The sequence below is a fragment of the Odocoileus virginianus genome, chromosome 20, assembly GCF_023699985.2.
Source record: "Odocoileus virginianus isolate 20LAN1187 ecotype Illinois chromosome 20, Ovbor_1.2, whole genome shotgun sequence".
Lineage (NCBI taxonomy): Eukaryota > Metazoa > Chordata > Mammalia > Artiodactyla > Cervidae > Odocoileus > Odocoileus virginianus.
In genome coordinates this window covers 4,710,663-4,771,610 of record NC_069693.1, presented here as the reverse complement: position 1 = coordinate 4,771,610, position 60,948 = coordinate 4,710,663, and the positions used below count along the sequence as shown (strand labels likewise).

The window sequence follows — 60,948 nt, the reverse complement described above, 5'->3', positions numbered from 1 at the left end:
AGGACTTAGCCATCGAGACATCTACCACATCCTCCCACCACCCACATGCCTCTGAGGTCTGCAGAACCCCTGGTGCACCCATGACAGGTCAGGAGGAGCCTCCACCAAATTCCAGAGGACTGGAGGTTCATAAGCCACATTCCTCGTCCCTGTCGCACTGCTGGATGGATGAGCCCGAGATGGGGGTCAGGACAGGGGTCCCGTGCGTGTCTGCTCCTCTCTGGGCAAGTCTCCGGGGTCTCTGGGCGGAGGGGCATCCTGTCCGCTGTGTGTGGTGGAGGAGGAACGCCGGCTCTGAAGTTCCTCTTCTGTGAATAGAGGCTCGTGCCACACCCCCCCCCCCCCAGCCTCCCACGGGTCTCCCCGCAGCCCTACCTCCTTCTCGCCTTCCCCTTCTCTTTTCACACACAGGGCGCCCAGACACCCTCCGGCTCAGACATGCTGCCGCTGCTGCTGCCGCTGCTGTGGGCGGGTGAGTGGACGGTGGCGCGGGGGTGGGCGGGGCGGGGGCTCCGCTGACCCTCGATTCCCCGCAGGGTCCCTGGCTCAGGATCCGAGATACTGGCTGAAGATGCAGCGGTCCGTGTCGGTGCAGGAGGGCCTGTGTGTCCGCGTGCCCTGCTCCTTCTCCTATGCCACGGACGTCCTCAGTGCTTCTAGCCCTGTTCACGGCTTCTGGTTCCGGGAAGGGGCCAAAGTAGACTCGAATGCCCCGGTGGCCACAAACAAATTAGATCGTGAAGTTCAGGAGGAGACCCAGGGCCGATTCCACCTCCTTGGGGACCCTAGGAACAACAAGTGCTCCCTGGAGATCAGAGACGCCAGGAAGAGCGACAGCGGTTCCTACTTTTTTCGTGTGGAAAAAGGAAATATCAAATGGAGTTATATGTCTGAACAGTTCGTCTTGAATGTGACAGGTAAGCCATGGATCTAGAAGAGGCCACAGTGGGGCCACAGGGCAGGGCTGGGGTGGGGGCCCCTCCTGGGAAGGCGTTGAGGGTAAAGCAGGTGGGGGCTCAGAGGGAGGGGCTGGACTGCAGCCTGAAGCTTCTCTGGGGGCCACACCTCAAAGCCTCCTCCCGATCCCCCGTCTCTCCCCTCCTCTCACCAGCCCTCACCCACCAGCCCCATGTCCTCAGCCCGGGGGCCCTGGAGCCCGGCCGCCCCGGGAACCTGACCTGCTCCGTGCCCTGGGCCTGCGAGCGGGCCATGCCCCCCATCTTCTCCTGATCGTCAGCTGCCCCCAGCTCCCTGGGCCCCAGGACCCCCTTCTTGTCGGTGCTCACCCTCACCCCACGGCCCCAGGACCATGGAACCAGGCTCACCTGCCAGGTGAAGTTCCCCAGAAGCGGGGTGGTGGTGGAGCGGACCATCCTGCTCAATGTCACCTGTGAGTGAGGGGTGAGCATGCCTGGGGGGCCTGAGTGTGTGGGGGCAGGCGGGAGATGCGAGGTGCTCTTGTTCTGGAAGCCCAGCTAAGGAGGGGGCTAGAGGGATATATGCCTGTCCCTCCTGGGTTCTGCAGATCTGAGTGGAGGGGCATGGATAGGATCACTACACTTCAGTCATCCCAGTCCTCCCGCTGAGGAAGGAAATCCTCTCTTCCCGTCCCAGGTACTCCACAGAGCTCAGTGACCAGAGACTTCCAAGGAAACAGCACAGGTATGAAGGTGGGCCCCTCCTAGGCTGTTGGGGGTGAGCCTGCTTCTGGCTCAGGGCTGGGCTGGGCTCTGCTGTTCCCTGCCTCTCTCTGGATCCACCCCAGTGACCGGAGCCCCCCAGTGGGTGAGCCCAGTGGTCCCTGCCCCTCCTCTGCCCCCATGGCCACTCTGCCCAGCTGTCCCCACTGGCCCCTCACTCCCCTGGCCTTGTCCACTTCCTCTTCTGCTCCCCAGGAGCAGGGCGACATCCCCAGGGCAGAATCCACCCCTCAAAGCGTCTCACCATCCACCACCTGACTCCTCCAGCTCTGCTGTTTATTTTCTCCCAATAGCTTGTAACTTATGCATGTTTTCATGGGTCAGATATTTTGAAAGCGTTTGTATTCACCACGGCCATATATGGTGAAACCTTTTGCTCTTTGTTCATACCAGGTGAAAACTGGCATCTCTATATGGCAGTGCTTATTTAAATGCATTATTTTAATTGAGGAAAAATCAGATAAAATAAAATCGACCATTTTAGCCAGTTGAAAACAGACAACATTTGGCCTCGAGAATGTTCGCTATGTACAAGTCTCACCACTCCCTAAATCCATCCATCTCAGATTTTCATCATCCCAGAGGGAAGCCTGGTGCCCATGAAGTAGTCACTCACCACACTGTCCTCCCCAGCCCTGGGCAACCACTGACCTGCTGTCCATGTCCATGGATCTGCCTATAGGGGACATTTCATACAAATGGAATGTTACAAGACTGTGGCTTTTTCCATGTGGCTCGTTTCTCATAAAAAACATTTTCCAGGATCACTTATTAAAAGTGTATCAGTATCAATTTCTTTTTGTCTGAATAATATTTCATTGCATGGATGGACCAGCTTCTGTTTATCTGTTTAGCAATGGATGGACATCTGGGTTATTTCTACTCTGGGGTTATTACAATGCTGCTATGAATGTTGCTATATATATATATACACACACACACACACACATATATATATAATTGGCTGCAGTTTTCTTGGGCATATACCTAAGAGTGAAATTTCTGGGTCAAATGGTAGATTCTACATTTAAATTTCTGAGGAAATGTCAGCTGTTTTTCACACTGGCAGGACCATTTTATGTTCCTACCACCAATATATGTTGGTTCCAATTTCTCCAGATCCTTGTTGATATTGTTATTTTCCTTTAAAACTGCAAAAGAAATTTCGGTGTGAAGAAATATCTCAACATGATTTAAATTATGTTTATGAAGTGAGTAATGATGTTATTCCTTTTTCAACACGAAATTATTTGTCATTTGGAGAAAATTTTTAATCCATTGTTCCATTTTTCAAATTGCAATGTCTGTCTTTTTGTTGTTGAATTGTAAGATGTTTTTAATATAGGCTGGGTACTACATACATATCAAATCTATGATGTGGAAATATTTTCTCCCATTACATGGTTGGCTTTTCACTTTCTCAGTAGTGTCAATTGACAAACAGAATTTTTCATTTTCATGAAGTCCAACTCATGCATTTTCTGCACCCCCCCCCCATTCACCTGCTGGACGGTAAGGGCATGGGGATGGGGTGAGCCGTGGGCACATGGGGTCTGGCATCCAGTGAGTCAAGAAGGCCTGGAGTCCTCGTGGAAGAGGAAGGAGGCAGGATGAGGTCCAGCAGGTGAATTTGTCCTGGTCCCACTTTCCTGCAGGGCAGTCAGGGCGTGTGGCAAGGTGGTGCTGAGACCACAGGTGGCGTCTTGGGGGGCTCCAATGAGCTCGGGTTCTTTATGACTCAGCACAGAAAGAATTCATCGAGAGGCAAAGTCACGGACAAGAAGTGATTTATTAGAACAGGATGCTGAGGAGGCTTAGAAGCCGAATTTCCAGAGAGTGCTGTGCCCCCAGATCTCAGTGGTTTAAGTCTCATAAAAAAGGAAAGGTGGAAACAGGGAGAAGTTCAGCTCCTTCTTCATTCTTGAGTAGATGTCACATTCCCTCACTAGGTCCCCTTCCACATCATGCTGGGGAGTCTGCTTGTCCCCACATGGTCAAGCTGGGGCTGCCGTGGCATCATGGAAAATTCACGTCTCAGTACTGTGAGGGTCTTTCACTTCGAAGGGTCCTCTCTCCATAAGTTATTATTTGTGTGTGTGCAGACAGCACATCCTAGGGCTCATTCACTGAGCTTGCTGGGCATGGTGTGGGATCTCATCCCTCGGTCATTTCATTGTTTGGGGCCACGTCTCATGCTGCAGCTCCTGGTTTTGTTGCTAAGCAAGACTGCTCCCTTGAGTGTCCATTAACTTGCAGGGTCGCTCATACCTTCTTCTTTACCTACGATCCCCTAGTGGGAGTAACGATTTAATCACCTACTTTGTTCCTTTACTCTGTCCCTGCCAGTCCTCGTGGCCTTCTGGGAAGTGGCTGTCAAGATCGCACTCCTCTTCCTCTGCCTTCTGGCCCTGCTGTGAGCACTGCCCCGGGAGAGGGGAGGGGTGGGGAGGGCAGGGTGCAGGGGGCTGCAGCCTTGAACCAGCACCACCGGGGGTGGGGCAGGGCCAGCAGGAGGCTGACGGGAAGGAGGGGTGGGGGTTGGCAGTGCTTAGGGTTCCCCTGGGGTATGGGCTGTTCTCTGTCTGGAGTCAAGGTTGGGTGAGTCTGCTGCCCAGCTGCACCCTGTTCTGGTCAGAGTGAAAGGGCCTGGTCTCTTCTTCTCTCAGCGGGAGGTCCTGCAGGAGGAAGACAGCCAGGCCGGCAGGGGGCACCTCACATGCAACCACCATCCCAGGTTAACCCTTCAGGTGAGTGATGCAGGCATCTCACTGCCCAACATCACACTGCACACTCCCCCAGGATGACCTTCAGGATTGCCCGGCTCAGCGTGGCTGAAATAGAGCTGCCATCTTCCTCCCCAAACTCACTTCTCTGCTTGGCTCCCTGTCACACTGATGACAAGGCAGCTTTAAGCCCAGATGTTGGGGAGGGGGCAGGCTTTCCCCCCTTTCATCACCCCCTTCCCTCTTCTTGGATCCAACAATTCACTAAGTGCTCCCCAACCTTCCTCCTAAGCACAGCTCATCTTGAAGCCCGTCTCCTCCCGGTCCTGACCCTGGTCCTTCCAGCAGCCTCATCTCTTCCCTGAGTCACTGAACCTACCCACCTCCTGCTTCCTCTCACTGGGAAACACAGCCCTTGGGTCAGAGGACTCACCAGAGACGGTTCCCATCCACTTCCCACAGAGTCGGAGTAGCTGTGTTTCCTCCCCACTCAGGGGACGGAGGGGCCCACACCGCAGGCTGGATTCGAAGCCCTGGTGGGCCTTCCATGCTGACTGTCCACACAGATTAGCCCTCTGTCTGCATCTCCCAACATCTCCACACCCAGCCTGGTCAGAATGTGACTCTGAGACTCTCTATGTGCAGTGCCTTCTCCTGAAACGCCCTTTCCTCCCCATCCCTGCCTCTCTGAGTCCTGAGCAACCTGCAGGCTCAGGCTTCAACATCACTGTGTGTGTGTATGTGTGCACTTCATTGTCTGGTTTTGGCTGGAAGAGTCACATACGTTTAATTGCAGAGTATTCATAAAGTACTACTGCACATGTACTGTAAGCCATCTTGTGGTAGGTGCCCAGTGGGCATCAGTGAATACAACATCAAAATTCTGTGTCATTGGGACTTCCCTGGTGGTTCAGTGGCTAAGACTTCCCTCCCAGTAGGTCAGCTGAGTTTGATGCTGGGTCGGGGAACTAGATCCCACATGCTGAAACTAAAAGTTCACATGGTGCAACCAGAGATCCTGCATGGGCAACTAAGACAGCTAAATTAAAAAAAAGTAAATAAATATATATTTTAAAAAATCTGCCATCGAGTATACGGTACAGATTTGTGGTTGCCTAGGAGAAGGGGTGGTGGGGGACGGATGGACTGGGATTTTGTGGCTAGCAGATGCAAACTGTGATATATAGAATGGATAAACAGCAAGACCCTCATTCTACTGCATAGCACAGGGAATTATATTCAACATCCTGTGATAAACTATTATGGAAAAGAATTTGACAAAGAATACATACGTATGTATACCTGTTAGGTAGTTAGAATAGGAAAAAGGAGTCCAGAACAGCAGTTACTAAAAGACAAGAAAGGGAAAAGCCCATGAAAATAGAACAAAGGAAGGTCTGAGGGCCTGAGTGAGGACCTCAGGTAGAACAAACAGCATTCCTAGCTAGCCCAGTTTACATAGGTCAGTCCCAGGGGGAGAAAAAACAATTAAAAGAGGAGCCAAAGGGCCTAAGGGGAGGGTGTCTCTCTTCTGCACACACGCATGGGTGCATGCTCTCTCTCGCTCACTCTTCTCTTCACGTCTTTTGGGTCCGCATGCCCTCACGCCTCGAGGATGTATTTTCCTTATTTTCTAAATAAAGCTGAGCTATAACATAGAGCTGTAACACTGATCTGTCTGAAAGCTGTAACACGGTCTGTCTGAAGGCTTTAATGTCTGTCACTTCAAATTTTTGCGGTAACGAGCCAGAACTGGGGAAATTACACACTCCCCTGACATAACTGAATCACTTTGCTGCATAGCAGAAACTAACACAACATTTTGTAAATTGCAAATCAACCATGGTGTGGCATGGCATGCATGCTCCATCCTTTCCAACTCTTTTGTGACCCCATGGACTGTAGCCCGCCAGGCTCCTCTGTCCATGGCATTTCCCAAGCAAGAATACTGGAGTGGGTTGCCATGACCTCCTCCAGCGGATCTTCCCAACACAGGGGTCCAACACATCAATAGTAAAGTTTATTTTTTATAGCTTTATCATGAGGAAGCTGTCCTTCTGGAAACAAAGATACAAACAAAAGGAAATAAGGGGGAAAATTGAGAGTGTTGGATGGTAGTATGTGTTTAGAGAAGCATCACCCAGTGAAAGACCACATGACATTTAGGGGGACAATTTTGTATATCCAAGAGGTGAGGTTTGAGACCAGACTTGATGATGGTGAGAAAGCAGGTTCTGCATTCATCTGAGGGAGTTACCCCAAGACGGTGGGCGTGTGGGAGGGGAGACAGGGAGCGTGAAAGCTCCGATGCCACGGTGCTATGCTGCGGAAGCAACCAGAGGCTGGCGTGTGACAGCACAGGGAAGCCAAGGAGTGTGGGGAGGAGCTGGGGGGTCGCTGCAGACTCCGAGGCCGTACAGACTTTGGGAGGGCTTCAGGCCAAGGCAGCATCTGGAAGTCTTTGAGGAGAGCAGTCATATGACTGAACCTTCATTTAAAAAGGATCTTCATGAAAATGCAAATCAAAACCACAAAGAGGTATCAACTGCTACTGGCCAGACTCACAAAAAAGGCTACAAGTAGTAAATGCTAGAGAGAGTGTGGAGAAAAGGGAACCTTTCTACACTGTTGGTGGGAATGTAAACTAGTGCAGCCACTATGAAGAACACAATGGAGCTTCCTTAAAATACCGAAAATAGAGTTACTATCGGATCCAGCAGTCCCACTCCTGGACCTGGAGAAAGCTCTAATTCAAAAAGATACATGCAGCCCCATGTTCATATCAACACTATTCACAATAGCCAAGATGTGGAAGCAACCTAAGTGTCTATCAATAGATAAATGGATGAAAAAGATAATGATCTATGTATATAGTGGAATATTACTCAGGCATAAAATGAAAGGAAATAATGCCATTTGCAGCAACATGGATGGACCCAGAGATTATCAAATTAAAATAAGTCAAAGACTGACATTATATAAATCACTTACATGTGGAATCTACAAAATAATACAAATGAATGTATTTATAAGATAGAAACAGACTTATAGACATAGAAAACAAATTTATGGTCACCTAAGGGGAAGGGAGGTGGAGGGAGGGATAAATCAGGGGTTTGGGACTAACACATACACACTGCATGCATGTGTACTAGGTCGCTTCAGTGGTGTCTGACTCTGTGCAACCCTGTGACTATAGCCTGCCAGGCTCCCCTGTCCATGGGATTCTCCAGGCAAGAATACTAGAGTGGGTTGCCATGCCCTCCACCAGGGGATCTTTCACACCCAGGGATGGAAGCCAGGTCTCCTGCGTTGCAGGTAGATTCTGTACCGACTGAGCCACCAGGGAAGCCTCATGTACACGCTACTATCTGTAAAAGAGATAGTCAACAAGGACTTAATGTAGAGCAGAAGGAACTCTCCTCAATATTCTGTAATAACCTATATGGAAAAAAAAATCTAAACAAGATTGGGTATATGTATGTATATAACTAAATCATGTTGCCGTACAACTAAAACTAACACAGTCTTGTAAGTCAACTATATTCTAATACTTATAATATTCTAATAGCTCTATTAATCCTTTGGTGCATATTTAAAAGAAGTTTTGTCTGCACTGACTCGCAGAACATGTGTTTGCCCTTTGTTTTACGTGAAGCAAGATGCTATACAGTTTTATTTTGAAAATGCAATTGAAAGTTTGTGAATGAGCATAGTAGAAGCTTTTTTCTTTAAAAAATCCCATGTCATAATTCAGAAACCCCTGAATGCGGCCAGGACTCATGGCAGTCTCATCAGTGACAAAGCTCTAGAGCTGGCAGCGCTGTGTGTCGGGGGAGGAAGTGAGGGCCCCGGGCGGGGGCATCTCTTGGGCGGGGACCAGGTGAGTCAGATCCCTTCTGGCCTCCAGGTCACCACCCGAGGTGCTCACCGCTGGGGAGATGCATGAATGGATGGCAGGCTGCTGCCTTCACTCCATCCAGGAGTCCCTTCTTGTCTGATGCTACAGACACTCCCACAGACCTTAAAGAGCCCGGCACCAGGCAGGAATGACCACCCGAGGGTCTCCGTGAGGCTGACTCTCTGGATCAAGAGAGGAGTTGAACAGCGCTGGCGTAGACAGCGGAGCTCGGATGGGGGAACCTTAGGAGACCGCCTGAGTCCCAGCCCTCGGTGTCCTCACAGGTCCAAGCTCTGGTGCTGGAGGGACGAGCCCGAGATGGGGGTCAGGACAGGGGTCCCCTGCGTGTCTGCTCCTCTCTGGGCAGGTCCCCGGGGTCTCTGGGCTAAGGGGCGTCCTGTCCGCTGCGTGTGGTGGAGGAGGAACTCCGGCTCTGAAGTTCCTCTTCTGTGAACAGAGGCTCGTGCTCCCCCCCACCCCCAGCCTCCCACGGGTCTCCCCGCAGCCCTACCTCCTTCTCGCCTTCCCCTTCTCTTTTCACACACAGGGCGCCCAGACACCCTCCGGCTCAGACATGCTGCCGCTGCTGCTGCTGCCGCTGCTGTGGGCGGGTGAGTGGACGGTGGCGCGGGGGTGGGCGGGGCGGGGGCTCCGCTGACCCTCGATTCCCCGCAGGGTCCCTGGCTCAGGATCCGAGATACTGGCTGAAGATGCAGCGGTCCGTGTCGGTGCAGGAGGGCCTGTGTGTCCGCGTGCCCTGCTCCTTCTCCTATGCCACGAGGGTCCTCAGTCCTTCTATCCCTGTTCACGGCTTCTGGTTCCGGGAAGGGGCCAAAGTAGACTTGGATGCCCCGGTGGCCACAAACAAATTAGATCGTCAAGTTCAGGAGGAGACCCAGGGCCGATTCCACCTCCTTGGGGACCCCAGGAACAACAACTGTTCCCTGGAGATCAGAGACGCCAGGAAGAGCGACAGCGGTTCCTACTCTTTTCGTGTAGAAAAAGGAACTATCAAATGGAGTTACACGCCTGAACAGTTCGTCTTGAATGTGACAGGTAAGCCGAGGATCTAGGATAGGCCACAGTGAGGGTCGTGGGGGTCCCAGGGCAGGGCTGGGGTGGGGGCCCCTCCTGGGAAGGCATTGGGGGTAAAGCAGGTGGGGGCTCAGAGGGAGGGGCTGGACTGCAGCCTGAAGCTTCTCTGGGGGCCACACCTCAAAGCCGCCTCCTGATCCTCCGTCTCCCACTCCTCTCACCAGCCCTCACCCACCAGCCCCACGTCCTCAGCCCGGGGGCCCTGGAGCCCGGCCGCCCCGAGAACCTGACCTGCTCCGTGTCCTGGGCCTGTGAGCGGGCCACGCCCCCCATCTTCTCCTGGACATCAGCTGCCCCCAGCTCCCTGGGCCCCAGGACCCCCTTCTCGTCGGTGCTCACCCTCACCCCACGGCCCCAGGACCACGGCACCAGGCTCACCTGCCAGGTGAAGTTCCCCAGAAGCGGGGCAATGGTGGAGCGGACCATCCTGCTCAATGTTACCGGTGAGTGAGGGGTGAGCATGCCCGGGGGGCCTGAGGGTGTGGGGGCAGGGGGACCAGGCTGGGGATGCCAGGTGCCCTTGTCCTGGAGGCCTGGCTAAGGAGGGGTCTAGAGGGACATATGCCCTGTCCTTGCTGGATTTTTGTGGCTTCTGGGTTTATGTGGGGGGGAGGGGATGACTACACTTATCTCACTCCATTCCCCACCCCCCCAACTGAAGACAGAAATGGTCTCTTCCTGTCCTAGGTGCTTCACAGAATCCAAGCAATATCTGCGCAGGTGACAGCACAGGTAGGAAATAGCCCCGCCCCCGCCCCCCCCACCATGGGGCATTGACTGGAGTGGGGCCTCTGTCAGCTTGGCTCAGAGCTGTACTTTCCACATTTAAATGATGGGGTTTGAGCGGGGTCCTGCATTGAGACAGAAGCCCCCATTAGGTCTTGTCCCCAATATCCTCCAACTCTGGTCTTGCCAAATGACCCACACCCTCCTCCCCACCCATTCTAAACATGCTGTTTGCTCTTCTCCAATCACTGAAGTCCTTGGAAGACTTTTTTTTTTTTTAATGAATTAGACTTCATTTTGAGGAACACACTGAGGTTCACAGCAGAACTGATCAGAAGATAAAGAGACTTCCCCTGCCCTTCCTGTACTTTCTTACACACACACAGCCTCTCCCTTACCAACATCCCCCCGCTCCTAGGGTGCATGTTACAGTGAACTTCCACTGACACATCCTTTTCAACCAAAGTCCATGATTGACGTGAGAGCTCACTCTTGGCATGGCACGCTTTGTGTGTGCCCGTGTGCTCAGTCATGTCTAGCACTTTGCCACCGCCTGGACTGTAGCTGCCCAGGCCCTCCTGGCCATAGAATTTTCCAGCCGAGGCTACTGGAATGGGTTGCCATTTCCTCCTCCAGGGGATCTTCCCAATCCAGGGATGGAACCTCCGTCTCTTGTGTCTTCTGGATGGGTAGATGGATTCTTTACCATTGTACCACCTGGGGTACATTTCATGGGTTTGGACAAAGATGTAATGACATGCATCCACCATTAGAGTGCCACTCAGAGTGGTTTCATTGCCCCCAATGTCACTTTGGGTCATTTTTTGACTGTCAGCACCACCCACCCACCCCCAGCCCTCCCGCTGACCCCTCTCTGGAGCCCAGTGCTCCCCTCATTGCTCTAGCCCCACGGGTCAGGACAACTGGACAGTGAGCCCCATCAGCAGTCTCCCAGCAGTGCCCATCCAATCAATGACAAGTAATGTCCAGATATACCTCATCTTGAGTGTTGGGGTCCCAGGAGGCTTGGCCAGGCAGGGCCAGGAGCACTCTCTGGATCTGATATGAAGGTTTGAGAAGGTTCCTTCTTCCAGTTCCTTCTAGAGGCTCAAAACACCATTGTGAACTCAGTGACAGCGCCAACAGAGGCCATCCCGAGCAGATTTAGACACCCACCCTGGGAGGAAGGAGGGGCAAGGCCTTTCAGCATCCCCAAAGACTCGCTGTCTGTCTGTCTGTCTGAAATGTCCACGGGGCTCAGAGCCTCATGGTTCTGCTGTGGCCGGGCATAGGGTCTGTTACATAGAGACCATGGATGGAGAAGTAGCTGACTCCAAGGAGAGCTGAAGTTTCTTGGAAGAGTGTGGGCTGGAGAGGTGGTACCGCTTAGACCGTACCCTTCTGCAAAAGGCTGAGGTTCTGAGAGGGGAGGGGGAACCGAGGGGCTGGACCCTGCACGTGAGGGGCGGGATACCCCTCTGCGTGCTGAGGAGAGGAGTCAAGGTTGGAATTCTCTCCAAGTGTCTCTCTCATCTGCAGGGGAATCGGGGACGGGGGCAGGAGTGACCGAGGGGGCCATCGCGGGAGCTGGTGTCACCATGCTGCTTATTCTCTGCTTCGGCCTCATCTTCTTCGTGTGAGCTGGGCTGGGTGTGGGCCAGTGGAGGAGAAGAGGGGCCTGGAGGGATTTCGAGGCCCCAGAGCAAGGGCAGGGTTGCAGGGGTAATGAGAATCCAGCTAGTAGCCACCTAGTCAGGCATGACGGTGCTCCCAGCCCTGGTCCTAGACATTCAGGACCTGACGGGGTGGGGGTGGGGGGTCTTGTTACAGTTTTATGATAAAGGCTCCTGGACTTACTCTACCCTTTTAAAATTTTTATTGGAGTATAGTTGGTTTATAGTGCTGTGTTAATTTCGGGTATACATCAAAGTGAATGCATTATGCATACACCTATATCCACTCTTTTTTAGGTCCTTTTCCCACATGAGTCATTACAGAGTACTGAGTAGAGTCCCTGTGCTGTACAGTAGCTTCTTATTACTTATCTATTTTATGCATCATGCTCGTGCTCAGTCTGTAAGTCATAGCCAACTCCTTGGGGCTCCGTGGACTGTAGCCCACCAGGCCCCTCTGTCCATGGGATTCTCCAGGTAAGAACACCTAAGCGGGTTACCATTTCCTTCTCCAGGGGATCTTCCCAACCCAAGGATCAAACCTGCATCTCCTGCATTGGCAGGCAGATTCTTTACCACTGAGCCACCAGGGAAGCCCGTTTTATGCATAGTACTGTGTATATGTCCATCCCAATGTCACAACTTATCCCTCCCCCTCTTTTTTGCCCTGGTAGCCATTAGTTTGCTTTCTACACCTGTGACTCTATTTCTGTTTTGTGAATAAGTTCATTTGTGCCATTTTTTTTTTGTAGATTTCATATGATTTTTTTATGTGATTTCATATATTTGTCTTTCTCTGTTTGACTTCAGGCTACTCTAGTGGCTCAGATGGTAATAATCTGCAGGAGAGCTGAATTTGATCCCTGGGTCAGGGAGATCCACTGGAGAAGGAAATGGCAACTCACTAATATTCTTTCCTGGAGAATTCCATGGATGGAGGAGCTTAGTGATTTACAATCCAAGGGGTTGCAAAGAGTTAGACATGAATAAGCAACTGATAATTGTCTGACTTACTTCACTTAGCGTGATAATCTCTAGGTCCATCCATGTTGCTGCAAAATGGCATTTCATTTTTTTTTATGGCCAGTAATATTCCATTGTAGGGCTTCTCAGGTGGTGCTAGTGGTAAAGAACCCACTTTCCAATGCAGAAGACGTAAGATACATGGATTCAATCCCTGGGTCAGGAAGATCCCCTAGAGGAGGGCACAGCAACCCATTCCAGTATTCTTGCCTGGAGAATCCCATGGAAGAAGAGCCAGGCAGGCTACAGTCCATAGGGTCGCAAACAGCTGGACACGACTGAAGCGACTTAGCATGCATGCATGCAATATTCCATAGCTTATAGGCACCACAACTTCTTTATCCATTCGTCTGCCAAGGCACATTTAGGTTACTTCCATGTCCGGGCTATTTTAAATAGTGCTGCAATAAACATTGGGGTGCATGCATTTTTTTGAATTGTGGTTTTCTTTGGATATATTGGTCTGGCCCTACACTTGACCTGCATCAATCACTCACTTGAGCCTCAAAAGAGTGACCTTGTGTCACAGACCCTCTCTCTCATCAGAGTGAAGACCTACAGGAAGAAGGTAGCCAAGACTGCAGTGGACATGGAGGACATCTACTCTGCTGCAAAGCCAGCTTCCTTGGTGAGTGACATGGGTATCCTGACAATGCAGCCTGCCCTGTGTATCCCCCCAGTGCGCAGGGTGGCCCATGGCCATGCTCCTTCCAGCATGTCCAGAAATGAGCTCTTCCTCTTCCCCTTCTTGCTTGTTTGAAGATGTAAGATTCATTATTATTCAAATATGTGAGGCCGACAGATCAGGAGATGACTGCCATGGAAAAAACAGCTATTATAGTTCCCAAGAGGAGGGTTCATGCCACACCACACAATCACACCATTGTTTTATTGTTTGAGGGGCAGGTCTTGGGCTTCTTTTGCATGGTTTTGTTGCTAAGCAAGCCTGCTTGGTTTTGTGGTTAAGCAGGAAAAGGGAAAGGCAATCCACTTCAGTATTCTTGCCTTGAGAACCCCATGAACTGTATGAAAAGGCAAAAAGACAGGACACTGAAAGATGAATTCCCCAGGTCAGTAGGTGCCCAATATGCTACTGGAAATCAGTGGAGAAATAACTCCAGAAAGAATGAGGAGATGGAGCCAAAGCAAAAACAACACCCAATTGTGGATGTGACTGCTGATGGAAGCAAGGTCCAATGCTGTAAAGAGCAATATTGCATAGGAACCTGGAATGTGAGGTCCATGAATCAAGGCAAATTGGAAGTGGTCAAACAGGAGATGGCTAGAGTGAACGTGGACATTTTAGGAATCAGCAAACTAAAATGGACTGAAAAAAAAAAATGGACTGGAACGGGTGAATTTAACTTGGATGACCACTGCATCTACTACTGTAGATAGTCATCATAGTCAACAAAAGAGTCCAAAATGCAATACTTGGATGCAATCTCAAAAACGACATACTGATCTCTGTTCATTTCCAAGGCAAACCATTCAATATCACAGTAATCCAAGCCTATGCCCCAACAGTAATGCTGAAGAAGCTGAAGTTGAACGGTTCTATGAAGATCTACAAGACCTTATAGAACTAACACCCAAAAAAGATGTCTTTTTCATTATAGGGGACTGGAATGCAAAAGGGAGGTCACAAAACACCTGGAGTAACAGGCAAATTTGGCCTTGGAGTACAGAATGAAGCAGGGCAAAGGCTAATAGAGTTTTGCCAAGAGAATGCATTGGTCATAGCAAACACCCTCTTCCAGTAACACAAGAGAAGACTCTACACATGGACATCATCAGATGGTCAATACCAAAATCAGACTGATTATATTCTTTGCAGCCAAAGATGGAGAAGCTCTTTACAGTCAGCAAAAACAAGACTGGGAGCTGACTGTGGCTCAGACCATGAACACCTTATTGCCAAATTCAGACTTAAATTGAAGAAAGTAGGGAAAACCACTAGACCATTCAGGTATGACCTAAATCAAATCCCTTACAATTATACAGTGGAAGTGACAAATAGATTCAAGGGATTAGATATGATAGACAGAGTGCCTGAAGAACTATGGATGGAAGGTTCCTAACATTGTACAGGAGGCAGGGATCAACACCATCCCCAAGGAAAAGAAATGCAAAAAGGCAAAATGGTTGTCTGAGGAGGCCTTACAAATAGCTGTGAATAGAAGAGAAGCTGAAGGCAAAGGAGAAAAGGAAACAAAAACCCATTTGAATGCAGAGTTCCAAAGAATAGCAAGGAGAGATAAGAAAGCCTTCCTCAGTGATCAATGCAAATAAATAGAGGAAGACAATAGAATGGGAAAGTCTAAAGATCTCTTCAAGAAAATTGTGAGATACCAAGGAAACATTTCATGTAAAGATGGGCATAGTAAAGGACAGAAATGGTATAGACCTAACAGAAGCAGAAGATATTAAGAAGAGGTGGCAAAAAAAAAAAAAAAAAAAGAAAGAAAGAAAAGAAAAGAAAAAAAAAGAAAAAAAAAAAGAAGAGGTGGCAAGAATACACAGAAGAACTGTACAAAAAAGATCTTCACGATCCGGATAATCACGATGATGTGATCACCAGCCTAGAGCCAGACATCCTGAAATGTGAAGTCAAGTGGGCCTTAGAAAGCATCACTACGAACAAAGCTAGTAGAGGTGATGGAATTCCAGTTGAGCTATTTCATATCTTAAAAGATGATGCTGTGAAAGTGCTGCACTCAATATGCCAGCAAATTTGGAAAACTCAGCAGTGGCTACGGGACTGGAAAAGGTCAGTTTTCATTGCAATCTCAAAGAAAGGCAATGCCAAAGAATGTTCAAACTACTGCACAATTGCACTCATCTCACACACTAGCAAAGTAATGCTCAAAATTCTCCAAACCAGGCTTCAAGAGTACGTGAACCGTGAACTTCAGATGATCAAGGTGGATTTAGAAAAGGCAGAGAACCAGAGATCAAATTGCCAACATCCATTGGATCATTGAAAAAGGAAGAGAGTTCCAGAAAAACATCTACTTCTGCTTTATTGACTATGCCAAAGCCTTTAACTGTGTGGTCCACAACAAACTCTGGAAAATTCTTAAAGAGATGAGAATACCAGACCTGCCTCTTGAGAAATCAGTATGCAGGTCAGGAAGCAACAGTTAGAACTGCACATGGAACAATAGACTGGTTCCAAGTAGAAAAAGGAGTATGTCAAGGCTGTATATTGTCACCCTGCTTATTTAACTTATATGCAGAGTACATCATGAGAAACGCTGGGCTGAAAGAAGCACAAGCTGGGATCAAGATTGCTAGGAGAAATATCAATAACCTCAGATATGCAGATGACACCACCCTTATGGCAGAAAGTGAAGAACTAAAGAGCCTCTTGATGAAAGTGAAGCATGAGAGTGAAAAAGTTGGCTTAAAACTCAACATTCAGAAAACTAAAATCATGGCATCTGGTCCCATCACTTCATGGCAAATAGATGGGGAAACAGTGGAAACAGTGAGAGACGTTATATTTTTGGGCTCCAAAATCACTGCAGATGGTGACTTCAGCCATGATCAAAAGATGCTTGCTCCTTGGAAGAAAAGTTATGAGCAACCTAGACAGCATATTGAAAAGCAGAGACTTTACTGTGTCAGCAGAGGTCCGTCTAGTCCAAGCTGTGGTCTCCCAGGGGTCACGTGTGGATGTGAGAACTGGACCATAAAGAAGGCTGAGCACTGAAGAACTGATGCTTGTGAACTGCGGCGTTGGAGAAGACTCTTGAGAGTCCCTTGGACTGCAAGGAGATCCAACCAGTCCATCCTAAAGGAAATCAGTCCTGAATATTCATTGGAAGGACTGATGCTCAAGCTGAAACTCCAATACTTTGGCCACCTGATGTGAAGAATTGACTCATCTGAAAAGTCCCTGATGCTGGGAAAGATTGAAGGCAGGAGGAGAAGGGGACAACAGAGGATGAGATGGTTGGATGGCATCACCGACTCGATGGACATGGGTTTGAGTAAACTCCAAGAGTTGGTGATGGACAGGGAGGCCTGGCGTGCTGCAGTCCATGGGGTTGCAGAGTTGGACACGACTGAGTGACTGAACTGAACTGAAATCTGTTTTCTCGAGTAATCATTAACTTACAGGGGTCTCCCATATTTTTCTACTTACAATCCCCTAGTGGGATTAACTGTTTAATCACCTGTTCTGTCCCTCATTCTGTCCCTATCACTGGGGAGTAGCTACCTTCTTTGAATGTTTCCCTGTAACATAATAATATTTTCTACATAGGGTTTCCCAGGTGGCTCAGTGGTAAAGAATCTGCCTATAGTGCTGGAGAGGCAGATGTGGATTTAATCCCTGAGCCAGTAACATAATATTATTTTCTACATAGGTCTATGTGAGTGTTCTGTAGAGTTGGAAAAAAATCTGTAGGCTTATATCTGTTGGATGATTGCATAAACAGAACCTTGAGAAATGTTTAATAACACAATGGAAGAATGAATAAATGCTTGTCCCAGAGTCAAATTCATTTCATGGGCCCTCTCTGCCTTCTCATCCCAAAACTACCTTGATGTGACCCCTTTCTTTGCTCTCCGCACAGGACAGCCAGCAGGAATCCAAGTCAGGGGAATCTTCTGGCCCCACAAATTACACAGGGGCCACCCCCTCTTTGGAGTTGGAGCAGGAGTTGCATTATTCCTCCATCATCTTCCGTGGGGAGAAGCCTCGGGAGAGCCCTCAATCGGAATATGCGGAGATCAGGACCAAGTGAGGCACCAGAGGCAGTATGAGCCTCAGCGTCGGGACATCCATATCCTCCGCAGGAAGGAGGACCCACAGGCTAATTCTTGGAGACCTAATATCCCCATCAGCAGTGGGTTCATGAACTACTGCCTGAACGTTTCCTGCTATATGTCTTAGGCTTTGCAATCACAGAGACCTGGGATCACATCCATGCTCTTTCATTTATTAAGAAAGTAGCATCTTGTGACCCAACTACCCTGACCCCCATCCACCATGCCTTGGTTTCCTGCTTTGGTAAAACAGACATGAGAAGTTCAGCCTCACAGGGCTGTTGTGAGGAATAAATGGAAGTATGAAATATGCAACAGAAGTCTTGACACCTTGTGACTTTTGACTGACACACACACACACACACACACACACACACACAGAAACACACACAACCTGAAAGTTGTGAGTTATGCTTTATTTGGGGAGCTTACTGAGGACTATAGCCTGGGAGACAGCCTTTTAGATAGCTCTGAGGAGCTGCTCTGTAGAGGTAAGGGAGGAGCCAGGATATATAGGCATTTTTGCTGAAAACAAACGTGTAACTGAACATCAAAAGATCACTGCTAATCACAAAAATCAGATACCTCAAGGTAATGATTTTAGTGCTTTTCTATGTATGGGAGGATGCAAAAGTCTGAGTCCATTGGAAATCATTCCTTAGATATGCATTTTAATAATCTAAGGCAAGTATTGCATTTTTCTCCATCCTGAGTTCTCCTCAGGGCACAGCAGCGGGGCAGGCTGCTGTGGCTGATGGCTTGATGGTGGGCAACATTATTTTGTTTGCACATTTCACCCAGAGCTGGGTCGGTCCTGTCCCCAGGTACCACATCGGCTACATCTGTCAGTCTCTCTCTTACTCAAAACTCTTCCTTGGATCCCTGGCTTGACCTCCAGCATCATCTCTCTCCATTCCTGAATCTTCCTTTTCCATCCTCTCTACCTCCTACTACTCCTGCTATAGGCAAAATCTAATAATGCCATTTAGAGAATTTCCTAAAGCTTAGAGCTGACCATAACCAAAAGACTCCTCTCTCCTTAATCCAACAGAAGAATTTGCAAGCTTCTCAACCTGATATTCCAGGTCAGAAGTCAGGAGACTTGGTAAAGGGACAAATAGTAAGTATTTAGGCTTTTCAAGCTGTATGGTTCCTATTGCATTTCCCAGCTTCTGCCCTCTGTTCACAACTATAAATCCCCCAAATGGTGCAAGAGACAGCCAAGGAGAATTCTGGAAGGTGGTAAGAAGAAGGCAAGTGGGCTTCAGTTCAGTTCAGTCGCTCAGTCATGTCTGACTGTGACCCCATGGTCTGCAGCATGCCAGGCTTCCCTGTCCATCACCAACTCCAGGAGCTTGCTCAAACTCATGTCCATCTAGTTGTTGATGCCATTCAATCATCTCATCCTCTGTCGTCCCCTTCTCCTCCTGCCTTCAACCTTTCCCAGCATCAGAGTCTTTTCCAATGAGTCAGTTCTTTTCATCAGGTGGCCAAAGTATTGGAGGTTCAGATTCAGCATCAGTCCTTCCAATGAATATTCAGAACTGATTTCCTTTAGGCTTGACTATTTGGATCTTCTTGCAGTGCAAGGGACTCTCAAGAGTCTTCTCCAACAACACAGTTCAAAAGCATCAATTCTTCGGCGCTCAGCTTTCTTTAGTAAGTATTTAGGCTTTTCAAGCTGTATGGGAATTCCTGTTGCCTTTCCCAGCTTCTGCCCTCTGTTCACAACTATAAACCCTAAGGATGATGCAAGAGACAACCAAGGAGAATTCTGGAAGGTGGTAAGAAGGCAAGTGGGCTTAGGACCCCAGGAATGGAGGAACAATACAGAGTCAGGGCACCTCAGTTCCCACAATGCAACCCACTTAGACCAACCACCATCTCTCGAACCCTGACTGAGAGACAGTCAAGGGTCATCGCCATATCGTCAGAGATGCACACACCCGTCCCATCCTCCAGGGACATCCTCTCTCCCTCCTCGGGGCTCCCACAGCCCGGTCCTCCCGGGTGGGTCAGCCCTGGCCACGCCCGACTCTGCAGCCCTCCCCCACCCGGCTGGTGCTCCCCCAGTGTCAGCCCCACCCCCTCCCCACCCCCCCAGGAAGCTCTGCTGGACCGGTGGCTGCAGGAGCAGCAACTGGCTCAACCAGCAGAGGGCCAACCCGAGCAGAGGCCAGGTCAGCACGCCGGAAGAAAGAGCCCGCTGGGATCAGCGCCAGGGCAGAGGGGAGAAGAGGTTTCCTGGGGTTACCACACCGTTCCTTCCCTTTTCTCCTCCCGACCTCAGAGGGGTCCCATCCTGCCGGCGGACCACTGGCCACTGTGTGCACAGAGCACTCCATGGGTTGATTCTTCCAGGAGGCCCCGTGGGTTCACTCGCTAGGGCTGCTTCAAGGAAGTTCCATTGGCTGGCAGGTTTAAAGAGCAGAAATTCATTTGCTCAGGAATCTGGAGGCTGGAAGTCTGAGATCAAGGTGTCCGCGGGGCTGGCTCCTTATTTTTTCTTCATTTTTACATTTTAAAAAATTACCTTATTTTCGACTGTGTTGGGTCTTTGTTGCCGCCGTCTCAGCTTTCTCCAGTTGCAGCTACTCTTCATTGCAGGGCACAGGCTACTCAATGTCGTGGCTTCTCTTGTTGAGGGGCACAGGCTCGAGGCCCACGGGCTTCGGTAGTTGCAGCTCCAGGGCTCTAGAGCGCAGAGTCAGTAGTCGCGGTGCACGGGCTTATTTGCGGTGCACGGGCTTATTTGCGCTGCAGCATGTGGGATCTTCCTGAGCCAAGGATTGAACCCGTGTCCCCTGCGTTGGCTTCTTAACCACTGGAACACCAAGGAAGTCCCTAAGTTTTAAAACAATTTTTAATTATAGTTGCTTTACAATGTTGTCTTATTACTGCTGTACGGCAAAGTGATTCAGTTATTCATATATGTATACAGCCTTCTGTGGCCTCTCTTCTTGGCTTGTAGACAGTCGTCTTCTCCCCATGTCTCCACATGGTAGCTTCTTAGTGTGTGTCTCTGTCCTAACCACTTCTTCTTCCATGTACACTGGTCCTATGAGGGCCAACCTCAATGACCTTATGTTACCTTAATAACCTCACATGTACAGTTGTGAGAGCTGGACTGAGTGCCAAAGGATTGATGCCTTTGCACTGTGGTGCTGGAGAAGACTCCTGAAAGTCCCTTGGATAGCGAAGAGATCAAACCAGTCTATCTTAAGGAAAATCAACACTGAATACTCATTGGAAGGACTGATGCTGAAGCTGAAGCTCCAGTAATTTGGTCATCTGATTCGAACACTGGAAAAGTCCCTAATGCTGGGAAAGATAGAGCGCAGAAGGAGAAGAGGGTGTCAGAGGATGACATGGTTGAATGGTATCACTGATTCAATGGGCATGAACTCGGGCAAACTTTGGGAGATGGTGAAGGACAGAGAGGCCTGGCCTGCTGCAGTCCATGGTGCTGCAAAAGGTTGGACACGACTGGGCAACTGAAAGATAAAAACAACCTCTTTAAAGGCCCCATCTCCAAATGCAATCACATTTAGAGGCACTGGGGGTTAGGATTTGCAGGTATGAAATTTTGGTGGGGGTGATACAGTTCAGCCCCAACATCCCATGAACAACGGGGATGCAATTCTGCACAGAATGGTTAAGCCCCTTCCCAAGGTGGCACAGCATGCATTAGGGAGCTAGGCTCGGCCCAGAGCCATCTGACTGCAGAGTGTGTGCCCCGTACCCCCTCTTTGGAGGCCTCAGATGAGACTTTGGTATCTTAGGTATCAAAGATACCACTGACCACCAGGAGCTTCTCACTGAAGGAGGGACTCAGAGAATGGGCAGAGCCAGACATGTGACCTGCAAGACGGCCACACCAGAGTCTGTAGAAAATGCCCAGGACGAGGGTTGAACATTATTATTCCTGCACGTGACAGATGAAAAAGCTGAGGCTTGGAGGCGGAGAAGGGCAGACCCACCTGCCCCCAAAGGCTGTCATCTTGCTCTCAGTGTCTGGCTCCCAGGCCTGGCGTGTGCAGTCAACACCAGGGGGGCCAGGGCAGGCGGCTGTCACTAGGTCAAGAAGCCCCATGCTCCCCTGGGATCATTTTTTAATGGCACCTTCATTCTGGTCCCACCCACTCTGGCCATTTACACCTGGGAACTCACCTTCTAACTGCACAGAGCATTCGAGTTTTTCCTCCAAACACCGAGCTGGCTACCCCCAGCTCATACTGTATCAACGGGACCTGGGGCGTCAAAGAAGTTCTCCAGGATGAGACAAAGCCTGTCCTGTTCTTCCTTGGACTCCAGTCCCTGAAAGCAGAGATGCTCATGTGTGCCGTTGTCACGTTCATCTCAGTAACTAATTACCACCTCCTTCATCCGGAGTGGGGGGACCCATCCCCATCTTTCATGCCTGGAGCTTCCCCGGCTGCCCCTCCTGCCTCCCATACTTGGCGGGGACTGACCGGCCTGACTTCCAGCTGTGGACAGAGGTGCAGGGGGGTCGGGTGGAGGACAGGGAGCCGGGAGCCTCCCCTGGGCAGTGCTCGCTGCTTGTGATCCCCGGCGGGCCTCATGTGGACGGTTCCTCTCCAGGATTCCCGTGCTCCGGCAGCCTGTGGGTGCCGAGTTCCTCTTTTGTGGTCTGTCATTTTCTGACCTCAGCCCTGGGCTTCCCGTTGGGGCTTCCTCTAAATCCTGTGACACCAAGGCCCCAAGACTGTCACCCCAAAGATGCTGCTGCTGCCGCTGCTGCTGTTGCTGCTGTGGGTAGGTGAGCAGGGCGGGGGCTCGACTGATCCTCATCTCGCCGCAGGGTCCCTGGCTCAGGATCCGAAATACTGGCTGAAGGTGCAGCCGTCCGTGTCGGTGCAGGAGGGCCTGTGTGTCCATGTGTCCTGCTCCGTCTTCTATCCCCAGGAAGACTGGCGGGACTCTGACCCAGCTCACGGCTACTGGTTCCGGGAAAGGGCAGATTCCCCTGAAGATCCAGCAGTGGCCACAAACAACCCAGAACGTGCGGTGGCCGATGAGACCCGGGGCCGATTCCTCCTTGTTGGAGACCCCCGGGCCTACAATTGCTCCCTGGACATCAGAGACGCCCAGAGGAGGGACGCGGGGAAATACATCTTTAGGTTGGAGAGAGGGCCTACTGTGAGATATAGTTATGCAATGAATCTGCTCTCCGTTCATGTGACAGGTAAGGATGGGGTCAAGGGGAGGACACACATACAGGGGTACTGAGGGTTCCCAGGGCAGGGTGGGAGGGGAACCCTGCCTTCTCATCCTGGGGGGGGGGGGCCCAGGGATACAAGATGCTGGGGAACAGATGCTCTGAGGGGCACACAGGGGTCCCCGCTCCAGTCCTGGGTCTGCTCTCTCCAGCTCTGACAGACACACCTGACATCCACGTCCAGGGGACCCTAGCATCCGGCCGCCCCACCAACTTCACCTGTGCGGTGCCATGGGCCTGTGACAGGGGGACGCCCCCCACCTTCTCCTGGACTGGGGTCGCCTTCACCTCCCTGCACCCCGAGAGTCCCCTCTCCTCAGTGCTCACCCTCACCCCGAGGCCCCAGGACCACGGCACCAACCTCACGTGTCATGTGAACTTTTCCAGAGCTGGTGTGAGCACAGAGGTGACCATCAAGCTCAATGTGTCCTGTAAGTGGGGGGCCAAGAGTCTGGGTCCCCAACAGTGTCGGGGAGAGGGAGGCAGGGCCTGGGCTGCTGGAACTGGGGAGGATGGAAAAGGACACCCCACTCCACTTGCTTTCCATTTCTGATGTTTCTGGGAGGAAGGGCCTATGTTCCTACCCCTGAAAAGGGACAGTTATGTCTGTCTGTCCAGATGCACCCCAGGAGCTGACCATCAGAGTGTACCAGAAAGAAGGCGCAGGTATACGTCAAAACCTTTCTTCTTGGGGCAGTGACGGAAGTGGGGTCTGTCTCTGACCTTCCAAGCAGATCTGGGGTTCAGGACTCAGATGGAAAGTGTGGGAACAGCAGGGGTGGGAAGCCCCCCACACTGGCTCATGGGCTTACGAACTGGCCTCGCCCTTCCGCTGACCCTGTTCTCATGGATGTTGCCCGGCCTCTTCCTCACCTAATGGACATAACTGTCCCCACTGTCTGGGCTATATCTTCCTCCCAAATCCTGCCTTCTCTCTCCTTAGGGGTTCGCTCTCACTGGTTGGCAAGAGCCAGCTGTGCAACTGTGTCCATCTTTTCCCACTTCTGGGTTCAGTGGCTTCAAATGAGGCGTTTGAAATTGGCCACGATGGGAGTTTTTACACAGAGGAAATCGACAGTGCTCTGAACCAGGCCAATATGAGCCACTAAGCAATGGAAGAGACAGACAGAGAGACAGACAGCGAGGCTAGCTTTCTCTCTGTCTTGCCAGGACCCGAAACTCTGGACAAAAGCCAGTCTCTTTCAGTCCAGGAGGGCCAGTCCCTGCGCCTGGACTGTGTTCCTGACAGCAACCCTCCTGCTATGATCAGCTGGACCCGAGGGAGCCTGACCCTGAGCCCCTCAAATTCCTCGAACCCTGGGGTCCTCGAGCTGCCCCGGGTGGAACTGAGGGACCATGGGTTATATGTCTGCCGAGCTCAGCATCCACTGGGCTCCAAGGAAGCGTCTCTGAGCCTCGTTGTGAGAAGTAAGTTGGACACACCCGGGGGAAGGAGGCCGGGGCTCCAGGGAGGGGAGAGGCGCCCCTGATCCCTCCCATGTCTCCCCACAGCCCCACCGCAGCTTCTGGGCCCCTCCTGCTCCCAGGAGGACGAGGGTCTGAGCTGCAGCTGCTCCTCCCAAGCCTGGCCGGCCCCCTCCCTGCGCTGGCGGCTGGGCGAGGGGCTGCTGGAGGGGAACTTCAGCAACGCCTCCTTGGAGGTCGCCTCCAGCTCTGCCGGGCTCTGGGCTAATAGCTCCCTGAGCCTCCGCGAGGGGCTCAGCTCCAGCCTCAGACTCAGCTGCGAGGCCCAGAATGCCCACGGGAAACAGAACGTGAAGATCCTGCTGCTGCCAGGTCTGGGGAAAGGGGAAGCCGTGCATCTGGGTCCTAGAAGACATGGAGAGGAAGAGAAATGGGCGTGATTCTGGGCTAAAGGGGACTAGCATTCAGGGTCCTCTGTGGGGTGGCTGGGGAGGGGGGCACAGGAGGCTGCAGTCGTATTAAAGGATGGTGGACACAGCGCCGAGTCCTGGGGAAAAGTGGGCAAACTCGTGGGTCATGGATGGGAGAAGGCTGGGGGCTCAGGCGCCTGCTTGAGGGGGCTGGAGGTCACCCCAGGTCTCATATCTGCAGGGAGACCAGGACCCAGGACCAGCGTGGTTTGGGGGGCCGTCGGGGGAGCTGGTGTCACAGCCCTGCTTGCTCTCTGTCTCATCTTTGTGTGAGTGGAGGCCTCCACTGGGGACCACTATGGGGGTGGGTGCAAGGGGCGGACGAGGGGCGCAAAGACTCCAAGAATCTTCAAAACTCAAAGCTCAGGACTCCCCTGGTGGTCCAGTGGTTAAGAATCCGCCTGCCAGTGCAGGGAACACGGGTTCGATCCCTGGTACGGGAGGATCCTACATGCCGTGGGACAACTAGGCCCGTGTGCCACAACTACTGAGGCTCACTTGCCTAGAGCCCCGTGCTCTTCGACTGGAGAAGCCACTGCAGTGAGAAGCCCATGCAGGGCACCTAGAGAGTAGCCCCCACTGGCCCCAACTAGAGAAAGCCCCTAGGCAGCAAGGAAGACCAGCACAACCAAAAAATAAACATTAGTTAATTAAAAACAAAACAAAACACCTCAAAGCCCAGAGTTGAGGGCACTGGTGGAGTGATGAAGCCGAAAAGGAGGTGGCTCGCTTAAGTGGCAGCGGGAATGTAGCCTCCTGACATCTTGGTCCAGTGTGGACTGTCCTGGAGGAGGGAGCTTGCTTTCTGGTCACGGTCTCTGCAGCTGGCCACCGGCCTGAGCTCAGGAAGTCCCCCTGGACTCCCTAGAGGAGCCCCCTTAAGGGTCCTGGTCTCTTTTTTCAGGGTGAAGGTCTACAGGAAGCAGCCCTTGGAGAGAGCGAAGATCTACAGGAAGAAGTCGGCGGAGAGAGCGCCGAGCCAAGATGGCGACCGCCCAGCGTCGAGTCCCGCGTCCCGGGTGAGTGACGTGGGCGGCTCTCCGTCCAGTGTCTCCACCGGACCCCTCTGCCCACACAGGGGGCACGGCAGCCTACTCAGCGCCTCAGAAAAGCGCGTTCTTCCCCGCGCCCCTCTCCAGGTTTGCTTTTCCTCTCGAGTTTCTTGTTGCCCTCAAATCACCCTCTCCTCTTTCCGCCACTCCCCGGAGCCTAGAATTCACCAAGTCCTGTCCATCTTCCGTTTAGCAAAGCTCTTCTCCTTTTGGCCCCTTCCCTGCTGAGTCCTCACTCTCTCGGGGTCACTGGCTCCCCGTCTCCTCCCCCAATAAGCTCTCAGCAAGAAGTTCCCCAAACAGCTTTTCTTTGTGGTCACCCTGTGCTTGCCCCCTACAGTCTAGATCCAACAGAAATACGATGTGAGCCATGAGCATAACTTAAAACCTACCCATGTTAAAAAAAAAAAGGAGAAAGGAACGTGAGATCGGCTTTTATATAATATTTTGCTTAACTGAATGTAGCCAAAGTATTATCATTTCAAACATCATGTCATCAATAGGCAACATAAACGTACAAATTATTAATATTAACTGGATATTTTCTTTCTCTTTCTCTCATCCTTCCTTCCTTTTTCTTTCTTTCTCTTTCTCTCTTCCTTTCCTTCCTTCCCCTTTCTTTCCCTATCTCTTTCTCCCTTCCTTCTTTCCTTCCTCTGCCCGCCCCCCACCCCGCTTTCTTTCTCTCTTTTTCTTTCTTTCTACAAAGACTTTGACCTCCAGTATTCATTTTTGACCTCCCAACACATTTTTGTCTGATTCACTACATTTCTTGGGTTCAAGAGCCACACATGGCTAGGGGCTCCTGTATTGGACAGCACAGGCCGAAGGAATCAAGCCCAGATTCTTCAGTCTGGTGTTCTGTAATCTGCCCCTGCCCAGTTCTCCCGCCAGCATCCTGTCCCTCCCCACAAATGAGCTTATTGTGTTCTATGATATTATTATCTATAATAAGAAATATTTATTTGATCTTTATCCCCTATTCCTGGCACAGAACTCCTGGAATGCTTGAACCTTGCAGTGATGGGAGTGTTAAAGGGGTCTCTTGTTATTTTTATGGGGTGACTTTTGGAAAGTACCTAAGGATAAGGCCTGGTTGCTAGGAGAACCAAACAGAGGGGATTGGAACTTTCAGTCCCACCCCCTGACCTCCAGGGATGGAAGAGGCACTGGAGGATTTCAGTCACCAAAGGCCAATGGTTTAGTCAGTCATGTCTGTGGAGTGAAGCCTCTCTAAAACCCTCAAAGGATGGGGTTTAGAGAGCTTCTGGGTTGGCGAACAAGTGGAGATTTGAGCAGGACAAAGTAATTGGAGAAGGCATAGAAACTGTCCTTTCCCTATACCTCGCCCTCAGCATCTCTTCCATCTGGCTGTTTCTTAGTTAATTTGTCCAGTCGCTCAGTTGTGATCAACTCTTTGGACCCCGTGGACTGCAGCAGGCCAGGCTTCCCTGTCCTTCACTGTCTCCCTGAGTTTGCTCAAACCCATGTCCATTGAGTTGGTAATGCCATCCAACCATCTCATCCTCTTGTTGCCCCCTTCTCCTCCTGCCCTCAATCCTTCCCAGCATTGGGGTCTACATAAGTTCATTTGTATCATTTTTTTTTTAGATTTTACATATAAGTGATAGCATATGTTTGTCTGTTCAACTTAGTTCACTTAGTATGATAACCTCTAGGCCCATCCATGTTGCCACAAATGGCTTTATTTCATTCTTTTCTTTAAAAATGTATTTTTGTTGAAGTATAGTTGATTTACAACGCTATGTTAATTTCTGCTGTACATCAAAGTGATTCAGTTATGCATACATATATAAATATATATACATTCTGTATCCTATTTCTTCCCGTTATGGTTTGTCAAGGTAATTGAAAATAGTTCCTGTGCTACACAGTAGGCCCTGTTGTTTATCCATCCTATATATAATAGTTTGCATCCACTAATCCCAAACTCCCAATCCATCCTGCCCTCACCCCACCCCCCTCCTTGGCAATCACAAATCTGTTCTCTGTGTCTGTGAGTCTGTTTCTGTTTTATCTCATTCTTTTTTAAGTGTCATGCCAATTGATGTCGTCTAAATATTCCCCTGCCCTACACCAGGCAGACTGTCGTCACACTTCCCTATGGTAACCACAGGCCTGTCCCCCCAACACCGTGAGCTCCTGGAGGGCAGTGCAGGTCTCCTGCAGACCTCTGTGACTCTTGCCCACAGCACCCTGCTTCTGTCCATCAAAACACAATTTGCAATTTGATAAGTTTTGAGTGTGTGACAAGTTCATACTGTCTCCTTGTCCTGATAGACATTCCAAGGTCGGGGACCTTGTCTGTGGAAGAATCACTTCACTTTGCTCCCTCTATTTTCCTATCTGTAAAATGGGGATAACATTTATGTCACCCATGGAGGGAGGTTGTAAGGATTCAGTGAGATGAATAATAAGAACAGACCATTATGATTAAAGGTATGAATGAATAAAGGCGTGACTGAATGAGCAAATCCTCAGGAAATGGGTGTGAAAATGGATAAGTGAATAAATGCCCTCCTCAAGCCCTGGGTTCCCTTCTCCAGACCTCAAAGGCCAGCTCAAGTCATTCTGTCTTCTCACTCAGGGTCACGTCAATAAATCCTGGTCAGACAGCCCCTTGGACCACCAGACCCCATTTCTGGCTGCTTCCACCTCAGAGAAGGAACAAGAGCTCCATTATGCAAACCTCAGTTTCCACAGACCAGAGACCCACAACTTTCAGGTCCAGGACACCACCGAGTACTCAGAGATCAAGATTGGGAAGTGAGAGGACCCTGCCTCCACCCCCAGAAAATGCACCTCTGAGGGAAATGTGTGTCAGATACTGATTCTTGAAGACTTGGCTGCCTGCTGAGCGCAAAGCTTATAAGTGAGAAGGTGAAGTTCCTTGGAGTGGTTGAAGGTCACAGAGAATCCTGGATTCACATCCAGGCTTGGGGAATGCTAAGGGTGTTATGTCAAGCAAGTCAAAAGAGTTTACCTCTCTGTGCCTCAGTTTCCTCCTCTGTAAAGTGAGGATAATATTCCTCAGTTCAGTTCAGTTCAGTCACTTAGTTGTGTCCAGTTCTTTTTGACCCCATGGACTGCAGCATGCCAGGCTTCCCTGTCCATCACCAACTCCCAGAGCTTGCTCAAACTCATGTCCATTGAGTTGGTGATGCCATACAACCGTCTCATCCTCTGTTGTCCCCTTCTCCTCCCACCTTCAGTCATTCCCAGCATCAAGGTCTTTTCCAGTGAGTCAGTTCTTTGCATCAGGTGGCCAAAGTATTGGAGTTTCAGCTTCAGCATCGCTCCTTCCAAAGAATATTTAGGACTGATTTCCTTTAGGATGGACTGGTTGGATCTCCTTGCAGTCCAAGGGACTCTCAAGAGTCTTCTCCAACACCACAGTTCAAAAGCATCAGTTCTTCTGCTCTCAGCTTTCTTTATGCAAGCATGCACTGTGGGATATGACTGACGTGACTTAGCACACACACACACATGCAGTGTGGCTGCTGTTAACCATATTTGTGATACGTTACCTCAGAGTGGAGGGAGATGTCAACTTTTGATTCTACCACATACTTCTATTTTGCCTGACTAGTTTTTGACTATTCTTAACAACATGTATTATTTTAATTTTTTGTTTTTCTTTTCTGGTGGGGTGTGACATGTCTTATTTTTTTTTTAAAGTAAATCTAAATGTAATTCTCTGGGTGGAGAAGATACTTCCCAATACATGTATCTAACAAAGGACCCTAGAGTATATAAAGAATATGTATTTTAAAATAATAAAAAAATTAAACAATACATTTTAAAAAAAATTAGAGGAATATATAGAGAGCTTCAACAAATCAATAAGAAAAAGTCAGACAAGCAAATAGAAAGGTAAGATAGTCAAATGGCCAACAAGCATACAGAAATGTATTCAGCTTTTCTAGCTGTTGGGGAATACAAATGAAAATCGCAGTGGTATGCCAGTTGCGCAGTGACCTTGGCTAAGATAATAAAAATAATATCAAGGAAATTGAGTGTTGAGGATACTACACGAAGTGAAATAAGCCAGTTGTACAGAAAGACAAATGCTGCATGATTCCAGCTATAGGAAGTATTCAAAGAAATTAAACTATGAAACAGAAAGTAGAGCAGTCCTGGAGCATACTCAGAGGTTGGGGAGATAGGAAGTTACTATTCAATAGGTGTAGAGTTTCATTTTTGCAAGATGAAAATATTCTTAGAGATTTGATGGCCAACAAGATGCATATAATAAACACTGCTGTATCGTGCACTTATAAATGGTTAAGATGGTAAATTTTATATCATTTTTTTACCACAGTTTTTAAAGAAAAGCATTATAAACTGGATACCAGGGGCTGGGCGCTGGAGGAGTCAGTGGACAGTCAATGTTTAATGGGTACAGAATCCCAGTTTCAGATGATGAAAAAGTTCTAGAAATGGACAATGCCGATGGTTACACAACTTGAATATGTTTAATACCATTTAATTGCACACTTGAAAATGGTTAAATCGGTAAATTTTATATCATGGGTAATTCATCACAGTAAAAAATGCTTTCTTAAAGAATATCCAGTGTTGGGACTTCCTTGGTGGTCCAGTGTTTAAAACTTTATGTTTCCAATACAGGGGGCACAAATTCAATCCTAGCTGGGGAACTAAGACTCCACATGTCTCAAGGCATGGCCCAAAAATAAATAACATTTAAAAGAAAAGAAAAAAAAAATAGCAAGTGTTGGTGATGATGTGGAGCAATTGGAACTCTCCCAAAGTGCTGGTAGGAGTGAGTATAAGTACGACCAACTTCAGAAAATGCTTGTCACTCTGTTCTAACACTGAGCACACGAGACAACCATTCAACTCCCAAGTATGCATCCAACAGAAGCGTGTATGCATGTTCACCAAATGTATCCAAAAGCTTTCACAACAGTGCTGGTTGTAATGGCTGAAAAAATGGAACCTGCCCAAATGCCCATCAACAGTAAGACAGGTGACAGACAACAAGATCCTACTGTATAGCACAGGGAACTGTATTCAGTGTTCTGGGGTGAATCATTATGGAAAAGAATATAAAAAAGAATGTACAGAGATGTATAACTGAGTCACTTTACTGTACCAGAAATGATCACAACATTGTAAATCAATTGTATTTCAAAAAAACAAAAAACGTTTAAGACAGGCGACAACAAGGTCCTATTGTATAGCACAGGGAACCATATTCAGTTTCTTGTAATAACCCACAGTGGAAAAGAATATGGAAAATAATATGAAAAAGAATGTTGTCCTTGTTTAGCTGCTCAGTCGTGTCTGACTCTTTTGTGACCCTTTGGACTGTAGCACGCCAAGCTCCTCTGTCCATGGGGATTCTCCAGGCAAGAATACTGGAGTGGGTTGCTGTTTCCTTTTCCAGGGGATATTCTTGACCCAGGGATCGAACCCAGGTCTTCTGCATTGTCAGGCAGATTCTTTACCACTGAGCCTAGGGAAGACATTAAAAAGAATATACGGCTGAATCACTGCTGTGCAGAAACAGACTCAGATATAGAGACCAGATCTGTGGTTTTCAAGAGTGCAGGGAGAGGGATGGATAGGGAGTTTGGGATTAGCAGATGCAAACTATTATATATAGAATGGATAAACACGCTACTGTGTAGCAAGGGAACTATACTCAACATCTTGTAATAAACCATCAGTTCAGTTCAGTTCAGTGGCTCAGTCGTGTCCGACTCTTTGAGATCCCATGAATTGCAGCAGGCCAGGCCTCCCTGTCCATCACCAACTCCCAGAGGTTACTCAAACTCATGTCCCTCGAGTCCATGATGGAAAACAAAAAAATTGTAAGTGCCTCCCTAATGGTTAAAAGAAAAAGAAAAATCCAAATATATATTGGTGGATGACTGGGTAAACAAAATATGACCAATCCGTACAATGGCACCGACCCACTCCAGTGTTCTTGCCTGGAGAATCCCACGGGCTGAGGAGCCTCGCAGGCTACAGCTCCTGGGGCCGCAAAGAGTCAGACACAATGGATGGACTAGGCAGTACAATGGTGCATCATTCAGCAGTAGAAGCACAGATCCACACTACATCATGGATGAACCTCAAACATGCTAAATGAAAGACACCAGACGCAAATGGTCACATATTGTATGATTCCCATTTATAGGAAACATCCAGGGTATTTACCTCCACAGAGACAGGAAGCTGATGAGGGGCTGCCAGGAGCTTTGGGAAAGAGGACTCTTGAAGAGTCCCTTGAACTGCAAGGAGATCCAACCAGTCCATCCTAAAGGAAATCAACTCTGAATATTCATTAGAAGGACTGATGCTGAAGCTGAAGCTCCAAGACTTTGGTCACCCGATGCGAAGAGCCGACTCATTGGAGAAGACCCTGATGCTGGGAAAGATTGAGGGCAGGAGGAGAAGGGGGCGACAGAGGATGAGATGGTTGGATGGTGTCACCGACTCATTGAACATGAGTTTGAGCAAGGTCCGTGAGATAGTGAAGGCCAGGGGAGCCTGGCGTGCTGCAGTCCATGGGGTCACAAAGAGTGTGAGACAGCTGAACGACTGAACACCAAACAACAACAAGGGGTTTCAGGAAGGAGGAAATGGAGAGTAACTGTTTAATGGGTACAGAGCTGCTTTTTGCGGTGATGGAAAATGTTTCAAAACTAGATAGAGGTACTGGCTACACAGCATTGTGCATATACTAAATGCCACTAAACTGTTCATTTAAAAATGGTTAATTTGATAAAAATTAGATAAAACACAAGGGGATTTCACTGGTGGTCCAGTGCTTAAAACTCTCACAGCCAAGGCAGGGATGAGGGTTCCATCCCTGGTTGGGGAACTAAGATCCCGCACACTCTGCGGCAAAACCAAAAGATAAAAAGTAGTTTATTGGTTAATTTTATGTCATGAGGATTTCGTCTTCATTGAAAGAATAATAATTGAAGCTCAAAGTCATTCCGCCAGGATTCAAGCACCTCTTTCACCACTTAAGCTCTTGCTACTGTCACTTGCTCCTGCCTCAAACAGGGATGACAGCGTTTCTTAGCTCATCTGGTTGTTTTGAGGGTTCAGTGAATTCACGTCCACAGGCATGGTGCAGCGCTCTGTGCTCCGTGAGCCCGCAGAGACAGTCAGCTCCCGGTGGCCGATCAGAATGCCCCATACAGCTCAACGCTGCCCAGGTAACCATTAGACTTACTAAATGACCGCCAGACTTGAGGCTATAAACCCGGGCCACCCGGATCAAGTGGGTGTTCCTGTGGTTATGGGAAAAGAATGTCGACATGCACATTCGCAAAGGAGAAGTGTGAGGCTTATCTCAACTCTTCACGGCCAGCCTTCTGTTTCAGTTCCCTCCTCCCTCATCGCCAGTTTCCACTGAGTCACCAACTCCCAGATCTGTGCCCTTGTCTCTATCCCAGCGTGACCTCTGTCCCCTGAGCCTTAAAACACCCCCGCTCCTCAAAACCTGGGCTCCAGTCTCTCTCCCTCCAGCCCATCACCACCACCGCCCGCAGAGGGAGCAAACACCCAGCTCCAGCCCTGTCCCTCCCCTCCTCCACGTCCTTCCACGCCTGCCCCCTTCCCTCAAGATGAAACATCAGCCCCAGTGACACTGATTCAAGAACGTTCACACTCTCACCATCATCTACCCTTCCCCCGCTACCAGCCACCCCTCACATGCCTCAGCCACATCACTGCCACTTCCTAAGGACCATGTGCTTTTTCCTGTCTCTCCGACCCTGCTTCACGTGGTTCAACCCCGCTGTAGTATTGTCCCCTCTCTCCATCTTTGCGATGCATGCTTACCCTTTGAGATTGGGGTCTCCGTTCCCTCAGACAAGCTCCGTTCCCTGCCTTACCCTGTCCCCACCCCTGCAGGTGCCCACGGGTGGATAAGAGCTCGGGCATTTGGGGCTGGATGATTTCTTTGCTGATGGGGTGGGTCTTGTGGACGGCAGGACATCAGCGAACATCTCTGCTCTCTACGCATGAGATGTCAGGAGCTTTCGATGTGAGATTTTGACAACGAAAAATGACCACTAGCCAATGCCCCTGGGAGAGTGGAAAGCCCCCACCCCCAGCTGAGCCCCACTGGGTCACAGTCTCCCTTCTCTGCCTTCACAACGAAACGGCAAACTTTCCCCAGTTCTTCTTTTTTAAAGTCACCGCAAGCACAATTTCGTCACTCCTGGTCAGTTTCAAAACCATTAAGTGCATTTCAGTTCCTTTCCTTTGCTTCGCGTTCAGGAGGGGAGTCTTGGGAAGTTTTTACACTGCCTCCTCCTTTCTTTGTTCCCCAAACTTTTTTTGATTGCTGTAGTTCCCAATGTGCATGAAACGCTAAGAATAGCTGAGAGGAGAAAGATACAGTGTCTGCCTCAAAGGAGTTCAAGTTCACCGGGTAAGGGTTGGAGAAGGAACAGAAATATGTGACCTGTTTAAAACACAGTGTGATGAGGCTCTGATCCAGATGGACATCGGGGATTAAGGGAAAAGCAGGAGCTGGCCAACCAGAGTGAGAGGTGAGAGGGTGTGGTTTGGGCCAGGGTGGCTTCAGGGCAACTGGTTAGAAGTGGCCAGACTTTGAATATATTTTGGAAAACAACACTAACAGGATTTTCTGACATATAGAAGAGTAGTCAAGGTGGACCCCTGTAGTGGGAATCCCTAATAATGTACTTTCACAGCCTTGAGAAATTTCATAGAAATAGCACCTGGAAAAACAGCAAGTATCAATAAACTGTGTTGAGGATTATTTTTCATGGTTTTCTTAGAATAATAGCCTTGTTACAGACCCCAAGGCCAGACCCAGAAGGGAGTATGACTGGCATCATGAAAGCATGGACCTTGGAACACCGGGTCGGTGTTAGGTAGGAACACTGCCTATGTACTGGTTGATTATTCCCAAGACTATGCCAGAAGGGAACAGCCTGGGGTAAAAACAAGGAGATCTGGACTATGTCAATATAGTGTCTTAGTAAAGATAGATCAAAGAAAGTCTTGTAGTCTACAATCAGGAATAAAAGCTGGGCTCAGAGTGGACTCTGCCCCTCAGTCCAATAGAGGCGGCAGGTCCCCTGACCCATTGCACCAGATTTCACGTTCGGTTTTCATTCTCATCACTGCTCCCGGACGTGTAGGGCAACAGAATCTGAGGTCTTGATTCTTGATTTCCTCCTGAACATGATGTTATTTGATTTAGAGACAGGTTTCCTAAATTTTAAGTGATTCACTTTTTCCTTTTTCGAGCGAGATGAGGGCTGCATTGCTGTGTGTGCACTCAGTCTTGTCCAACTCTTTGTGACCCTATGAACTGTAGTCCGCCAGGCTCCTCTGTCCATGGGATTATCCCGGTAAGAATACTGGAGTGGGTTGCCATTTGCTTTTCCAGGAGAGCTTCCTGACCCAGGGATCGAACCCACATCTCCTGCATCTGCAGGCAGATTCTTTACCACTGAGCCACGTGGGAAGTCCTGAGTGGAGGGTGAGCCTGTATAAACATGTAATAGTAATTTGTACAGTACCCATAGTGCCAGTTGGCCAAAGAATGTGGGGAGTTTATATAATTTCTACATTCTCGAAAGTTGGTGTGGAGAAAGAGAAACTTGAGTTTTAATTCCATCTCTGACTGTATTGGGGTTTCCATGATGGCTCAGATGGAAAAGAATCTGCCTCCAGTGCAGGAGGCCTGGGTTCAGTCCCTGGGTTGGGAAGATCCCATGGAGAAGGGAATGGCTACCCACTCCAGTATTCTTGCCTGGAGAATCCCATGGACAGAGGAGCCTGGTGGGCTACAATCCATGGGGTTGCAAATGAGAACAAACAGGTTATTGATTCTGAGCTTGCTATAGTGAGAGAGCCAGCTACCACCATTTGCATTTGGCAGACACAAAGGCAGGCGGGGCAATGGGAGTCCTTTAGAGTGGAAAAAAGTGGAGTGTCAGCAGTGATGGGAGATGATTATAATCCTGAGAAAGCTGGAGGTTGGCACCTCCTGTAGTTGTATTAGGAAGCATATTTGGTTTTCTTTGGTTGGTTCTGAGCTGGACACAGGGGCAAATAATAAGGAACCTGATATTTGTGGACCAAACTCTGACTGTTCTGGGCTAATTGTCACTGCAGTTGTGGTGTGGATTCTTGGACTAGTTCCTGGTAATTGAGGATCAGAGTCACATGTGTCTCATGGCTGAGACTTGAGGGTCCTATACCGTCTGGCTATAATTTCTGTATATTCAGTCTCTCAGGTTTTTGGCGGGGGTGTAAACGAGACGTGTATGTGAAACTGACAGACATATGTGCTAAGTCACTTCAGTCATGTCCAGCTCTTTGTGACCCCGTGGACTGTAGCCCACCAGGCTCCTCTGTCCCTGGTATTTTCCAGGCAGTAATACTGGGTTGCCAAGTGGGTTGCCATTTCCTCCTCTTTCCAGACATATAGTAAATAATACATAAATACTAGCTTAACTTAAAGATTTTCTTCAAATCTCATTATGGCCTAATTAGGTGATCCTTACTTTTTTTCCACTTACTAATCCATCATCAGGAAAAGAATTTATCACCAGTGTAATAGGTGAATGTGAACTTATATATCTAACAATAACAGAATGTGCATAATAAAAACTGAAAATCCTACTTCATTTTTTCCCTAATCACCAAGTTTCATCCCTCAGTCGTGTCTGACTCTCTGTGAACCCATGGACTGTAGCCCACCAGGCTCCTCTCTCCATGGGATTCTCCAGGGAAGAGTCCTGAAAGGGGCTGCTGAAGGCAGGTCAGGGTGATCAGACAGCAGGTGGGGGCTGGTGGAGGAGGAGGAAGCCCATCAGATATTGAGGGTAAGGGATTTTGGTTAAACTGACTTCCCTGGTGGTCTAGTGGTTAAGAATCCACCTGCCAATGCAGGAGACACAGGTTCCTGGTTCAAGAAGATTCCACATGTCAGAGGGGCAACTCAGCCTGTGCGCTGTAACTACTGAAGCCCATGCCCCTGGAGCCTGTGCTCCACGACAGAGAAGCCACTGCAATGAGAAGCCCGCCTGCTGCAACTAGAGAAGGCCCGTGCGCATCAATGAAGACCCAGTGCAGCCAAAAATTAATTAATTAATTAAACTTAAAAAAAGAATTGGGATAAAGGGGACATTGATGGGGTCAAAACAAAGGTCTCAGCGCAGCACTCTTGGAGACTGGGTGGGCCATCGTCCCCCAGCATTGAAGGACCTCAATCAAGTCTGCGATAGAGCAGGTAGATAGATCCCCTGGTCTGGGGGAAATTAAAAAGCCACAAGACAGATGGGACAATGAGAAATCTGACTGCAAATCACCTGAGGTGATGGTCCCATAACCCAATACAGATGAAGATTGATAACAGAGCCTGGGTTCCTTGGCCCCACTTCCAGTGGGGCACTCAAAGCCATATACACATTAGCAGTAAAATGGAGAAAATGTTTCTGGGACTCCTTAACACAGGAGCCTCATGCTCTGTGATTCTAAAACTTGTTTAGTCACTCAGTCGTGTCTATCTCTTTGTGACCCCCATGAACTGCAGCATGCCAGACTCCCCTGTCCTTCACTATCTCTCAGAGTTTGCTCAAATTCATGTCCATTGAGTCGATGATGCTATCGAACCATCTCATCCCCTGTTGTCCCCTTTATCCTCTTGCCTTCAGTCTTTCCCATCACCAGGGTCTTTTCCAATGAGTCAGCTCTTCACATCAGGTGGCCAAAGTATTGGAGCTTCAGTTTCAGCATCAGTCCTTCTAATGCATATTCAGGATTGATTTCCTTTAGGATTGACTTCTTTGATCTCCTTGCAGTCCAAGGGACTCTAAAGAGTCTTCTCCAGCACCATAATTTAAACACAACAATTCTTCAGCGCTCAGCCTTCTTTATGGTCCAATTCACACATCCATACATGACTAGTGGGAAAGCCACAGCTGTGTCTAATCGGACCTTTGCCGGCTGAGTGATGTCTCTGCTTTTGTAATACACTGTCTAGGTCTGTCATAACTTTCCTTCCAAAGAGCAAGTGTCTTTTAATTTCATGGCTGCAGTCACCATCCACAGTGATTTTGGAACCCAAGAAAATTAAACCTGTCACTGCTTCCACTTTTTCCCCTCCTATTTGCCATGAAGTGATGGGACTGAATGCCTGGTCAGCCCTAATGGGAGTTATAGTTGAATGGGGAAGCTATAGAAATGCAAGAATGATGAAATTAAGGTGAGAGTTTGGATGAAGATTGGAAAGTTTGAACAAATTTCTTGGGAAGTCGTTGTTTCTCCTCCTTTACCTCAATATATTAATAAATAGATACTCTGTATGTCCAGGGAACGTTTCCCCATTCTAGTATTATTAAACTGGAGACGTGTAAATCCTCCCTTCAACCAAAATTGATTGGACACGATAAGTGAGAACCAATAAAACTGCCCAAACCCACACAGGTTGATAATTTGAAAAGTATAGGGTGTCTGGTGGAAAAAAGAAGTTAGAAGCCCAGTGTCCGATTGGACTATTTGGATTTTGGAGGACACACATATATTCTACATCAGGGATTGTTGCTAACCCCTGTCTATAAAATTACTGGAAAGAAGTCTCGTAATCCTTATGCAGGCAGGAGTTTATGGCAAAAGCCAATGAGCTCCACAAAGTGGTGGCTGCTGGAATATCTGACCAGAAATCTCCTTGGTGAGAGACAGCCAGCTAGTTATTGGGCTTTAGTTGAGACCAACCCAATGTCTGAGGACATAAAATAACCCTGAAACCTGAAATACCCATGATGTCTCTGGTAATGCTTAATTAAAATGCTAATGAGGAAGGCCATGCCCAGACGTATTTCTTCATTCTGCCTCTTTCCCAGGAATTATTGCAGAATTACTGCAGAAATGGCCCAGAGAGGAAGAGGAGTTGTCTGTGTTTCCCCAATGAATCTGTGTCATAGCCGACATAATCGGCACTCAAACCCAGGGCTCCTTCTCTAAAGTCAGTGCTTTTCAAAAAAAACAAGTGTGTGTGGGAGCAATAGTTTCAAGGAAGGTGAGATTGATGTGGACATTGTATCAGTGACTATCAAACAAGCTCATTTCTAAGCTCTGCAGAGGACACAGAGGTCTGCTTGATATAGGATTGGTGGTCAGGGGGGAGCTCGGTGCGGGAGGGATGGATTGGGAGTTTGGGATTAGCATATGCAAACTATTATAATACAGAATAGATAAATGACAAGGTCCTACTGTGTAGTACAGGGAACTACAGTCAGTATCTTGTGATAAACCATAAAGGAAAGAATATGAAAGAGAATATATATATATATATATGTATGTATAATTGAATTTCTTTGCTGGAGAAACCCAGGGACAGGGGAGCCTGGTGGGCTACAGTCCAAAGGGTGGCAAAGAATCGGACACAATGCAGCAGGCATGCAAGGGTGTAGGGCACCAAGGAATCAGTGTGGCTTGAGCATCTGTGGGCCAGATTCCGGCTGGGCTGGGGAGGTGAGGGGGAGTCTGGCCCAGGGAGTAGAGTTGAGGGCAAGGGTAGGAGCTCATCATGGGGGTCTGAAGATCTTTGAGCACAGGAGACATCTGAATATAGCTAGCACGCTGGGAGTTCCAAGGTTAGTCAGTGTTTCAGCATCTGTCAATCACTCTCCTGCCTCCCCAGGTGGTGAAAATGAACCATCTGGAGGTCAGCGGTGGAGGAGAGACGGGCAAACTCTTCACTCCCTGCAAGTGACTCAGATGGAAAGTCCAAGATCAAGGGCAGCTCTCCAGGGGGAAATGACCCCTTTCCTCCAGTAACCCCAAACAACTCCAATGGCAAAGTACGTGGAAAGGCTAAGGACCGATTCCTCATTATTGGAGACCTTGAAGAGCGTGACTATCCCTTATTAACCCACAATCTCACTGGATAGACCACATGTCTGACCTGTTCTATGGACAGTGAAGTGGTTTCTTGGTGTTCTTACTCAGAAATCAGCATAGCAGTCTTTGCTTAAGATGAATGCTCAGCCCGGCCACAGGGATGGGGAAGAGGAAAATCTAAAAATGTTCATTGAATGGGTGGTACTTGGTCCTGAATTGAGGCCGGAACACAGGAAATCTCAGGCATTCACTGTGTGCCTCTCCAGGATTGGTAGTGACATGGGCTCAGGGAGCCTCTCCGTTTTCCAGACTAGAAAAGAGTAGAGAGGGAGCGACTTGCCAGCAGCATCCAGACAGTGATGGAGGGAAAAATCTGACCACAGGTGGAGCTGGAAGGGCCAGAGCTGGGGGCGCAAGGAAGAGAGGAGCTGAGGGTGGGAAGTCTAGCCTGGGTGGGGGTGGATGAGGGATCGCAGGCAATGCAGAGGCTCAGGAGACTCCTCTGCCATCCGTCTGGAAAGGTGAGTGTTCTGATTCAGAACAGATGAGAAGAAAGGGTGAAGGGCAACTGGTCTGTGAGGTCTGACTCCTCTGGACATCCAAAAAATTATTTTTTTTTAAATATAAAATTTTGTTCATTTATTTGTCTTTGACGTTCCTGGGCCTTCACTGCTGTGTGGGCTTTTCTCGTTGCCGTGAGCGGGCTTCTCACTGTGGTGGCTCCTTTCAGAGCACAGCGTCTAGGGTGCCTGGCCTTCAGTAGTTCTGGCTCATGGGCTCAGTCGCTGTGGTTCCCGGGCTCTAGAACACAGGCTTAGAAGTCGTGACACATGGGCTTAGCTGCTCAGCGGCCTGTGGGATCTTCCCCAACCAGGGATTGAACCCGTGTCTATAGGAACCTGGCCTCCTTGGGTGAGGATAACTTCCTTCCAGAATCTCTTATCTATCCTCAGGGTTTTGGTTCCTGCATTTCTAGAATGTCTCTTGGAGTCTTCTGCTTCTTATAATAGAGTTTCAGATCCCTGCTTTCCAGGGGTAATGGGAATATGTGAGTTGAGAAAGAGACTTCATGATGATTCATTATGATTTTTAACCTTCCTCTCCACTGAGATAATCCTCATCCTTCATACTAGATTAGTGGTAATACTCTTAGTTCTGTGGTATAAATTAATGGTACCCTCCTCTTCAAATCAGATTTCCACCACCTACTTTTGCCTTAGTAGTACTGGACCAGAATCTCAGGATCTGAGTTTTATGTATTTGTTAGTGTTGTAAATGGAGAAGGCAGTGGCACCCCACTCCAGTACTCTTGCCTGGAAAATCCCATGGACGGAGGAGCCTGGTAGGCTGCAGTCCATGGGGTCGCTAAGGGTTGGACATGACTGAGCAACTTCACTTTCACTTTTCACTTTCATGCATCGGAGAAGGAAATGGCAGCCCACTTCAGTGTTCTTGCCTGGAGAATCCCAGGGACGGGGAAGCCTGGTGGGCATCCGTCTATGGGGTCGCACAGAGTTGGACATGACTGAAGCGACTTAGCAGCAGCAGCAGCAGTGTTGTAAAGGTGCTTTTAATAAAGTTTTTGGGGAAATCATTTTCTAGGCTGTGTTAACATTCTACCACAACTTTTCTTCTAATCTTAATAGATACTGCTTTGGAATCTGATGAGTCTCTAGCAGAACAGACATTCCTTTCTGTGATGAACAGGCCTTGTGATCTCTAAGCCACACCCAGTCACCTTTCTGGAGCAAAGAAAGTTTCCTCAGGATGGAGAGAGAATGGAGAGAAAAGCCACACACCCAGGTAGTTGTGCATGGATGGACCCGATGACTCAGGTGAGAGATCCAAGGATCCATGAGGAAGTCATCCTTCGTCATGTGGTTTGGGAAGATCTGCTTCAGTGGAAATGATTTTGGAGGAATCTGGGTTTACTTCCCTCAGTGTCACAGAGGGTCAACTCCAGCCTCATTCTTGGCTCCTTGATCTTTCTTTTATTTTTCTCCAGTGATTAACTTTCACATTCACAGTGAGAACCAAGATTCTCCTCTTGGCCTGTGCCATCCTGCCTGACCTGATGGGTCTTCCATCTCTCGGGGATTCTAGGAAGACTCTGCACACTTTTGAGTACTATGTTCAGTTAGTTCAGTTCAGTAGCCAAGTCATGTCCAACTCTTTGCGACCCCATGAACTGCAGTATGCCAGGGCTTCCCCTGTCCTTCACTATCTCCCTGAATTTGCTCAAACTCATGTCAGTGATGCCATTCAACCATCTCATCTTCTGTTGTCCCCTTCTCCTCTTGCCCTGTCTCGTTCCCAGCATCAGGGTCTTTTCCAATGAGTCAGCTCTTCGAATCTGGCCAAAGTGTTGGAGCTTCAGCTTCAGCATCAGTCCTTCCAATGAATATTCAGGGTTGATTTCCTTTAGGATTAAACCGATTTGATCTCCTTGCTATCCAAGAGACTCTCAAGAGTCTTCTCGAGCACCACAGTCCCAAAGCATCAGTTCTTTGGTACTCAGCTTTCTTTATCATCCAATTCTCACATCCGTACATGACTACTGGAAAAGCCATAGCTTTGATGATATGGACCTCTGTCGGCAAAATTATGCCTCTACTTTTTAATACACTGTCTAGGTATGTCATAACTATTCTTCTAAGGAGCAAACATCTTTTAATTTCATGGCTGCAGTCAATTTCTGCATAGATAGAGCCCAAGAAAATGAAAATGAAATATGAAATGAAAATGAAATGAAATATGAAGTGAAAATGAAATATGACCCTTTTCATGTTTCCTCATCTATTTGCCCTTTTAAGTGCTCTGGTTCTGTCTCTAGACAGAAGTGTGTGAGTGGAGTCATGGACAAACTGCCAAACTTCTAGGAATACTGGGGACAGATATTTTATAAAGCATGTTTTATAAAGATATTTTATAAAGATGTTTTCTGCTTTATAATTTCCAATCCCCTGCAAACTACACATATGACTTGATAAATTTCATACTCAACTAATTTCTTCACTGCATAAGGGACCTCTCTCCAATGAGAAATATAAACCTGAAGATTTCTTCAAAGTTTGTCTTTTCTTAGTACGAACTAATGTCAACATGTTAAGTGTATTTGCCCCATTTACACAAACCTAAAATATTTTTATATTTACTTAACATATAGAATTTTTAAATTGTTGACTGGGAAATTAGAACATTTATCACCTAAATGTTTGTGGTTTATTCTCACTATTAAACTTTTTAGATTATATAAAGAATTTTTTAATTAAAAAAATAATTTGAGTACAGTTGCTTTACAACATTGATGTTAGGTTCTACTGTATTGCAGAGTAAATCCATTATATGTGTATATATATGTGTGTGTGTGTGTGTATTTGTATAATCCCTGGAGGAGGGCATGGCCGCCCACTCCAGTATTCTTGCCTGGAGAATCCCATGGGCAGAGGAGCCTGTTGGGCTACGGTCCATAGAGTCTCAAAGAGTCGGATGTGACTGAAGCGACTTAGCAGCATGCACAGATATAATATTTATGCACTCTATTTTAGATTTCCATACCATTCAGGTCACCATAGAGCAATGAGTAGAGTTCCCTGTGTTAAAGAAATTAAACAAGAATTGAGACTTAAAAAACTCCACCATATTTTAAGCTCTCAATTCTTGTTTGATTTCTTAAGAACTGTTACTTTGTTAAGTTTATCTTGTTTGTTATGAAGCTTGCCAGGACTGTGTCCCATTTGTTCTTACTTTCTGATTAAGTATATATCAAGATCATGTATGATTTTGGATTCGAAACATCTAGTAGAACACGCCCAAATAAAAAGACTTGTGTTAAGAACTGCATTACAGAATTCGTAGGGACCCTGCATTGGTGAAAATGTTTGTTTTGTAAATTTAAGATTGCTGAGGAGGAGCAACTATTTTCTCCTTGTTCCAAAATCTGTAATGTTGATAATAATGGGAGAGACCTTATTCAACCATCATTGTTCAATACATATGGAGGTATAATTAGTGTGGAACAACTTTCCAAGTGTAACAAAATGAGGAATGCCTTAAGCAGGAGCTCTACCCCCAATAATTACAAGAGTATACATGATGGAATGAGAAGCTCTTCATGCAATGAAACTGGGCATAATGTTGACCAAGACTCATATCTCGTGAAACAACAGGGACATCAATTTTCAGACAACAATTCTGAACATCATAAGTGTAGGAATATATTTTATCAAAGCTCAAATCTTACTATTAATACTTATAAGAGTATGGATATTGGAGAGAAGACTTATAATTGTTATGATTATGGTAAAGTTGTTAACCAGTCTTCAAAACTTATTCAACAGCAGAATATTCAGACTAAGCGGAAACATTGCAAGTGTAATACATGTGGAAAAGTCTTTAGTAACTCACCAAATCTAAGTAGACATAGGAAAATTCATACAGGAAGGAAACATTTCAAATGTACAGCATGTGGCAAAGCCTTTAATCAGAGTTCATATTTAACTGAACATCTGCGAATCCATGCTGGGGAGAAACCATACAAATGTACAGAATGTGGCAAAGCCTTTATCCATTATTCACTTCTTACTCGACATCAACGAATCCATACTGGGGAGAGACCTTATAAATGTACAGCATGTGGCAAGGCTTTTAAGCAAAGTTCAGCTTTAACTCAACATCAGCGAATCCATACTGGGGAGAGACCTTATAAATGTACAGCATGTGGCAAGGCTTTTAAGCAGAGTTCAACTTTAACTCAACATCAGCGAATCCATACTGGGGAGAGACCTTATAAATGTACAGCATGTGGCAAGGCTTTTAAGCAGAGTTCAAATTTAACTCAACATCAGCGAATCCATACTGGGGAGAGACCTTATAAATGTACAGAATGTGGCAAAGCCTTTATCCATTATTCACTCTTACTCAACATCAACGAATCCATACTGGGGAGAGACCTTATAAATGTACAGACTTTGGCAAAGCCTTTTCCCAGAGTTCAGTTCTTTGTCATCAGAGAAAGTTCTTTTACATCAGAGAGTTCATACTGCAGAGAAATGTTAGAAATGTAAGGAATGTGGCAAAGCATTTCATCACAGCCATCACCTCACCCACAATCACAGAATACATACTTCAGAGAAACCCTAGAAATGAATGTGATTAAAAAGAAGTTGATCCTAAATATACAGTTTTGAAAAAATGAGTGTTTTCTTTGGAAAGATACATGAATGAAATAAAAAAATGTAGAAAACTGCTTAATCAAACATCAAACATAACTCAATACCAGAGAATTCATACTAGAAAGCATTTCATTAGTACCACTTTTGTTGAATTACTCGAAGTAGAAACACTGTAGCAAGTATTCCATAAGTAAAACACATACAAATTGATATGTTAGTATGGATCACAAGATGAAGGGGTGGATATTTGCAGAGGTATAATTATTATTAATGTGTCCTTGTTTATGTTAACATTTTTTGAGATTATTAAGGAACCAAAACAAATGTAATTCAACTCTCAAATTACTACATGCTGTGATTTGTTTGTACTGTGTTATGAACTTATGTTTTTGATGGTTGTTGCCCAATGGTAAGAAGCCCTTCTATATTAAGTGGGAATCATTTACATTTATTCTCCAATTTATAAGATTAAGAACACAGTCATGTTATATACACACTAAACCTCTGAATGGAAGTATTTGTCACTGATGTCAAACACCTCTGTGGTCACCATGAAGTAATTGTTCAGGGAATAATTCAAAACTAGACAGAAGTTTGCTCTAAGTTTTCAATAATTATGCCGGTTGCTTTTTAAGCATAAAACAAGGATAGTTCATGAAAATCTAAGGTATTTTTATAACAGCAACATAGAGAAATCATGCATATTATCTGGCAGGCTTGAACGAAGGAAACCTCTTCTATCTTATGTAAGTATAGAAAACTCTTTCTGGAAAAGTCATATTAATATAAATAATGTCCATCCATGTTTACTTAATTAGCCTCCATTTTGTAAACCATATAAATCACACTCTCAGATCAGTTCATCAGAGAAACAGGAAAGTTTTTAGAAGCTTGTAATGTGTATTTTAATCAAGGATCAAACAACAATTGTAAAAGGTTTTATTCCATCTGTGTAAAATTAATGTATCTTAATTAATAAAAGTGAATGGTTTTTCAGTGTTACAATTGATGTGGAATGAATGAAGGGTTAACGCACCACCAGCATTAACCTCTCCCACCTATTTAAGGTTGCAGGAAAGGTAACGTAATGATAAACTATTTGTAGCACAGGGGGATGGCATCTGTAGAAATTAGTTCCTTACTGCCGTTAAACCTCTCATAACTTCATATATTTCCCACCATTTCTATGTTGTATCTCCTCTCCCATTTTTATCTACTTGGACATCGTGGTGGTTCTAATAAGAAGGATCACACAGAGCACTGTTGAGAGCTCCCCTGAACTGCTCCATGCTGTTGCTGCCTCAGCGTCTGTCTGGGGAGCAGGCAGCCTGCAGGTCCTTGAACTCACACCAGCCGGTCCTGTGAGCACCTGCTCTAGATGACCCCTTCCTTGACACCAGCAGTCTTGCTGAACCCCAGGGTCTACTGCACAGGCCCCCCTTCAGTGATACCCTCTGAGCTCACCAGAATCCTGCTCGTCTTTGTTTGAATGGACCCCTCCACACTCAGCCTGTGGGACCCACAGCACTTCACCCAGGGTCAGGTCTGAACCCCAAGTACTGGAATTTTCTCTGCCTGGTTCTAGCCTTGACCTTCCTCAGGGGCCCTCAAGGCTTGCTGTGAGTTCTCTGAGGACCTAAACTCAGAGTCATAAACTCACCTGCTGCAGTTGTCCTTCGTTCTTCTGTTAGCTCAAACTGTTCAGGGGCTCATTTAAGCAAATGTAAGTTTAACAAAGTCACAAAAAGAATAATCAAAAGCCATGATGGGAAAATTCTGAACCAAGATTTATAAAATCTTACCCTGTATAATTCTTAGCACATGTGTCTTGTAAGGCTTAAAGGAACTGTTTTCTCATGGCTTTGGCATACTTTGAATGCAATATATAAATATCTGAAGATATATACATAATATGATTTATATAACACACATTGAATACAAGATATAAATATCTGAAGGTATACATGTTAGCAGTGAGAAAACCAAGAAGGAATATGTGAGTGTATGTGTATTCTTACACATTTAACTTAGAGAATTTAGAAATGCTAGATCAAAACTGGTCATTTCAGAATTGCAGATGATTTACTAAAAACTGTAAAACTTGTCAATTTGTCGATTAATCTGTTTTGTCTACTTTTCATGGAATTCATTTCCTTAAATGTCAGGAGGTTATGTTTTTTAAGGAACTTCCACACGGTCCACCCACGTGACTGCACCAGCTTACATTCCCTCCAGCCATGTAGGAGGTTCCCTGATCTCCAAGCCCCTTCAGCGTTTATGATATTATTAGTGGGCTTTTTGCTCATTGTTATTCTGACTGGCATGAGGTGATACATCACTGTAGCTTTGTTCTGCATTTCTTATTGTTTAGCGATGGTGAGCATCTTTCTTTTGCCTCCTGCCCATGGAAAAGAGCAAGCTGCCCGCCCAGCCTCAGCAGCTGTGGGGCACAGGCTTAGTCTCCCCACAGCATGTGGAGTATTCCTGGACCAGGGATGAAGCCCTTGTCCCCTGCAGTGTCAGATGGATTCTCCACCACTGGGTGACCAGTCTGTTTAGCTTTTTTTCCTTTTGAGACATATATATATATATATATATGTATATATATATATTTATTGGAATATAATTGCTTTACAATGTTGTGTTAGTTTGTGCTGTATGACATCATCAATCAGCCGTAAGTATACATAAATCTTCTCCCTCTTGGCCCTCCCTCCCGTGGTCTCCGTTTCACCCCTCTGCTCAGCACAGAGCACCAAGCTGAGCTCCCTGTGGTAAACAGCAGCTTCCCACCAGCTACCTATTTTAACCATCAGTTCAGTTCAGTTGCTCAGTCGTGTCTGACTCTTTGCGACCCCATGGAGTGCTGCACGCCAGGTCTCTCTGTCCATCACCAACTCCTGGAGCTTGCTCAAACTCATGTCCATTGAGTCAGTGATGCCATCCAACCACCTCATCCTCTGTCGTCCCCTTCTCCTCCCCCTTTCAATCTTTCCCAGCGTCAGGGTCTCTTCAAATGAGTCAGTTCTTCACATCAGATGGCCAAAGTATTGAAGTTTCAGCTTCAACATCAGTCCTTCCAATGAATATCAGGACTGATTTCCTTTAGGATGGACTGGTTGGATCTCCTTGCAGTCCAAGGGACTCTCAGGAGTCTTCTCCAACATTTTACCCATGGTGGTGTATATATGTCAATGGTACCCTTTCAATTGGTCCCCCTCTTCTTCTCCTGCTGTGTCCACGTCTGATCTCTATATTTGTGCAAATATTGTCTTAACAGATATGTATGGAATTTAAAAAATGGTATTGATGAACTTATTTACTGAGCAGGAATATAGGCGCAGAGGTAGTTCTTAAGCTTTTGCATGTTAAGCTTTCAAGGCATAAAATACATTGACAATCATTCCATGCATTTTACTGTTGTAGCCACGCGTTCTGGGAAACAAACTGACTCAGAAGGACAGTGCAGATAGTGGAGTGCAGTTTATTACACCGGCGGGGCCAAGGCAGAGTCTCCTCTTAGCCAAGGACCCCGAACAGTTTTTGTGAAAACTTTATATACCCTAAGTGTACTTGCTCAAACCCACCTCCCCAAATTCCTTGAAACTAGTCTGGACAAGGTAAAAGAGAGATACGATCAAAGTTAACCCATGATTCATGTGTCACAGGACTAAATAAACAGTGGATATTTATCAACAGGCCTGTGGTCATATCCCAATAAACAGAATGGAATTTACCACTTTGTTCTGTTACAGAGATAATTAACATATTCTTTTAGGCAACAGAGTCCAAGTACAAGTCCTGAGGCTCTTTTATGGGGGGGCGGGGTGGGATCTGATTTCCCATTGGTCTGCCACTTCTACAGACACCGGGGCGCAAAGCTCAGAGTCCACTGGGAAGGTGACCGTGCGTGTAGCCTAATGCTCGCAGCCTGGCCTAAGACGGAGTCCAGCTCTGTCTGTTTCCTCCTTCATTACTAAGTGAAAGAAGCCCATTTGAAAATGCTACAAAAAGTAGGATTTTTACAATATGACTTTTTGGTGTAGGTAAATGTTCATATGTGCTCAGTTGTGTCTGAGTATTTGTGATCCCAGGGGCTGTAGCCTGCCAGGCTCACCTCTGTCCATAGATTTCCCAGGAAAGGATACTGGAGTGGGTTGCCATCTCTTCCTCCAGGGGATCTTCCTGACCCAAGGATCGAACCCGCATCACCTGGATGTCCTGCATCGGCAGGCAGATTCCTTACCACTCAGTCACCTGGGAATCTAGTCAGAAATATAGAAGAGATTAAAAAGGTCCATGATTACTGTGGGTTTCAAAGGAGGGACTATGAATATCCTAAGTCTAGAGAACTTTCAGGACCATGAAATAATTTGTGTTAAACTGTCATGATGGACACATGTTATTAAACATTTATCTAGAGGTATGGAGTGCACATTCCTAAAAGAGGAACACAGGGGTAAACTAGAGAGTTTATCTATTTACTGCCCATGTAGATTCATCAGTGGTAACAAATGCTCACTCTGGTGGGGAAAGCTAAGTAGGGAGATTGTCCACATGTGGGAACAAGAGGTATATGGGAAATGTCTATACTTTATTCTCAATTCTGCTGTGAAACTAAATCTTCTACAAAGTTGGTACTGGTGAATGCAGACTGAATATTTTTTAGAATACATAATATGAGAAAGATGAATATGCTTCTATCTTTAACTTTTCCTTGGTCATTATACTTTCAAGATGTGGGAAAATAGAGCTCTCTAAATGGAGCAGACAACGAACTGTAGCAGTTGATTCATAAAACCTAGAAAAACACACACAGGAAGTAGAGCAACAACATTCTTGTTATAGCCATGCTTTCTGGGAAACAAAGTCACTCAGAAGGACAATGCAGATCGTGGAGTGCAGTGTATTACACCGGCGGGCCCAAGGCAGAGTCTCCTCTTAGCCAAGGACCCCAACCAGCATTTGTGAAAATCTTTTATACCCCATGTGTACGTGTCCAAACCCACCACCCCAAATCCTTTGAGGCTTACAAAGGAAGGCTAAATACAATCACAATAACCCCATCCTTCACGTGTTATGTGTTTAAACAGTTAATAATCAATAAGCCCGGTTACATTCCAACCAGTTAATAACCGATAAGCCTGTGGTTACATTCCAATAGATACTGTCCTGACACAGGGGTGATTAGTTTCTGTTTTCTCTCCAAGGTTCCCCTGTCCAGAGGGGGTCTTATCCTTCCACTGTCGTTCCCACAGGCACTAAGCACAGAGTTCAGAGTCCACTGGAGAGGCGGCCTAGCACGATCAGCATGGACAGGCCTGAGATGAAGTCCAGGCCCTATGAATTCCTTCTTCATTCTCCTCTCTTAATGCTCTTAGTTTCCATAACGAGCATCATTTATTGAGATATATTTTACCTTAGCCCTCCTGCCACCCACATGAGAGAATGCTATCAACCTCTGGGTCACAAAATTCACCAGGCATGGTAGGAAGCAGGGCCCACAGAGCAGTATGACCAAGACTACTATAGCAACAGTTACCATGGTTTCCCACCATCTCCCTTTGCCCGGGAGAGGACTGATGTCCAAAAGGGGATATTTTCATTGCACATATTTGACTTTAATTATGGCGCAAGTCCCTCCTTGGGCTGCCATGAGTCCTATTTTGAATTACTGAATCTGTTCTTCGTTAACGGTTTCACGCCCTCTTGAACTCTCTCTTCAAAGTTCTTTTCAACTTTCCCTTACGGTACTTGTTGACTATCGGTCTCGTGCCGGTATTTAGCCTTAGATGGTTTTAGTACTGTCTAAGAGGGCCTGTTTAGTGAAATTAGTTAAGGCCTCTACCTTAACCATGATATCTGTTGTCCCAACAGAGGGTACAAACAAGGCAGCAAGATAGTCATACCATACCATTGGAACATGGTATGACATGGTATGTCCATCTTGCATGCAGATAAGACAGGTTTACTGGAGGCTGGTGTAGGCCAGGCTTAATACTGCCATGGGCGAAAGCAAATCCTAATGTGCAATGCCCCACCCAGCCAACTGGTAACCCTGGCCATAAGTTAAGCCCACAGAGCCACTGGGTCCCATTGGGGGCTACCCAGCAGATTCCAGGATTATATTTCCAGTCGGAACTGGGCCACTGAGCAGACTGTTTGGGGTGATAGGTAATTTCCAAGATTTGTACGGTCGCCAAATCCAACTATCTGTTCTTTTTGTTCCCAGAAAATAGTAGCAGGTGCAATCAACTGTCCTTTTTCAGGAGTCATCCAGAAATATTCATCCCAGACCTGGTAGTATTGCTCAAGGTACCGGGAGGCCTGTCCCCCTTTTGTAAGGGAGCCCTTTTCCTGTTTAATTTTCATATATGAGGATAAGCCTTTGTTATCTCCGTAAGTCTGGTATTCATGTTAAATGTAACCCTATGTCCCTGGCCCATTGATGGCTTCTTACACCAGGAGAGCAAAGAAAGGTTATGGTTGGTGAGAGAGAGGAAAGAAGTGGCGATACCCACCAGGGGAGTCTGTCCATTACTGACAGGGGCATAGCCCCACGTACCCAACAGTTGGAGGAGTTGTGGAATTTCGCCCACGAGATGAAGACGTTGTCCTGTGCAGGGACAGTGGTCAGGTTCAGAACTGCGCTGGTGAGGCTGAGCAGCAGGAGTCGTTTACCCAGCTCCATCCTGTAGAGGGCTCGTCTGGGGCCTCGTTTTCTTCTTCCTCCTCAGAACGATCTTGGTTTCCCGTGAGTCGGTGGGGGTCCTACTGGGTGGTCCACTCAGCGTCCTCTGGGTCAGCGTGGTATGCCTTCTTCGCTCTGGTGTGATGGATCAAGGGACAATACCTGCAACTTTAACTGCAGTAGGGGTAGTTAGAACAACATAAGGGCCCTTTCACCAAGGGGCTAGCAAATCATGTTTCCAATCTTTGACCCATACTTGGTCACCAAGTGTAAACTCATGAATCTGTTCCCCAAGGGGGAACAGCACCCTTTCTTGTACAAACTTAGTTACCCAATTTTTTACTTTACCCAGTTCCATCTGCTGTGAAATCCTATCCCCCCTTACCTGAGGCAAATTTGTTGACACCTGTTTTATTATGGGAGGAGGCCTCCCATACACAATTTTGTATGGAGAATAGCCTTGGGACTGTGGGGTCATCCTGAGTCTGAGCAGAGCCGTCGGAAGCAAGTCCACCCAGGAGCAGTCAGTCTCTCTGATCCACTTGGAGTGTCTCTTTAAGTGTCCGGTTGGCTCATTCCACCATCTCAGAACTCTGGGTCTATTTGCAGTATGCAGTTTCCATTTGATGTTTAAAGTTTTGCTTACTTGTTGTACTAAATCAGCGACAAAAGCCGGGCCATTGCCTGATCCAATGCTGGTAGGAAATGCAAATCTGGGAACTATTTCCCTAAGCAGGCACCAGGCTACTTCTGATGTTCTTTCAGTTCAGGTAGGAAAAGCTTTTACCCATCCAGAGAACATATATACCATGACCAGCAGGTAACGGTAGTGTCGGTGCAGTTTCATTTCAGTGAAGTCCACTCCCAGGTGTTCAAGGGGCAGGTTTTTGTCTGAATACCCAAGAGGCAGCATTCACCTGTGAGCAGGCAGCATGGCCTAGGTGGGTCGCTTGGTGTGTTTGGCTTACCAGAGTGTGTGCCAGCTCCTCCGGTACCAATAATTTGCCACTTGGCAATTCCCACCATCCCTTTTCAGTCTTGATGGCCCCTTCCACTTTGGAATACCCAAGAGCTGTTGTCCCTGTTTTATCACGCTAGTGCCATCAGTATATAGGACCCAATTAGGGTCTGGAACCTTGACCCCTTCTTCAAAACAAACCCCAGATACCTTACCTCCTCTTTGTCTTCAACCTCAGAATCTGAGTGCCCTCATCTTTTCGGACACCCGGTTCCTGCTTCGAGTCAAAACTCACTCAGTCTTGTTGGCACTTATGGAGGGCAATTAGTCTAGAGTCTCCAGAGTGGCTTCCTAGGGAGAAGGTCATTTCTCGTATTATGAGAGCAATCATTCCCAATACAGTCTGCACCAGGATAGGATGATACAGATCAGGTAGCCAGGCTCCCCCCAAATCTGACATTTCTGGGCTGGAAAAGATTAATCATCTTTCTATACCCTTATGGGTTTGGACAGGTCCACAGGTTTGTTACTCCGTTGCTCCGTCCACATGGTATTTGTCCCCACTTTAAGGTAACATGGGCTCGGATGATCTGAGGGCGAGGCCCCTTTAAATTTTCAATTAGAAGCACAACTGCTGGAGCTTTCTTCCTTCTTCTAGGGCATTTAATCTTCCAGTCCTAAGCTTGGAGGGACACTAGTTAGGTATAAGGCAGTTTGGACATGGGTGGAAACTGTCCATGCCTGGTGACTAGCCATGAGGATTTGGACAGGCCAACCTCTTAATTCCTGTCTTCTCTTCCCCTTGACCCCGACAGATTTGGCATAATTCCAAGCCGACTTGGTCACTTACTAGGAATGCCTTACTTGTGTTACCAATCTAGTGTGGTGGGTAATATGTCCGGATCAGGCCTCCCATCCTATAGACGGGTAGCTGGCGAGCAGCGGCCCTAATGAATCGCCTGGCCTTGGATTTGAGGCTCCTTCTGTAAGCCCTGGGGCATGATTTATTATCCAGCCTGGGGGAGGGGTCAGTCTCTCTGTCCAAAACCGTAGGAATTACTGATTTACTCCTCATGTCTTTCTGTGCCCAATTCCCGTTTCCCTTCAGGGATACAGAACCTTGTCCACTATCGGGTCTGGTAACCCTAGCATGAGGCAAATAGATGGATGTTAGATAGGTGCGGCTCTCCTAGGGAAATGTCATTGTGCTCCCTATTTTAGACGGGCCAAAGTCCTCTCTCCCATAAGGTCACGCACTCACAGAGAATGTGAGGAGCATGTCACGGTTCACTCACCCCATATCCTCCACCCTCATCTGACATTTCTGTGCAACAACGATTCAATACATGCCTTCTCCGATTCCCCCATCTTGTACCTTCTCGGACATTCCCGTTTTGTTACTCACGAAGTTCTCAGTACCCATGTACTTTACACCACAGTGAATATGCCTTCTTGCCCTCCTCCTATTGGTGAAAGGCCTTACCTGCCGACCCCGGGGAGGCGGATTCTTCTTCACCTGCCGGCAGCACAGCCCCAAACAAAACTCCACTGTCCAGCTATCCCCAAACTGCTGACCTTGCCTCTTCCATCCTTGCCAATGGGACATGTCCATCCATCTCCGGAAAAGCCAACATACCACTTCTGCCCCCCGGCAACACCGAGGTGGTTCAGTTCCCAGCAGCCCTCCTGGGGACGATTGAGCATCAAGGACATTTCCTATCCTATCCCTGGTGGCTGGGAATTTTCCCGAGATGGCCGTGGACTAACCTCCAGGGAAGCACCTAGGACGCTAGTCACCTTGTACCAGCATTCGCCCGCTGCCATTCCAGGCTCTCTGTCAGGGCATCCGCTCTTCTATCTCCAACAGCCCCTCTCCCCCATCGGTGGGTTCATCCTCACCTGAGGTCAGTCCCGCTGGTCCATACATGCTGACGGAAAGGTCCGCGTTGAGAGCCAGATCCTCAAGGGGCAGAGGCCTTCCCCCTCTAGGAGATCGAAGCTGACCAAAGCCTCGGTGGCCTCAAGTCGAGGACTTGTACTGCTAGGGAGGAGTTCCGGCCCATTGCAGAAATGTTTACCCGCTTCGGGCATAACAAACTCACTCAGGGAAGCAATCGTGGAGTGCATTTCATTAACGGCGGGCCTGGGAGAGGCAGTCCTCTAGCCAGGGCCCAAACAGCTTGTGAAATTCTTTTTATCACCCATTGTTGTGTCCACTAAATTCCTTTGCCTTACAAGGAAAAATACAATAACCTTTCAAGCGGTATGGTTAAACGTAACTCTAAGCCATGGTACAAATTAGAGAGTTATCCAGTGCCTGGATTCTTCCATAGATACTGTCCTAGATCGCTCCAGGTATTTAGTTCTGTGTTCTCGATGTCCCCTGCTCCAAGGGCTTTCCATTCCAACCTTCCACACGAGAATGTCATGGAGTAGGGCTTCATCGATCAGCCGACACCTAGCTAAGCCAGCCATAATCCTCTTCCTTAATTCATGTGTGTTAACCATGCACCATTCATACATCCAGTTGTCATTAGATTCATTTCAGGCATCTTTTAGCTTTCTCGGAACACTTACCTACTTCTGCTCCTTTGAGTTCAGTTACAGTTGCTCAGTACCCTATGCAATTTTCTGCCACTTTCCATTTTCCAGGAAACAGGATTAAATGCCATCCAGGCTCCTTCGTAATGGAGGTGAGAAGAGCTGTCAAAGCAACTTTTTCAAAACCCCAGCGAGAGAGGGTGAAAAATAGGAGGCGGAGTTGGAGATTCTCACTGCCTGGCGGAACCAACAAACCCTAGTGATTCCCCAAGACTGTTTCCCTCCCTAAGTCCATCTGGCGCCAGGCGGGTCGATCAGCAAACATCCTAGAATGGGTCCAAATATCCTTGTCCAGAAGTCCCCTCCCGAAAACCCCAATTCATTATTCCCTTGGCTCTGTATCTCTCCTCGCTCACTAAGCCTAACAATTCGTCAGGGTTCAGAAGAGGCAACATCCTCCTGGAAGCTGCAAATATGACATACAAGGACACATTCTACCAAAAAATCCCCTGGTGATCGCTTGGGAATAATTTTCCCCGAGATGGCGTGGACACACCTCCTAAATGACCCTAGGACGCTAGTCGACCTGTGTACCAAGCAATCGCCGCCTGCCTATTCCAGGCTCCTGTGGGCTCCCGCTCCTTCTAGTCCCTCCCAGGGGGGTGATCAGGCCCCCTCTTCCACCCAGCCGGGTGGGTTCCTCCTCACCTGAGCGCTCAGTTCCCCTGCTGCCGTCCACTACATGCTGACGTGAAAGGTCCGAGCGTTGAGAAGCAGAATCCTTCAGAGGGGCGAGGCGCCCTCCCCCCTCTAGAGGATTCAAGCTACAAAGCCTCGGGGTGGCCTCAAATGAGACTTGTCTGCTCAAAGGGAGGAGTTTCCCGGCCCATGCACCAAATGTTATAGCCACGCTTTCCGGGAAACAAACTCACTCAGAAGGACAATGCAGATCGTGGAGTGCAGTTTATTACACCGGCGGGCCCAAGGCAGAGTCTCCTCTTAGCCAAGGGCCCCAAACAGCATTTGTGAAAATCTTTTATACCCCATGTGTACGTGTCCAAACCCACCACCCCAAATCCTTTGAGGCTTACAAAGGAAGGCTAAATACAATCACAATAACCCCATCCTTCACGTGTTATGTGTTTAAACGGTTAATAATCAATAAGCCCGGTTACATTCCAACCAGTTAATAACCGATAAGCCTGTGGTTACATTCCAATAGATACTGTCCTGACGCAGGGGTGATTAGTGTCTGTTTTCTCGCCAAGGTTCCCCTGTCCAGAGGGGGTCTTATCCTTCCAATGTCGTTCCCACAGGCGCTAAGCAGAGTCCACTGGAGAGGCGGCCTAGCACGATCAGCACGGACAGGCCTGAGATGAAGCCCAGGCCCTATGAATTCCTTCTTCATTCTCAGTTGTTAACTCATGTGTGATGTAACTTATGACAACACCGATCATTACTTCCTTGGTTGGTCATCAGATAGCATTTAGGGCATCGTTTTCAGAGGCATTTGGCTCCGCCCATACACACTGTGAACCTAGCGTGTCCTGCTCAGTTCAGTTCAGTTCAGTTGCTCAGTCGCCCTGGACTGCAGCACGCCAGGCCTCCTGCTGCCCCTGGTTTCTTTTCCAAGAAAGCGGGGATGGAAATGCCTCCAGGCTCCTGGTCTCTGAAGTTGGAGGTGCCACGCCTGCAGAGAGGTGGTCACAAAGCAAATCATTTTGTGAAAACCTGTGTCCCCAGGCTGCAGAGGGGGTGGAAAAAACTAAGGACAGGGGAGATCTTTGGGAAGAATTCTGCAAGTAAAGCCTGGCAGGAACCCAAGACCCCCAGGTGATTCCCACCAAACACTCACCTCTCCCCTCCCAGCCCCCAAGGATACAGGCAGGCTGTGGACCACCACACCCATCCTAGAAAGAGCCCCTCCCCAGGGAATCAGGTTGACCTTTTTGTTTCTAGAAGTTCCCTCCCTAAACCCTCCCTTCCTGAGGTCTCAGGTGTGAGGTTTCCCCTCAGGGCTCTGAATGCGGGTCTTCCTCTTGCATTTTTTTCACAACCCTCAAGGCTGGGTCAGGTAGCCCAGAAGGAGGGTCCATTGTCTCTCGTGAACTGTTCTCTGTAACTCGAAAAGGAAGGAGAAGAACTAGCCCAGACGATCTGCAAATAGTGTAGAGCACCAGGATGTGATTAGCATTATCAGGTTAGTCTTGATTCCCCACTACAGATTGGGAACACAGAAAGTCGAAAAGGAGCTCAGAAAAGGGTGAGGGAAACAGGAAAACTTTTTCTTCTCTTTCCCTGCAGCAGTTGCAGGTTAAACAGCTGCATGGATGCCTTTGAAGGTATTTTCTCAAGATGCAGATGTGAGTTTGCGACATAACATCCCCAGAGAAGACGCAGAGCAGGAGGAAGAAGAGGAGGAAATGGCAGCTTCTCAGGTAAATGTCCTGTCCCGGGTCTGGGGCTGTGTCTGCTTTTCCTCCTGAAATGCCTGGACTGAGAATCTGCAAACCTTTAGTTCTCTGCTTCTAACTTTTCTGCCTGGGTGTTTGTTATCAACTTCTTTATTTTTTCCTTTTCTTCTTATCATAGTGAAGCCTGGCTCTTTAGACCACTTCTCCCTGTGTCCCAGAATCTTGTCTCCCTTGTCTGTATCCTGGCTTTCTACGGAGCATGATGAATTCTCAGCATGAATTAGCGACTTTCAACTGGTGAATATATTCCTTTGTGAGAGAGAAACACGGAGAGGCACTGGTATCCGAGATTCCCATTGGGATGTGGTTCGGTGTTGGGATCTTAGGGAACTAGGGGAAATGCCATGATGAGTTTACATGTGGATGCAATTTCAGCTCTTTAGGAGTTAGAAAATGCCCTTATATATTGAATAAACTCAGTGATCCAGAATTTTTCAGAAAATGCTCAGAAATAAAAAGAAAACTAGGAGATACTGTCCTCTGTAATGCTAAGACTTAGTAGTTAAACACATTGTTAGGTAGTTAGAATAGGGAAAAAGAGTCCAAAATGGCGGTGGCTAAAAGACCTGGAAGGCAAAGCCCGCGAAAATAGAACAAAGGAAGGTCCGAGGACTGGAGTGAGAACCTCAGGTAAAACAAACAACGCCGCTGCCTAGGCCCGATTTACATAAGACAGACCCGGGGGCAGAGAAACAGATAAAAAGAGGAGCCAAAGCCCTCTTCCTTCTTCTCTCTCTCTCTCCCGCGCGATGGGCGATCTTCTCGTCGTGTCTTGGGATCGACATGTCCTCACAACTCGAAGATGGATTTTCCGGCTATTATCTAAATAAATAGAGCTGTAACACTGATTCATTTAAGAGCTATAACACGGTCTGTCCTCCGAGAGCCGTGACCCGCCAAGGGGCTTTAATGTCCGCCACTCCAAATTTTTGTTGTGACGAGACAAAGAACCGAGGAACATACACTCGCGTGACAACATTGTTAGGATACAAAAGAGAGGAAGTAGATATGAAATGAATTTTGCATAAAACTGATATTTTTTATGTTAGGTTCAAGTTATAATTTCCTTATTTTTTCCGAAATGCCCAGGTTCTGATAGTACATCTTCCGTGTGATCCATTTACACCATGACAGATGATGTCCACTGGCTCTGGTGATTTCTCTGAGATTATCAGGCTATAAAGTTCATTTTTTTCCCCTCTGTCTTTAGACAAGGCTGTGGAAAAATGGAATGAGGATCATGTGAAAACTCTCACAGTTAATGGAGAAACTCCACATCTTCTTGGTTTCTCTTTGCTTTGGAAAATGAACACTCACTGTGTTGATGATAGATACTGGGTTTTGGGAGTGGGAGTTTTCATCACTCAAGCCCAAGTGTGATGTTTCCAGTACACTCCACGCTCATATCACAGACATAGTCTTCTTACTCACATTTTTGTATTTTTTTATCAAAATATTTGCAACAATCCTATTGGTGCTAATCTGTTTTCACCTGTGTTGAATTTCTAAGATACAGCTCTACAAAATGATACAGTTTTTCAAGAAATTAAAGTTTCAGAACCAAGAGCTCTAATTTATCTTATACCATTGTATATGTTTGCACCCTAGTGTATTTAAAATATACAAAGAATATCATCCACAAGTAGATGTATATATTTTAACCCATTAAAAATAATCTCGATTTTATTGACATGAATATGAATGACTGAACTGAACTGAACATGAACTGATTTTATTGACATGAATATCGATTTTATTGACATGAGTATGAATGAACTCAGCTGAACTGAACTGAACATGAATCAGTTCAGTTCAGTCGCTCATTCGTGTCTGACTCTTTGAGACCCCATGAACCGCAGCACTCCAGGTCTCCTTGTCCATCACCAACTCCTGGAGTTTACCCAATCTCATGTCCATTGAGTCAGTGATGCCATCTAACCATCTCATCCTCTGTCGTCCCCTTCCCTCCTGCCTTCAATCTTTCCCAACATCAGGGTCTTTTCAAATGAGTCAGTTTTTCGCATCAGATGGCCAAAATATTGGAGTTTCAGCTTGAACATCAGTCCTTCCAATGAACATCCAGACTGATTTCCTTTAGGATGGACTGATTGCATCTCCTTGCAGTCCAAGGGACTCTCAAGAGTCTTCTCCACCACCACAGTTCAAAAGCATCAATTCTTCTGTGCTCAGATTTCTTTATAGTCCAACTCTCACATCCATACATGACTACTGGAAAAACCATAGCCTTGACTAGACGGACCTTTGTGGACAGAGCAATGTTTCTGCTTTTTAATAAGCTGTCTAGGTTGGTCATAACTTTCCTTCCAAGGAGTAAGCGTCTTTTAATTTCGTGGCTGCAGTCACCATCTGCAGTGATTTTGGAGCCCTGAAAAATAAAGTCAGCCACTGTTTCCCAATCTATATGCCATGAAGTGATGGGACCAGATGCCGTGATCTTAGTTTTCTGAATGTTAGCTTTTCCTTAATACTCTTAGTAAGTATATAGTCTCATTTTAATATATGTCTGTATGCATGAAAATGTTAAAATTATTTTTTTCTTGTTTTGGTATTCTCCCCAGTTATATAAAGTTCTTTTTAAAAAATACACGTATTTATGTTTGGCTGAGTTGTGTCTTGGTCGTAGCCTGCAGAATCTTGGAGCCATGTGGGAGACTTTGTTGCAGCAGGCACACTTTAGCTGTGGCGTGTGGGATCTAGTTCTCTAACAAGGGACTGAACCCAGCCCCCTGACTTGGGAGCTCAGACTACCAGGGAAGACCCTATAAAACTCCTATACACTTTCTTTAGTGTTGTCTCTGTGTATTTGTGTTTTACCAGTTAAATTTTAGTTCACATAAACTGAAGCAAATTCAAGATCTGTCATTTAATGAATGTTTGTCAAAATATTTGCAAAACGGTGGAACAACAATGTTGTTGATTTTATATTATTTATGTGATGCATTCAAGACCCTGTAAAAACTTTTAGAAAGACATATAGTATATACTAAATAGTTCAAAGGATTATTGCTGCTATGGGTACTATTCTATTAGACCTGTCCATTTTGTAAAACACTTAAAATTCAAAGTTAAGTATAAATTCTTACCTTAGTGGTCTACCTCTTTGCTATTCAGAACGGTCATTCATGTATCAGAATTTTCAACATTACTAGTTAAAATAAGCTTGTTAAAAATGCGGCACATTGGCCCCACTCCAGAACTCTTAGATCAGAGCATCATGCTTTTAAAAAATATTTCCTGTTTCCTTGATAGGGGGCTTCCCTGGTGGCTCAGATGGTGAAGAATCTGCCTGCAATGTGGGAGACCTGGGTCCGATCCCTTGGTGGGGAAGATTCCCCTGGAGAAGGAAATGGCAACTCACTCCAGTATTCTTGCCTGAAAAATCCCATGGACAGA

The 60,948-nt window shown here is 47.2% G+C and overlaps 4 protein-coding genes across 6 annotated transcripts; all 4 read left to right on the top strand.

Moving 5' to 3' along the window:
- The first annotated feature begins 526 nt into the window (after positions 1-526).
- Positions 527-11,715, top strand: LOC110135457 (myeloid cell surface antigen CD33-like). Its single transcript, XM_070450401.1, has 4 exons — positions 527-917; positions 1,112-1,390; positions 10,107-10,151; positions 11,685-11,715. Exons 1-2 carry the CDS (start codon positions 572-574, stop codon positions 1,228-1,230), a joined length of 465 nt encoding a protein of 154 aa, XP_070306502.1. The 5' UTR covers positions 527-571; the 3' UTR covers positions 1,231-1,390; positions 10,107-10,151; positions 11,685-11,715.
- On the top strand, positions 8,861-17,937 carry LOC110135478 (myeloid cell surface antigen CD33-like). The gene is made up of 7 exons (XM_070450399.1): positions 8,861-8,935; positions 9,000-9,380; positions 9,584-9,862; positions 10,107-10,151; positions 11,685-11,781; positions 13,388-13,469; positions 17,425-17,937. Exons 1-7 carry the CDS (start codon positions 8,899-8,901, stop codon positions 17,593-17,595), a joined length of 1,092 nt encoding a protein of 363 aa, XP_070306500.1. The 5' UTR covers positions 8,861-8,898; the 3' UTR covers positions 17,596-17,937.
- Positions 17,938-22,283: 4,346 nt separating this feature from the next.
- LOC110135441 (sialic acid-binding Ig-like lectin 13) lies at positions 22,284-30,393 on the top strand. Of its 3 annotated transcripts, XM_020890486.2 has the most exons (9): positions 22,296-22,393; positions 22,544-22,823; positions 23,009-23,287; positions 23,475-23,522; positions 24,027-24,284; positions 24,369-24,653; positions 24,933-25,020; positions 25,656-25,770; positions 28,412-30,393. In XM_020890486.2, exons 1-9 carry the CDS (start codon positions 22,358-22,360, stop codon positions 28,592-28,594), a joined length of 1,572 nt encoding a protein of 523 aa, XP_020746145.2. In that variant the 5' UTR covers positions 22,296-22,357; the 3' UTR covers positions 28,595-30,393. The 3 variants fall into 3 exon arrangements, with proteins under 3 accessions (XP_070306499.1, XP_020746144.2, XP_020746145.2); XM_070450398.1 differs by having other exon boundaries at positions 22,284-22,823; positions 24,063-24,284; XM_020890485.2 differs by having other exon boundaries at positions 22,287-22,823.
- A 3,753-nt stretch (positions 30,394-34,146) lies between these two features.
- LOC110152518 (zinc finger protein 85-like) lies at positions 34,147-45,917 on the top strand. The gene is made up of 2 exons (XM_070450397.1): positions 34,147-34,364; positions 41,343-45,917. The coding sequence occupies exon 2, from the start codon at positions 43,737-43,739 to the stop codon at positions 44,760-44,762; it is 1,026 nt and encodes a 341-aa protein (XP_070306498.1). The 5' UTR covers positions 34,147-34,364; positions 41,343-43,736; the 3' UTR covers positions 44,763-45,917.
- Positions 45,918-60,948: the final 15,031 nt, after the last annotated feature.

Coding starts and splice junctions, on each gene's coding strand:
- LOC110152518 (XM_070450397.1), top strand. CDS start 43,737: ATGAGGAATGCCTTAAGCAGGAGCTCTACCCCCAATAATTACAAGAGT.
- LOC110135478 (XM_070450399.1), top strand. CDS start 8,899: ATGCTGCCGCTGCTGCTGCTGCCGCTGCTGTGGGCGG. Junction 8,936..8,999: donor GCTGCCGCTGCTGTGGGCGG/GTGAGTGGACGG, acceptor GATTCCCCGCAG/GGTCCCTGGCTCAGGATCCG. Junction 10,152..11,684: donor CTGCGCAGGTGACAGCACAG/GTAGGAAATAGC, acceptor TCTCATCTGCAG/GGGAATCGGGGACGGGGGCA.
- LOC110135441 (XM_020890485.2), top strand. CDS start 22,358: ATGCTGCTGCTGCCGCTGCTGCTGTTGCTGCTGTGGGTAGGTGAGCAG. Junction 22,824..23,008: donor GCTCTCCGTTCATGTGACAG/GTAAGGATGGGG, acceptor TGCTCTCTCCAG/CTCTGACAGACACACCTGAC. Junction 24,654..24,932: donor GAAGATCCTGCTGCTGCCAG/GTCTGGGGAAAG, acceptor TCATATCTGCAG/GGAGACCAGGACCCAGGACC.
- LOC110135457 (XM_070450401.1), top strand. CDS start 572: ATGCAGCGGTCCGTGTCGGTGCAGGAGGGCCTGTGTGTCCGCGTGCCC. Junction 918..1,111: donor GTTCGTCTTGAATGTGACAG/GTAAGCCATGGA, acceptor TCCTCTCACCAG/CCCTCACCCACCAGCCCCAT.